Here is a 72,089-nt window from a genome sequence, read left to right as displayed (position 1 = left end):
CCCTGAGCAACCTGGTCTAAATGCAACCCTGCTTTGAGCAGGATATTGGAACAGATGATCTCCTGAGATCCCTTGCAACTTTAAACATCCCATGGAAGGCCATATTCCAAGTTCTCACATTCTCAGCATTGTGTTATGTGAACCACTAGTTTCTTAAGGACAGTCTGAGTGCAGAAAGAGCGCATGAAGCATGTTGCAAATTATAATGTGGAAAAATACAACAATTTCAATTACAAAATGCTAATGGTGAATGGGAATAATAACGGGATGTCTTGATTGATAGCAGGAATATTTACAGTTATGACTTTTTAGAAAATCTCCAGCCTTTTAGACTGTCAGATCACATTTTATTTAAGAGCCAGTGCTGATTTAATGAAAGGTCCAGATCTTAAATTTAACATGAAAGGTCCAGGTCTTAAAATTTTGGCCTTAAATTCATATAGTCCATATTTTCATTTTTAAGAGCTGTATCTGATTAGTCCATCATGCATTTTCCTGTATCCTCAAATGTTTAATAATAAATGATGGAGAAAGCTGCAGGTCAGATTAATTAGTCTTTTTGAGCATGTGTGTGTACATTAATCACAGAATCACAGAATCACAGAATCACTAGGTTGGAAAGGACCTTTAAGATCATCAAGTCCAACCATTAATCCAGCGCCACCATGTCCCCTAAACCATGTCCTGAAGCGCCACATCCACACGTTTTTTGAACACTTCCAGAGATGGCGACTCCACCACCTCCCTGGGCAGCCTGTTCCAATGCCTGACCACTCTCTCAGTGAAGAAATTTTTCCTAATATCCAATCTAAACCTCCCCTGGTGCAACTTGAGGCCATCTCCTCTTGTCCTATCACTAGTTACTTGGGAGAAGAGACCAACACCCTCGTCGCCACAACCCCCTTTCAGGTAGTTGTAGAGAGCGATGAGGTCTCCTCTCAGCCTCCTCTTCTCCAGACTAAACCACCCCAGTTCCCTCAGCCGCTCCTCATAAGACTTGTGCTCCAGAATGTTACTGAATGGTCTGTTACTGTTTACTTAGTTTACTTAAGCCCACAACATACTTCTTCACATTGATTCAGTACCATGCAGGTGCTCCAGGTTCAGCTATTCAAAGTTATGATAGACATCTAAGTCAGATGCAAATCAGAGGACCAAAGCTAAATGCCTAATTTCCTTATATAATCCATGAAGTAGATAATTCCATGAAAGGAAATCAGAACATCATTAGTTGATCTATATTAATTTGTATAGTCCATTAACTACCACCTAGCTGACATTTGTTATAACATATTTCAGAGGCTAGCTAATGTTACTGCTTTACATGGTAGAAAATGTCCCAATTAGAACAGGCAAGGAACTTTCCAATTAAATGGAATAGGTACGAGAAGCTTTGCTGGGAAAGTGCCATATACTTCATGAAAATCATCAGGCTCAATACTCTTTTTTTTTCCCCCTCAAATACACTAGGAAGCCCTTCCACATAGATGATCGGTACACTGCAAAACCTAATAAAGTTATAAAAGTTATTACTGTAGGCAACATGATTATGTGGATATTGGAGGACAGACCTCTGCTAGTAGGTTATATACCCATAGTTTCCATTTCACCCAGAAATTAATTCATGCTGGTAGAGTGTGTACATCTTCCACAAACTCTGGAGGTGGGTTTCATCTCAAGTATCTTTAGACACTTACAACACGTATGGATATATCAGAGCTGTTCTGTTACACTCCCTTTATTGTCAGCAGGGAGAAACGGGTACCAAGAAAAATGATTAATCTGACCTGTCTTAGAGGTCTGCTGAAGAACGATATGACTCATACTTCAGCAAATTGTATTTGTGTCCATTGATAAGAAAAGAAGTTTAGACAAGTAGCCCAGATACAAATAAATCCCACCCAAGAAAACAACACTGATCCATGAGTCTGGAACCAACAGAAGTCTTCTAATAAAAGGGACAAACAGCCTCATTCCTGTAGAAGAGCCAGATTTGCAATGTGCCTGCTTCAGAGGTTATTAAAACAAAACTATGAAAAGGCAGTATCACAGTACCATGATCAAAACCACAAGTCATACGTTTGAAAATCAAACCTTTCTACATGTTGAAGGTCTTCTTACGTTGGTAAAGCCATGGAAGATGGGGAAGATGATTTCTTTTTCAGAATATTTATATACCTGAACCATATTATATTAGCTTTATATCCCTGAACCTTTATTTGGCCACCAAGTGCAGCCCCTTCTGAGTAGTATCACCTTTCCATCAACATGCAAAAGTATAGCTTGCGGCAAGTATGCAAAAGGAAGGAAAATTTCTTTGGAGCTCTCTTGGTTCTCTTTGGGATGGTAAGGTTTCTTTAAATCTGAAATTTAAAGGGTACCACTCTAAGTAGCAAAGAGTTTGCAGCCAGTGTTTCCATTCCTGCTATTACATCATTATAGACAACTGTTTTTCCTAGAGCCTTTCTTGAGGAGTTGTATAATTTGGTGAAAATATGTCTGATCCTTTTCATTTTTTCTTTTTTTTTTTTTTCAAACTAAAAACTTAGTTTTGTCTCTGGTAGCTGTAGAGGAAAGTTAACAAACTTGACTGGGAGAAAGTACTCAGCCACAACTGAAAGAAATACTCTCAGAAGTCCCATAGCTGCTCTGACTGCCTGTAAGGCTGCCAGGCAGCCTCCCAGCCCCAGAGCTCAGCAGCACAGCTTGCCTAAGCCCTCTGTCCTCCTCTCACAGTGCTCAGCTCATCTGCAAGATTAATTCCAGCTGCAGAGAGTGACCCTCAGGGTCACTGCAGCCTCAGCAGCACATAATGATGAAGGAAGAGACACGAAAAGAGTAGGTGGAGGCTGCAGAGGGAATTGCACATACTCCAAAAGAAAAGGGAAGCCAAAATGGTAGGTTTGGGACAATTTGACAGAATAACAGTGTGGTCACTGAACCAAAACGTGACGCAGCATGCCCAGAAAGCTGGGGAGGAAAGGAAAAAATTGCCCTGGCTGTCTCCGCTTATAGAAAACAGTAGCAATTCAGAGCCTTGGGTGCAACAGGGGGAACGTAACAGTCATGTGGAGATATCGTCACCTTCCCCATGGCTTAGAAGAGTTACTGGAGAGCACAAACTTTCAGCAAAAGGGAGGTCAAAGCTCCTAGCAGGTTCAGCCTTTCAAAAGATGCTGACAATGATGATGAACATTCAGCAAACTGCAGACTGGTTTAGAAAAACAGCAGAAAGTTTCTCAATAATTTCTCTGGATCTTCTTAACAAAGAGAAGTTAAGCTTCTTTTCAAATACTGTAGTCACAGAAGAATGATGAAGAGTCCTCTCCTTTCTAGAGGATCAAGTAAGGGAGGAAAAATCTGCCATTCTGGTTTCTTACAGATTAGGACATGGACATCAAAATAATGATGCAAGAACCTGCAAAGGTAATTACCCTTTTTGACCTGATTGGCTAATCAACATATTGAGGCTGTGGTCACACATCCTGGTCTGGCTGCAGCAGAGCCAAGTGAAGAACTTGCCAGCCCCAGCTTGTTCCCAGCTGTCTGCTGCCACCACTTTGCTGGAGGTTACTAACTTGTGAAACCACTGGCATAACTATTCAGACAAGTACTCTGCTTCAACAAAAACAAGCCAGATGAGCTGAAATGCCACTGTCTTCTCTAGGTTGGACTGTTGCAACTCAGGTGGGTCCTGGGGTGATCACCTGAGCAGTCACACCAGCAGTGCTGGGGGTCTCTAACCTCAGCTACCTCTGGTCAAGGACCATTTCTGTATGGAGAATGGAGACCAAACCTTTCCTCCTCATGCTTTTGGATTCAGATGTCAACAAGCCTCTTCCCTGACAACGTTCTCCCTACAAACTCTGTCCCTAGGGTTTTCCTGGGTCATATTAAAAATATTTCTCTGACTTTCTGCTGCCTTGGCTGTCAGCTTCTCTGCTATTCCTGCTGTCTCCAGCCCCCCCCGCTAGCTTGTCCCACAATGCCCATCCTCCAGCAAAGCCCTCCTCCCACATAGTTCAGATCCCTGCAGCTGCTGTGCATTTTGAGTCATAGTTCCCAGCGCTTCGGTTGTCTGCTCAGTAAAGGAGCTTAACTCCTTTGTGGCAGGGTAGCAAAGTGCATGGGTTCTTCAGGGAAATAGTAAATTAGCTGGTCCTTGCTCTGCATTGAAACTAGGCATAGAGAATTACCGTAAGGTAGAAATTCAAGTAGCTTTCTGGTCCCAGAGGTTCGGTGGGCTGGCTTTTGGGAAGGGACACTCTGAGAAATGTTCATATGGGGCATTCCTGTGTCTAAGAAGATTTTCCCATCCTTCTTTGTGGTCTCATCCCTCAGCCACTGATGACTGGCCTGAAGGAAAATAGACTATTTTTGCTCTCTGGTCTGAACTGTCTTTTCCTTGTGTCTGAAGCAAAGCCTGCGGATGAAAGGCAGCCTCCACTGAGCCTGCTGGCACCCATCAGCCTGAGCCCGCCGGTGTGGGGCCAGCCTGAACAGGGCTTTCCCCAGCTCCCAGCACTACAATATGTACCTTTAACGTAAGTCTCTGGCTCATGATTTCACTTTCAAATGAGATACATAATATAATTAGAAGTGACAGCGAGAGAGATATATCCTCACAGACATGCATGCTGTTAAATACTACAGCTGATTTCTCCCCAGAATTTTCCAACACTGGTGCTGGCTGAGTTGCTTGCTATATCTTGGTTGGTATGGTTTAACTAAGAAAACCCTTATGAAATCCATAATGAACAAGCCCACTTGTAAATGAGGCAGAAATAATCAATAATGTTTTTCTTCTCATTTTCTGACATGGTTGCATCTCATGGCCTCAGTCCATGTTTTGTGTGAGAGGTGCCACAATTGTACTGGGTTTGCGTGACAAGGTTTTGGTAGCAGGGGGGCTACAGGGTTAGCTTCTGTGAGAAACTGCTAGAAGCTTCCCCTATGACCAGCTCCTGGCAGGACCTATGGCCCTGTGGAGAGAGGAGCCCAGGCTGGAGCAGGTTTGCTGGCAGGACTTGTGACCCCGTGGGGGACCCAGGCTGGAACAGCCTGTTCCTGAAGGACGGCACCTGTGGGGGGACCCAGGCTGGAGCAGGTCATGGAGAACTGCAGCCCGTGGGAAGGACTCATGTTGGAGAAGCTAGTGAAGGACTGTCTCCAGTGGGAGGGATCCCACACTGGAGCAGGGAAAGAGTGTGAGGAGTCCTCCCCAAGAGGAGGAAGGAGCGGCAAAGACAATGTGTGATGAACTGACCACAACCCCCATTCGTTGTCCCCCTGTGCTGCTTGGGGGGAGGAGGTAGAGAAAATCAGGAGCAAAGTTGAGCCCAGGAAGAAGGGAGCAGTGTGGGGAAGGTGTTTTAAGATTTGGTCTTATTTCTCATTATCCTACTCTAATTTGTTTGGTAATAAATTAAATTAATTTTCCCCAAGTTGAGTCTGTTTTGCCTGTAACAGTAATTGACAAGTGATCTCTCCCTGTTTTTATCTTGACCCATAAGCCTTTAATTATATTTTCTCTCCCCTGTCCAGCTGAGGAGGGAAGTGATAGTGTCTTGGTGGGTACTTGATATCCAGTCAGGGTCAACCCACTGCAACAATGCATCACAAGGGGCCACAAGCAGAAAGAACTGGCCCTGGCATGACTGAATCTTTTTCCATGAGGTTTCTTACCCAGTTTCTCAAGTTCATGTAGAGACTGAGCTGTTACCTGAACTTTCAGATTTTCTCAGAACTGAATGAAATTTCTCAGACTTCTGCAATGCAACCATCATTATTCTTTGCCATTGTATAATCCCTCTTTGCTGAATGCATCCCTATAAAGCTGTTCACCTCTCGTTCCCATTTGTTTTTATAAAGCTTATTTTCTTGAAAGGTTTTCTTGTATTGACAGCATATAACATTTTCTCCCTGAGATCTTTTTCATTCTGACCTGAAAACTTAATGATCATCTCGCTGTTTTTTAATCTTTCAAGTTGTATCAACAGAACATTCTCCCTTGCTTTCCTCAGGAATTTCTGTAACTATTTGGCTTTGATCTTTCTGTGATTGTTATAAGATCAGGGTCAGGAAAACTTCAAACAACGTACAATGGTTCAGTGGTTTGAAACAGAGCTAAATTAGAAATGTATTTTTAAATTCACAGATTGTGTGAGTTTCAATGAAGCTCCATTAATTTTACTTTTATATTTGTTTACTGTTGGTTTTTATTCCACTAACTAACTCATGAAAAATTTTACTGAGCACAGGTCAATAGCTAAAATTGTTATCAGTCAGGTGTAAAAATGTAAAATCAATATAACCACTTTCTTGCTATCCCTCTCTCTTAAAAGCACAGAGGGAATAAACATAGTGAAAAATATAACAAACAACATAGAATGTATGGAGAGGGAGCCCATGCGTGATTGTCTCTTTCCAAGCCCTAAAAGTTTTTCTTCTTCCAACTTCTGCTATCCCAAATCAATTACAAAAGTAACTTCTCCTTGTAGGGTTGGTCCTAAACTATTGGAAATGAGTAGCCACATGCAACTAGCAGTAAGGTTGCAAGTGTTTCTTCTAGAGAGTCTCTATTCCTGTTGGGGAGAAGAGAGTGGTCATGCTCTTCAATCAAAAAGGGAGTACTTGAGTGAAAGGACAGCTGACACTGGGCTAAACTAAGTGGTCAGTGTGAGTGAGTACTCACCTAAGTAAAATGTCTCCCATACTGCGCTCAGCTCTAGCAACTGTCTTCTGGTGGGAATCTACAAAAATATAGCCATTCCTGATGAAGTCTGGCAACAGCATGCTCAGCCCTTCAGTATGCACATTGTCCTCGGGTAGCTACCTATGGGACAAAGGGGTCTCCATAGCCCCACACCCTCAATGGTGTTGCTGGTATTAGTGTTGCTAGTGTTCCTTGGTCATAAGAAGTACCCTTGACAGGAGTCAGTGTCAGGTTTTACAGAGCCCTTGGCCACTGGTCAAGCCTACTATTTGTTTCATTCTTGTTAGGTGAAATCCTCCTCCCACCTTCTACCCACCCTCAGCTTGGAATTATATCACAATTACAAGCTTCACATAAATTAATTTGCTTTTGTAACACTCCTAGTATTTTTTCCAATACTCACTATCCTTCAGTGAAATGTTTCTGATGTGTGTCTTCTCTGGCATTAACCTGACAGCAAGAAATCCAGATAAGCATATAATAACTTGGCATGCTCTAAATCAACCAGACTTTCAACCTCTAAATTCAGATAGATATCCCCACCTACTTTGTGACTCTCTTCTGGGGACATTTATCTTTTGAACACAATCTCAGTGCATAAACGTTAAGCACATCTGCACTGACATGGTCTGGTGTTTGCCTAACTCACCCTCTAAAGTGTTCACAGTGCCTGTTCTGCAGACTATGCACGTACCAGTCTACCAAGGCAGGATGACTCCATGCTTGAAAAATCTAAGGCTGCTGTCTTGCCTGATGTATATGTACCTTTTACTAATTCTACCTGTCCACTGGGCTTGAAACTACCTTTGATAAGAGTAAGGCAGAATGAAAGCAGCATGGAGTGCAAGAGAAGTGGAGCTTCTGAGTGCTGCTAAACTTTTAGCAGCTTGAAAGCTATGTCCTCAAATCAGTACTGGATATGTGCTGAACATGGTGAATAAAAAATACCACATATTGAGCACCTTAACTACCATGCAGAATCTTCTATGTAGAGTACATATCACACATAAGAAACACATTATTTAATACAAGCTCTGTATGTGATTTATATAATCTCTGGCAGGTACCTTTCACCTAGAGGGTTTTAGGAACAGGTTAGACAAATACCTGTTAGAAACTTCCTAAGTAGAAGTGATTCAATCTCTGTTCTGCAGAGGGTTGCAGTAGAGAAGTGATTGCCACCATAGGAAAAGTTTCATCCAAGCTTTACTTCTACAACTTTCTGTATCTCCTCCTCTCTCCCACTGCATCACTGTTCCTCTCTTCTTTTTTTTGCTGCCCTGGGCTTGCTGCCACTCACTCCCTGGCCCCTACCCAGTTGCTAACACTGGTAACACCAAGTTCCTAGGCAGTGCTGGGACACCTGCGTCCTTGCCCAAAACCTAGATCCCTGCCGCTACCTCCTGGTCCTCTGTCTTGGCTCTTGCCCTCTCTTCATACTCTCTGTTCCTCATCAGCTCATTTCCACAGCAAGGGCCCAAGTTAAGAAGCCTGCATGGATCCAACTGATTGTAGCCTGAGCTGCCTGTGCTGGCACAGAGCTGAGGTCCAGCAAAGACAATTAGTCAGTGCTTCATGCTCAGTGCCTTCTCATAGGTAGGAAATGCAGGAGCTGGGAGCAGATGGATGACCATTTTGCTTTCCATGGCTACAAAGTGCTGTATGTGATAGATGAGGTAAGTGTTTATGAACTCAACAGGGCATTCCTAGTTCAGCAACATTTGATATACTTTTCTCCTATTCTGTAGAGACTGACATACCCATTCCATAGAAGGTATCTCTGGGAAAGGTACAGGACAAGGGCAGCACATAGCTTCCAAAACTTACCAGGTCTAATTATTCTTTAATTCTGGTTTTGTCATCTCGCACTTTTGTGTCACAATATTACATTTTTTCTGAGGTCCCAGTGTCATGTGATGATAAAATTTTTTTAAAAAATCAAGTCGTCCTGACTGAAATGAAAATTCACTTGAAGGGTCAAAAGCTTGAAGACGGATTATAACAGATGTTATTTTATTATTACAAAAGTTCACTATTTTTAAGGAAGCCACAGAGCTCTTGGCAGACCCAATGTAAACAATTTTGGAGGGTTTAGGTTCGGCAGAATTTATACACTGACCTGAGGGACTAGGGTATTAGTCAACCCCAGGAAAGCAAACCATCCTGTAGAAGTGACAACCATAGTAGTTAGAAGGACCATTTTTCCTGATACTTTTATCTTCCTGAAAACCTTGTCAGTCTCATTTACAGAGTAGCGCTAAAACTTCCTTCATATGCTGCCTTCATGCCTTCACCCCAGTTGGCTGGAGTTGGAATTATCTTTTGAGTATCTGCTTGCATGCAGGAGACTTCTAGCTCAAGGCCCAATCACAGTACAAATAATAGATACTAATGACAAGATAGTTCTTTATGATCAAATATGGTATTGACTTTTAAGTTTTATATGACTGGTTTGACTTAGGAAAATAAATCATACCCTGGTCTTCATATGGAAAGTGGTAAAGGACCATTAATCTATCGTAATCCCTTACGCATGATGTCATTCCATTGCATTGCTTCTCTATCACAGCAATAGACTGTGTATCTAGCATACAATATTAGATAATTTTTCACTTAGAAACTGAGTGTTTAGAAGGATACGCATGACAAAATTATACTTCTCAGCAGGCACTTTTCATATACAGAGGCTATAATCCTGATTATTTCAGTAAAACTGAGTGTATTATTTACTGACTGTTGAAAATTCTGGAGGATAAAGAGATGATATGGAAATTGCCATGGTAAATTATGACATGTCTTTAACCAAGGATTCATACCTTCTCTTCTGCTCCCAAGAGAATGTAAAAAATGCAAAATCTATCTTTCAATGTAATGCAAAGTAGCAAAATGCAGTGCTTTCTCTATTTAGGGGAGCCAGTAGCTGGAAAATCAGTGCAGAACCACCTGATTCCTCACTATAATTTAGTTGGCAGCTGTGTGCAGAGCTCCATGGGAGTAAGATTGGTTTGGGCTAGTGACATGAAAGGGATTCAGCAAGTGGCTTCATACATATCATGGCTCCATGCGCCAGAACACTCTTGGAGGGAAAAAAACAAAACAATAATCCTCACCCTCACCAGAGCAGTGTGACTAACAGCAACAGTCCTCAGGTAAACACCATTTGCAAAATGGAAAAGGAACTAGCCTAGAACAACTGCTTTTTCTATGCACAAAGTCACTGTTTAGCCTTTCTTAATCTCCCGACAGTGCTGGGACAAAGGGCTGTATATAATGAACTGGCTTAGGGTAAAAGTAGACTATGCTGAGAGATACAGGATGGTTTGGTTGTACACTGTCATGTGTTCCATTCAGTTTCAGCCATAATCCGGCTGATCTTGGGATAATTTGGTGAAGCAGAGACTTAAAGTTTTGATCATATATACCTTAACATTATGGAACAGCGGAGATTATGTCTTAAAATAATTCTGCATGACTGTGGAGGATTTGTGCCTTTATAAAAAAGTTGGGCACTCTTTCTCAAATAAAAAACAAACAAATCATGTGTAATGTAGCTGTTGAAAGAAAGGTTATTACTAATAAAAATAAAATTACTAGGGCCGAGTGAGCAAACATGGGAACAAATGCATACCCATATGGAAAGTCAACACTAGAGCTCAAAGCTTATGCAAACACCTGCATCTAAATTTTGACCTTAGACTTTTCTCCTTGTTATATTTCCCCAGGCTTAGCCAAAATCTGCAAATAAACAATCTAATCAAACTGCAGGACTTCTCCAGGAATTCACTGTGTCCATCTGTTTGTGAATCAGTCACAGGCAGAATCAAGTAAACAATAAATACATGAAGATACAAATAATAAGACTTTACAGGAGGAAAAAAGCATAGCTTCTCATGCCAGGAATGTGGTGTGTATTCTAAAACTGTCAGTGTTTTTTTACATTTATTCTGGGAGAAGGAAAAAAGGCAGCAACTCAGCAGGCTTTCTGTGATTTCTTAACAGACACTTCATCATTTATTGTTTATTCCCTTTATATTTCTTCCATAGAGCAGAATTTATGTAACTGTTCTTTATGTTATTATAATTTCCTCCTAGTTTGAATGTTCATGATGAAAGGGGTCCCATGGAGTTTAAAAGAAGATTCTTAATTCTGTCTGAAAAGTTGTTAGCTATTACTATTAATAGAAACATTTATGAGGAGATACTGAAAGATTTTGAGGGGATTTTGAGGGTGAAGAAGAAAAGACTAAAGGAAGAAAATCTACAATTATGTTAAAAAGTTGTTGTGGTGAAGATGTATTTTTATCTTGGTACTGCTGAGGATGCTACAAGAAAAAGTTTAAATTGAAGCAAAGGGGAAAAATGTGTTTCTCTATTTGTTCACATTATTAATTTAACGGCAGGCAGGGTATCATTGCTGTTTCTCTACATAGCTGTTTTTATGCTGCTGTTCAAGCCATTTGCAGGAAGGACTCTTCTTCTGCAGTTCACCTACTGCCAGGTTTCTCCTTCTTCCCCATGCACTCCCAGAGACATTCTTCATTTCCCAAGCAGTCCCAGCTACTCATGCTATTCAAAAGGCAGCTCAGAACTACAGAAGAACTGAAATGTTTTATTGTGGATCAGGGCAGAACAGCTAAAGCAGAAGGCAGTACAATTCAATATTTTGATGGTATTGAGAATGGGAACTGCTATTGGGAAGGGATGGTGAAAAGGAGTTTTGGATGGGCGAGTTTTTTGATGGGGAAGGAAGTCTGGAGACTTAAGCAATGGACAGGATTAAGGAAGACAAAGGTTATTCTCAGGCTTTCAGGGAGATTTTGTGGGAGGGGATTGGGAGTTTTTTTTCTCTGAGATGGAGTGGAGACATCTTCCTCTCCTCATCCCCTCAGTCCTTCAGTATCACCCATATAGACTTCTTTTTCCTAGCACTGCAGGGACTCCCCATCACCAGTCTAGTCTTCCCTGAGAGTCCCCCAGCCATTCTATCCTCTCAGGTGTTCTCTTTCCTCAGTCTCCTCACTTCTTCCACATCCACCACCTCTTCAGACTGGAAGGAAATGAACCATCTCCAAATGTGAGGTTGGGACACAATCTCCACCATTGCCGTTCTAGCCCCTTCTAAGTGCTGTAAAGTTTTCCCAGCAATAGCTACTGTCCTGTGCATCCTGATCCCACCCTCAGCTTTAGCAACAGTGGTCTCTGAATACACCACATGAGGACTCACTGTTCGAGTTAAGAAAATACAGTCCAGAAGAAACTAGCATAAATTATACACTCAGTTTATTCAAAATTGCATGCAAAGAGCAGTCAACAAATTTGTACCATTACCTAGCTAGAAGGGTGTATTGGACAGGTCTCTAAAGGATCTATTCTAAGAATAGCTCCATGTCACAGTCATGCCTGCCCTGGAAAAGAGAATAGCAAGTATGGTTATCACATTTACAAGCAATCTCTCAAAAGTGAGGAGTGGTTACAAGCATTCCAAATAATTAAAAAATTAGAGAAATTATCTAAAATAAATAGCAGCTCAATAGCCTTATGTAGGAATGGTTTACTGCATAAGTATACTCATATACTATATATGAATAAAGAAAAAAATAAAATGAGCAGATTAAGTGTGAAAGACTATTTAATTTTTTTTCCTTTATATCACTGTGGATAATATAAAATAAGGCCTTAAAATGAATCAAAAGAAATTTAAGAAAATATTTTCCAATGGCAACTGTAGGTAGGTGCTGGAATAGGTACTTGGGGCTACCATAAACTCTCCATCACTGGAGGTGTTTAGCCATTGTTTCTCCATGTTGGCCAGAGGAAGAACAAGATAACCTCTTAATGTCCCTTCCAGCCCTAAAGTCCATCATGATATAATCATGCCTATCAGCTTGATGTTACTTGTGAAATGCATCTCTATTTCATACGATAGTACAGCTCAGGAGTAGCAGTTTGTAATTTAAATGCTAGTGTTTCAATTTGGTATTTTTATCAGAAAGATGAAGTCAAGCCTGAGACCATGCAATCTGGAGAAAATTTATCTTCCACAATTCAGCATAATATAAATGGTTTTATTTATCTGAACAATAATATGACACCGTTAATTAAAACTACTCAAATCCTTTCAATAAATTATTTTTGGTTACCATTAACAAATTTGGCCTGTTTTAAGCTAGCAGTCTCCATGAACAAATCTCAGGCATGGTTTGCCAGTCAGTGTGGTCCAGGGACCATTCCTAATGCACAATTTGTGTGCAGCGCTCTAATTTGGAGGTTGAGATGGTTTATTAGGCATGAGCCAGTCCATGCCACTGGATCTCAGTTCCCAGCCAACAAAACTTGTCTGTTAGCATTCCTTGTATAAATGTTACCTATGTCTTGGCACAGTCATTGGCTTGGATTTCAGCTGATGTCTGTAAGTGTAAATATAAAAAATCAACATTGAACAAAACAAAATGTATATTGTAAAAGAATAATTAGGTGTTAAGTTTCACTACAACAGCAAGTACAATTATCTCCAAAGAATTTATCTCACATTTCTCCTATGGTGGTTCAAAATAAAATTGTCACAGTTTTGTTTATTTTTTAAATCCCATAAATCCCACTCTTATGAAGTGCATCCACTCTCGTGAAGAGATCATGAACAAGCAACCACAAGCAAACTTCCTAGATTTGCCTTCAGATTGGAATATTTCGGCCATCCTTACATAACAACTTTGAGGAACAGTATTCAGCATCTTACTTAACAGCTATATTTAGAAAGACAAGTCAACAAAGGCACCCACTAAAAATATAAACAATAGCTATGAGGAAATGCATTTCAATACCCAGGCTCATGCAAAAAAGTCAGCCCTCGTGAGGTGGTTAATCATACTATAGTCTTCAGGAATACTGTCCACAGCACAGTACAGAGGCTGGTGGAGCCAGGACTCACCTGAGGGTTGGCTGCAACAAGCCAGAGCAATTATCCACAACATGGGAGGGCATCCGTGAAGAGCTTTGGCTGTGAAAGGTGTGTTCCTCAGGGGAACAACCTATATATAGATTGAAAGCTGCACTCTATATAAAGTCACTGTTCTCCACTTCATAATAAAAGAAAAAAAAGGCAAAGGCAAAGGTGGCTATTTCATTACATTGAAAGGTAATGAAGGGCTATTTAATGGCACCGAAAGGTAACAAATTCAAAACTGGGGAAAGGAAATGATCTCTCACAGTTTACGATTAGGCACAGGAGGTGCCACAGCAGGTCACTTAAGCTATAAGCCTACCCAGATTTAAGAGGGAAGGTGATGTTTAAATGACCTTGGAAGTTCTTGTTATCATACTTTATTAAAAAAAAATAGTATCAAACCACCTGCCTTGAGGTTTACATATATCTCTATTTAGTCAAGCTCAGGGTAAAAATCAATGTTGCAGAGCAAATTACCCTGTGTCTAGGTACTGCTTGGTTCTTATATTTTCTACTGAAACATTCATTCCTGACCACCATCATGATGATGGATCAAAAAGATATTTCTCCAATCCAGCATGGAAAAGTTTAATTTCTTCTGTCAGAAAACATATTTATAAGTCCTGTGACAAGTAAAACAGTCAATACATACTACTAGGAACAAGGATTCTGTAACATAGAAAGAAAATCTTCTAAATATGCTTTATATCTGTACTTCAGGTATATATAATTAATTATTCTGTTAGACACAGCAGATACAGATGCTAGCTTTCACCTTGATACGTTTAATATGTTTCTGATTGAATAACCTGTCTACCTATAATTAATTTTGAAATATAAGCAAACATTCAAAGTAAATATCAGAAGCCTGCACATTTGTAGGACATCCATCATCATGATTTTTGTTGGCTGTAGACAAGATTATCAATGGAAATGCCAATATCATATTACCCTTCCATAGTCTGCTTTGATTACCATTGCCAAGCATCTTGCAAACTTTCAGTATAAAATGCCACTGTGTAGCTTCGGAGAAGGAGAAAACGTTTTTGTGACTCCTTCTCCCACAGTGTATGAAAAACTCCAAGTTTTCAACAGGAGGAAGATAAAGGATTACATGCCATCATTCCCTAGAAGTGAAATAATTATTCCAAGGATTTTGTTTTGATGAAAATTTGTGGTTGAAGTGCTTGGAAAACAAAATGTCATGACTGGCTTCCTTCTCAGTGAGCCCCAAAGGTTACATTGGACTACATGTACATGGAGTGGGAGAGACAGGAGGAAAGGCAGAAGGGATGTCTCTTAAGCTGTGGGTCAAAGTTTCATTCACCAATGTACTGGTGAGCGGAGTTTTGCAGACATTCACAGCACTCAGGGAAATGTGCTGATCCCCGTAGGCTCTCTGTGTAATCAATGGAAAGGGGTAGACAGGAGGTTACCTTGGGATGATCTGCAGTTACACCCAAACCACACCACGGGAGGGCTGGTCTTCTGATCAGGAAACAGGAAAATGCAATAAACTCTCTTCTCATCCAATGAGCACAGTCAGAACTTAACCTAAGATGCAAGGGATGAAGTCTTTCAGGTTAGGTATAAGCCTAGCAGACCTATCTCTTTTATGAGAACCTGAAATACTAAGCAGCAAGGTTAGTGGTTTAACTTCAATTTCAGCTCCTCCACCTGCACTCTGACTCCTCCCGCCTTCTCATCCATCATGCTCCCTGATAGGTATATAAGTGATTCCAGTGTACAATAAATTACCTTGTTCCCTAAAACCCAGACTCTGGGGTTACCTTTCTTGCAGAGTATCAATGTTAGCATGAAACTATTCTCTGCTCTGTTCCTAAGCTTTCTCACTAAGAGAACGAGCACTAAGAGAACTGGAGCCTACAAGCAAGTCAGCATGTATGCAGTAAAGACAATGAGTGAAATAAGACCTTAGATGAAGGCAGAAACAAAGCAACTTGACAATATAGTTGAAGACATAGATGTGGGAATTTACTTTTCCAATATGTTTTCTTTTCAAAGTCTTGGATCCAGTTTAGTCACAAGAGGTGCAGTAAGCTTGCATTTCCCGCTTCCTAAGTTTTGCGATGCCATTGCTTTTAGCCTGATTGTGCCTTAATAAAACTGAAAGATGTTGGAGAAAATTGGGTTTGATTTTCCTGTCATTCCAAAAGGGCTTTCAGTGGGACCTCAGCAAATCCCAGTACCCTGTTAAGATATGTAGTAACTTCAGATGATCTTAAAAGAGGGTGAAATGGTGAAATGAGAGAATGAAAAAGAGAACAAGCACCCAGCAGTGCCTGCCACAGCTAGTGGAAAGGCAGAGGTTTGGGGGATCCACAAACACTGTTCTGCATTGAATTTTTTCTCATATTTTTAAACTCTCTCTCCCCCCTTTTTTTCCTCACACAGAACAGGATGTAGGAAAAGACGGGTCAGGGAAGCCTGTTATCTAAGAAAATGTATCCCTTGGATAGAAAGGAAAGAATATGCAGAAAAAAAATATTTATTTATACCTTTGTAAGATCAGTTTTGAGTGTACTGCCACATTTCTCTTTTATATTTTTCTCTTTAGTCTACATTACAACACAATTCGTCTAATTGAGATACAGGTCAAAATAGTTTTATAGCAGATGGGATCCTAAACATAAATTTAATTTGTAGATTTTTTTAGATATTTAGAAACATCAGAAATCATTCATTCAAACATAATGCACAACATTTAAATAAAAACATGCTAACAACTACTTGTGCTATCATAAAATAGGTTCAGTTTACATACCTGAGAACACCAAAGGGCATAATCCATCAAAGGAGGATAATCCTCTGTTGTGCTGTAAACACAAATCAAGAGAGTATAAAACCTATGTAATGTCAGAGTTTTATATTAAAACATAAATGTTAGCACCAGGATAGATTTTGCTTTCAAGATACAGATCTGTTTTGCATTGCCCCTGGGTGAGCTCATTACATGCCGGGTCGACTCTAGTTTGGTTTGCGATGGATTTCAGCAAGCAGCTTTCCAACTGCATGAGGGTGATGATGTGTTCAGCTTTCTCTGGCATGAAATCTTTCAATAGTAGAAATTTCCCAGCTTGATAAAGACTGTAGACCTCCCCAGGAAAATTGTGTGCTTGCTCAGCCTGCATGGCTTCCACTGGTAGCAAAATTTTCACAAAGCATAGTACCCTCAACACTTCGATACAAATTACAGTTTAGAACAGGAGGAAAGTGTATTGACCCAAATTGATTGAAGCTAAAGTGCCAAACTGAATTTCCTCTTCAGAATTTGAATTTTAAAAAGTTGTATCTCTGCATCAGTTAAGTATACTGTTATACCTATAACTGTATAGCACGTAGTAATCCAGACAAATGAGGAATATTGATATCAGCTTTAATAGATTTGGGTTATGAGGTATTAAAGCAGGCTTTCACTCGCTTTTGGGGAGATGGAAAGTGCAGCAATAACACAAAATTATTAATTAACTATCCAAAGCATCTCACAACGTGCTTGTGTTACAACCTGCACATCAATTTTCTCTCTTCAGATCCTAATCCTCTACAATGTTGAAAGACCACTATGCAGTCTTTTTCTTCTAAAGAAAATGATCTAGATGGAAGATTAATGGTCTACATGAAATGTCCCTTCTGGGCTTATGTAGATATCATCTTGGCATATAGATTCCTTTCCCACAGGTTGGCAGCTGGGGAGGAGGAAGGAAAGATGGGAGATGAGAAATACTCAACTTTGCCTGATCTGAAGTCAATGGGACTTTGAAAATCCTAACCAAAAGTGATATATAATATGCTTCACAAGAAAATAAGAATTATTCTGCATGAAAAACTTGGAGTTTTCTACATTTGTTATTGTTTCACCCCATGATTCTTCAGAGTGAGGGGGAAGGGCAAGGGCAAAAGGCAGAAAAAGGATTACGGTAAGACAAGGCTGTTCTTTGATGGCCAATAGTTCTTTCAGTTGTCAAGTTTCTGATAGGGGTGTAGGGTAGGGACCTGGCAGAGTCTGTTCTGGTAAGGGACAAGGAAACCAACCCAGGGGACTGAAGAGAGGACACCTTGTTGTAAGCATATGTGGGAGTGTGCCCTGTGACTGAGGCTGTTCATCTCCACCTGGAGGGGAGGCCATTGCCCTCCCTTTATGATAGGGCTCTGCGTATGGTGGGGAGAAAGGTTCTGAGCATGGACTTAGAGCAAGAGGTCTGCATCTTCACCAAGGTCCACCTCAGCAACCTTCAACATCCCATCTAGAGCTAACCTTTCAGCAACAGCTTGGTGTTAACAGAGACTGCAACAGGGGTGGTGGTGACCATTTGCAGTGGATCTTCCCCTATAAATTTAATCGTCTGTAACTGACATTGCTGGAAAACTCTCATTTATGGCATCTCTGGCACCAGTAGCTGAAAACAGACAAGGAACAAAACCGGTGCAGCAGTTTTGAAAAAAGAGAAGGCTGGGAAAACAAATGCCCATCAGGTAGGAAAATAAATCCGTATTGATACTCAATAGTCATCCACTGAGAATGAATGCAGCATTCTAGAATTAGTAAAATAATCAAACAATGTTGAAGGGTAGCAGAGGGGCATCCAAGTGTGTGTGATTCACTTCCTACCAAATCAATCCATTTAGTTTAAATTTAAGCAATCTCCCAGTCATCACATTTCCACAGTATTTTGGGGTTGGGGTTTTTTTTGGCTCTTATGTAACCTGTACATGCAATACAGAAATGCACTGTGATATTTTGTCTTTGCTTTTATGGGAAAAATTCATAAGTTTTCATAAATTCCTATTAGAACCAAGATTTTTTTAAAGTAACACCACTGTTCTGTACACCCTTAAATGTCTTTGTGGGAGGATGATGTTGTCTGTCATTGACATGCATATATCTTGAAATCAAAAGGGAACATCAAGAGTTACTGGGAGATAAGCATACACAGTGCAGAGAAAGTCTGTTGCCACTTCTCAAAATAAACTTAATGGCAAACACATCAACAATTTTAATTGCCTTTAAACTCTGCTGTCCAGTGTTGCTTACCATGTCTACTAAGAATTTTTCATATATCTAGTCTGAAGATTTTTCCACCAATTGCCTCTCATTATGTGATTCTCTGTTAGATGAAATAAATGCCTATTATTAAAAATTCCTTCTGCAAGGTAAATACTAGAACACTAATCATGTAAGGTAAGCTTCCAATCTGGTCTTTAATAACTGATCAGTCTGAGTTACTTTATTTTTTCTAGCTAACTTGTTGTAGAATCATAGAATAGTTTGGGTTGGAAGGAACCTTTAAAGGTCATCTAGTCCAACCCCCCTGCAATGAGCAGGGACATCTTCAACTAGACCAGGTTGCTCAGAGCCCCGTCCACTTCTCAAGCTTGTCCAAGTCCCTCTGGATGGCATCCCATCCCTCAGCCGTGTCAACTACTCCCCTCATCTTGGAATCAACTGCAAACTTTTTGAGGGTGCACTTGATCCCACTGTCCGTGTCATTGATGAAGATACTAAACAGTACTGGTCCCAGTACAAACCCCTATCACCTATCTCCATCTGGACATTGAACCTTTGACCACTACCCTCTGGAAGCAACCATCCAACCAATTCCTCATCCATCCAAAAGTCCACCCATCAGATCTGTTTCTCGCCGATTTAGAGAGAAGGATGTTGTGGGGGACCATGTCTAAGGCATTACAGAAGTTCAGATAGACATTGGGAGCTCTTCCCTTGTCCACTGATGTGGTCACTCCATCATAGAAGGCCACTAGGTTGGTCAGGTAGGACTTGCCCTTGGTGAAACTGTGCTGGCTGTCTCAAACCACCTCCCTGTCCTCCATGTGCCTTAGCATAGCTTCTAGGAGGATCTGCTTCATGATCTTCCCAGGCACAGAGGTGAGGCTGATGGGTCAGTAGTTCCCAGGGTCCTCCTTTCTATCCTTTTTAAAAATGGGTGCAATGTTTCCCTTTTTCCAGTCAGGGACTCTAGGACACATCTCATCAGGTCCCATAGACTTGTGCATGTTCAGGTTTCTCAGGTGGTCTCGAACATGATCTTCTTTTACAGTGGGAAGGACTTTGCTCCTCCAGTCTCTGTCCTGTAGCCCATCTACTCGACAGGTGTGGAAAGAGACACTGCCAGTGAAGACTGGGCAAAGAAGTTGTTCAGTACCTCAGCCTTCTCCTCATCCATTGTTACCAGTCTGCCAGTCTTGCTCATCAAGGTGGGTACGCTTTCTTTGACCTTCCTTTTCTGGCTGACATACCTGTAGAAGCCCTTCTTAGTATTCTTTGCATCCCTTGCCAAGTTAAGCTCCAGCTGCACCTTGGCTTTCCTGATCCCATCCCTACACAACCAGGCAGCATCCCTGTACTCATCCCAGGATACCTGTCCCTCCTTCCACTGTGCATTTCCTTCTTGCCCTTTAGTTTGCCCAGCAGGTCTCCACTCAGCCATGCTGGTCTCTTGCCTTCCTTTCCTGATTTCTTACACCTGGGGATTAAGAGCTCTTGAGCTCTATGGAAGGCATCCTTAAAGATCTGCCAGCTCTGTTCTACTCCCTTGTCCCTGAGGGCAGTTTCCCAGGGGGTCCTATTGACTAACTCCCTGAAGAGCTGGAAGTTTGCTTTCCTAAAATTCAGGGTCCTGACTTTACTCTTTGCCTGCCCACTATCCCGCAGGACTGTGAATTCCACCAGTGCATGATTACTGCAGCCCAGGCTACCTCCAGTCTTGATGTCACCAATTAGCTCATTTGCATTGGTGACCAACACGTCCAGTACCTGATGTCTTTTCCGGACATCAAATCATTCCTGAGGTACTTTTCCAAAGCTCATCAAACTTCTGAAAAAGGTACAGGGGTTATAACCAGCCAGTACTCCAGAAGGAGCTGAGCATCTTCTATAGAGTTAAAATAATCTTTTCAATTGTAATTGACTTGTCCCTACTCTGTGTCCAGAAATTACATTCATCTTCTGGACTATCACTTTGCCCTGGCAGAACATGGTTTCTACCTAATAGACTAACTAATTTTTACAACCACTCCTTTAGCAGAGAAAGACCACAATCTCATAAAAAGAGGCATCCTTCCTTCATTCTGAAGAGTTCACATTTGTCGTCATTGAAATTAGAGATGGCAGATCCTCCGAATTTTGTTGTATTATTGCTATTATTTTGTCATGTTGTTGCATTTTATTTTTTTGTTGTTTTACATTAATTTAAATATAAAATATGGGCCGTCCATAAGAGAAATGCATAAATTGTACCAAGTCATATTACAGTGATATTCCATATACTGTAATGACATAATTATTGTAGGATACTATTTATAGACAATGTCTCAGTATATCAAATTATTTAATTACCAGAAAACAGGACACTTTTATTTTTACAAATAAATAAAAGTTTAAACCTGTCATTTTCCATGCAAATAAATGCTATTTTAACCTGTCACATGGACTGGTAAGGCTTTAACACTGGAAGCTAAATAATGGCATGAATTAACAAGAAATTTTGTGATTCTTTAAGCCTTGTTCTTGATTTTTTAAACTTCTGGTATAAGCCCTGGTACAGTAGATGGATCTCAGAATTGCTATTCCCCCGTACCATTTTAACTGAAAATTTCAAAGAATGTTGGCTACAAACACAGGCCATAATTTACCCAGCTGTTTTGCTGTCTACATTAGTGGAGCTTGAGATGTTCATAGCACAGTAGAATACGTACAGAGGCTTTAGTGAATTTATGCCAACTTCATATTGCATTCTTCACATTGGGCTTACTCATGGGCAAAGCTAGGAAATTGCCTTCACATGGAAAAGTAAAATGTTGCTTGTTCTGAAGAGCTAGAATTCTACCTGCTGGTAATTTTATTGGGATATTAGAAAACTCAAAACACACTGTTGGATAGGAGATAGAGTACAATTATGCATCTTTGCTAAGAACAGTCTGAGGGCAAGTAGGAAATATGCCAACTGAGCCAATGCACCTGTTTTCAGGTTTATTACATTTAGCACAGGGGAAAACAAGAGAAAATTCATAATAAAACAAGCATAAACTTTATATTTTAATGGGTTTTGCTGAAACTAGGGCCAGCCACAACTCCCTAGTCTTTTCTTACGGGCAGTGAAATCTCAACTCAGATGACAATGAGGAGAATAAAGGGCTATGAAAAAACTCGCATTCAGATGCCAAAGGCAAAGCCAAAGGAAAATATTTCATTAAGTAATTATGGCGTGATAAACTTGAAAAGAGCCTTACAGTGTTGCATTCTAATAAAGCTGGTGAGCATGCTATACCTACTCTGTACAACTGTAGAACAGAACAAGAACTTTCCAGTATGCTGTTAATTTTCTTTAAAAATAGTCTTTTTCTTTTCATTTGAGCTAAAGCCAAAACCTTTCTTTCTAAATGATTGTTCAGTTTTTCATTCATGACCTCAGTTCACTGTCCTGTACTTTCAAAGCTTAAACAGCTGAATCACCTAATGAATTAAGACATAAATATAATTGCATTTGTATCTTCTTATCACAAATCATGGGTTCAGAGTTGCAATTCTGATAAAGATTTCTGTAAATCAAAAATTAAAGTGTTTAAAAATATTTTTCTTTCTAAAGCAAATTCTGAACACATTTTCTGATTCTGTGATCATTTCTGATAAGAACAAAACATACTTTCCATGAGTTGTAAATCTACGCTTTTCAAGAGGACATAAGAATTCAGAGATTTCAGGGAGTGCTTTAGGTTAGAGAGAGAAAGAGGTAAGAAAAGGTATTTGAAATTTGGGTGCTTTTATCAGTTCACCAGATCAGCCCTAGAACGCAGCCAAACAACAGCAAGCAGCTTCTTTCCAAATCATAGAGTAAGTTATCCTTATTTTCAAAATAACTAAAGCTTTCAAAAGAAGGTCATCAATTTGAGATAAAATGTAAGATTTCAGGTGAGCTTGTCCATGGACCAGATAACAAAAAAGGAAGCTGAGGAAGGCTGGAGCAAAGAACCCATTATGGCACTGAGGAAGGTTGAGGAGTGGAATCAGAAGGGGCAGAGGGGCAAGCTCACACTGAGCTGTGTGGTAGAGGTGGGAGAAAACAATCTTACTCAGCAGATCCCAAATACCCCGTCCTACAGACCGCATCTAAGCTAGACACACATTTTTCCTTGGTGAGGTCAATGTTTGTATGAGGCAATACCTTTGAACTGGAATCAAGGGACTCTGGATGACAGCGAACGAGCAGGGGAGCTTTATCACACCCAGGGGAGAACGAAGCTGTTGTGCATCCATGACGTGAAAATGTGGCGCTGGACTTGGCATACGAATCCAACGCACCTCTTAACACTGGAGTCTCTTGGCACACATGCTTGCTTCTCTGTGCTTCCCCTCCCGCTCCATTTGCCTTTTAGTTTGTTTTGTTTTTAAGCACACACACACACAAAAAATTGTGCAAAATTTAGGCCACTATGAAAGAAAAGTCCTCCAGCCTATATCTGTTCTGTACAGTCCTCTGTTCTTCCAGTCTGAAACCCAGTTTCTCAGCTTTCAGTAATGCTGAATCCTCAGAGGTCTATTTATTTATGCAGGTGATGTAAGAGACAACCTTGTTTTGTTTACGTCTTTCCCACTATTTTTAGCCTAATTATAGTTGGAATTAGCTGGATTTACCGTCCTTTGAAATACTTGCATGTTCCAAAAATTCCCACAAAAAAGCACATAATATTAAAGTTTGTCAGTTCCATTGCCCTTAGCCTGTTAGTCTTTCTGTACGCCAATAATAACTTGTCTTTGTCCACCTTTCCAAAAACCAATAATGGGAAAAGAATAGTGCATTTGCATCAGCTCCTTCTTCTAAAGTTTATTCTTACTGAGAAAGTCCATATGGTGGAAAACAAAACAAGCACAATGAAAACCAGTGTTATGCAACATCTATTAAAAATCAGATGAGTCATCACACAGAAAGTTGCCAGGCCTGAAAGAAACTAAAAACCGGCTAGCCTCGCTATAGCAAACTCCTGAGATCTGAGGGAATGTTTGTTATTTTGGAAAGATGTTTGCAGAAATGGGGTTGGTGTTTGCCGAATCAGCATTATAGAGACAGAACAATTTGACTTGAATATAATTTTACGATACTTTTAAGGAGACCATTTCATATTCAGAGCTCCATTTAAATGTCAAAACAGTAAGAACATAAAGGAGAAATGTGTATTTAGATATTAAATATAGCATTCACTGGGAAAGGCAAGACAAACAGGATCACTGTCTTCAGGATCAGTCTTGTGTGGTATGTTAATTCTCATAGAGCCAGTTGCTACTGAATTAAAGGATTTTTTCTGCTGAAGATACTATAAATGAGGAGTTGCTATAACCTGAGTCTTATTATACTGAAGCTAGGCCATGTAACTAAAAATAGATTTGAAAACATTCATATCATTTTACAGAATCAATCAATCTTGTTTTACAAGAAAGGCTCATCTCTTTCTGAAATTCAGAGTGGTTCATCTCTGGTTTTACTTTAAGCAGCCCCTGAAGAGGAAACCTTAAGAACATTCCTTAGGTGGTGCAAGGGGTGGTTCACCCACTGCTTCTCCTGAGGGCCGGGGAAGGGAAAGGAGGGGGGTCAGGGAAAAGCAAGACGGCACACAAACACTCTGAGATGAGAAGCACAGGGTGAAGGAGAGGTACCATCTCCAGCCTTCCTTACGCAACCAAAGAAATTATTTCAGATACAGAATATTGAGTTTCTGAGAATTGTGCAAATACTAATATATCGCACACAGCACATAAACTTCACATAGCACTTACTTTTTCTGGGCTCCTGCTAACTTGCTTGGACTTTGTAATAGGTAGCAAAATACACATGTATTTGTCTCAGAGCTTATCTACACAGGAAAATGGACAATAATTCTGAGTGTCCACATGGAGAGTTGTTCTGGCAACGTCGTCGCGGTTCCTGTCAATTTCCCCAGGCAAATAAAATCCTTCGACTGTTAATATTGATTTTGAACAACAGCCAGTGAGAGCTGTATTGGAACAATACAGTTAAATGACAAATTAGACTTTCTTCCCTTCCCCTTTGGAAGAAAAATTAAAATGTCAAATACAAATGTGCATGTATCTGTAAAACTGCATTTTGCTACATCAGGAAGAGGAATATAGTCGTGCCAGCAACAGTCCGGATGGCTGAATCAGTTGTATTCATGATATTCAGGATCCAGCACTCTTTCTCAGATCTTGATCAATCCTGGAAGTACAGTACAAAATAAAAGGTCATCATGCCCGGTTATCCTTTCAACAAGTTGGTAAGATTGAGCCTGCTATTAAAAAGCCTGATATTATAAAATATCTCTTTGGAAACACACTTACTATTACTGATTGTCACCAAGGACTTCGACAGTCCTTAAATTGTAGGATTTTCATTTCTTCTGCCACTCATCATTACCCTTTGTCACCTTATTTGTTCTAGCCAATTTAATTCATTGATGTTGGTTGCAAAGGCTATAAAACTCTGTGTGATTCTTAGTGAGTTTGAGTCAGCCTCATACATGATAAGTAGAGAGTAGACTGTCAGATTGTCAGAGATGCAAGTTACTCTGTCCTTTTGATGTTGTTAGACATGGATTGGAGAAGAAAGCTGCCAGAGCACTTAAAAAAGAAACCCAGGTATGAACTTTTACTCCCTGATATGCAATAAAGCATGCTTATAACTTCTTTGATTTCTGTTAAAAAGGAATTAAAAGGATGTGATAAAAAAGGAAAAAAAAATAAATCAAAAGAGCATAAACTTTTCAGTTCATTGGATATTCTCTTAAGAAAAGATCAAATCAGAACTTCTGCAAATGACTTACTATTATTTTAATATCTCTGTTATAGCACTCAATAAACATCTGACAGGTATAGGAGACCCACTACAAGCCTGAAAACTGCTGAAATGACTCAGTTTTCAAAAGTTTTGTAGGTATCTGAACTTCAGCTGAGGAGCATTGTTCAGTCGAAGCTTGCCAAATTTTCAAGGAGACCAAGAACTGGTTTCAAGTGAGCCCTGAATCAAATGTCTTTGCATTTGAACCTCAAAGTCTCAAAGTAAAGTAATTAAAATACTTATAAAGCTGCACAATGTAGAACTGCAGCTCTCCACCCCTGAGACTGTCTTTGGGGCAGGAGTAGGAGAGGCCACTACTCCTCCTGTAGACATTGAACCTGTGGCTTCATTTGTGAGTGGAACCTGAGAGCTCAAAGCAAAACACCAGGAAGCAGATATCCCTCTTATATAAAGTGAAAGAAAGCATCCGTATTAACTCCTCAGTCAAATCACACAACCAAGTCTTTCAGAGTCGTATCATCAGACTCATAGAGATAATTTTGTTATAGCAAGATTGATGGATCACTTATTCCAGGAAACTTTATTATAAGCTACTGATTAATCAATCTTAAAACAGACAGTAGAAGGAGCTGCTAAGTACATGTTTTGGGATATCTCCATCTGTAATGAATAAATATTTAGACCCAGAAGTAGTCAAAGGGGAAACAAGGAAGGAATATATTAAAAAGTACCTTCTGAGAAATAGGTCAAAGGCCAAACTATTTCTTAATTAAGTCTAACTCTGCTAAGACATGAGAGAATGGTTCATTGAGCCAAAAGAAAAGCCATCTATGCTATGCCAAAGCTATCATTTTTCCCTCAGCTTTGTGGACAACATCTCCAAACTAACTTGACTAAGTGAAATGCAGTACAGAAAAAAGACAAAGCCAGAGTCACGACTGGCGTCCACCAGGTTCTGACTAGTGAGGGGGCAATTAATTTTGTGTGGTTACCTTGGTATGAAATGTACCACAAAGGTCTACAAAGACCACAGCCCTGTCTCTAACAGGGGTCAGTAGCTAAGGGGCAATGCCTAAAGAGAATCAGAAGAGGATAAGAACAGCATGATACACCCCTGAATTACTCTCCCAGCTTCATGGGATTGTAACTTCAGATGGATTGTTCTTCTATTCATTTGCCCATTTATTTAATTTCTCTTGCTCTTTAGTTTAAAACTCCATGGAGGGGGTACTGGTTTCTTTAGGCATGAAACACACTGCAAAAAGTCTGAGAAAACACAAGACTGACAACAAACATTAATTAAGGAGGCTGAAGCTGTTTACCTTGCAAGCCAACAAGAAGAGGGAAACCCGCACTCATACAAGCAAGGCTTCATTTCCTTACCTTTTAACCTCTTCTCTTCGTCTCTGGGCTTTTTCTCATCTTTCTGACACTGTGAGGGATCAGAAGCATCCCCAGCTTTGTCCAAAGTTTAAAAAAGAGCTCCATTACTTTGCATCTGCTTGGGTACCAGTCACCCACTACAATTCATCTTGATTACGGCACCTGGTTATTTCAAGACTGTGAAAAGAGATTTAAGGATGTAAGCTTGTTTAATTCTACAGAAGACTGAGGGAAGATGTGTTAACAACCACAAAACATGTAAAGAGGTGCTCCAGAGCAATAAGATAATGTATTTTTTGTCTCTGTGTTGCATAGGAATAGAAACACTGAGTTTAATTTGCAGCATTTCCCAGTGGCAGAGAAAGCTCTGGAGTACGATGTCCTGGGAAGCTGTGGTGTCTGCATCATTCAGCGTCTTTAAGAATGCATTAAATGGACATTTTTTGTAAAGAACCCAGGTCCAGCTGACCCTGAGTTAGGACGTGGTTTTGGACCGGCTGACTTCTTGCACTGTAGCGATTTCTATGATTCAGTGGTCTTCTGTCATGGTAGTTACAGCATTAAGTTTTGGTTTTGTTCAACACATTTCTGAAACACGATTTAAAAAATATCTTGCTCTTGTGTGGTGCCACAAGGAAGCTGGAATATTTCCTCTGTTTCATCCTTCTACAGCTTCAGACTCAGCTTCTTGGATATGCAAATTGCCTTTGCTCTAAATATAACTCTGAGAAGAAAAAATCAAGCTATAGTCCAAAATGAATTGCAGACTGTTTTACTGCAGGGTATTTCTTCTTCTATGTATGAGGCCTGGGGCACATGTTTCTGTCTCCTTTTCTCTTATGTTCTGAACCCTGGGTCTCCAGAACAGGGCATACATTTTCCACCACAGGTTTTCCTTCTCTCTCATCCATTTAAAATGTTTTCAGTACCATGAATTATTTATTAATTATTCACTGAAGGAAAAGCCATTTGCATTGCATTCGCAAACGTGACCAGCAAAATGTAGCAAAACCATACTGTTTAAATGGTTATTTATTCAGATAATAACTAACTTCTACTGCCTGCCTCTAGTCAGGTATTCAAATAAAAACAAGCTATAATAATCACTCTTAAGCCACTGGTGAAGGAATTCCTCTCTAATGATGCATAAGTTGAACATGCTGATGGTCTTAAAAGCCTGCAATCACTTTTGCCTCGCTCGTGTGTTCTGTTCTCCAGCTGGACAGAAGCCAGCTATAAATCTCTTGGCTCACAGATGAAAGAAACAACTTCCAGTCTCCCTTTCTGTAGGGCCATTATTTGTGATTTATGAGTATTTGGGCAATTACTAGCGTTTCATAAAATTACAAGTAAGTCTCAAAAGCTGCAAAAATCACTATAACAATGAAAGACAATCCTGAGACTGCAAAATTAATAATTTCCTGTTTCCTACTGATTAGGCTGTGGGTTGAAGACTATCAGTCTCCTGTTGAAAAATAACCAGCACTACTACATACAATTTACACACTGCAATTGTTTTTCTTAGACTACACAAATGATAAAAACCTTGCTTAACTTAATGAACAAAGTACAAATAACATCAAACGTTCCATCAAAAATCAAGATAGTTCATTAACTGCAGATGAGGAGAAGAATGGACTGAACAATCAATGGCTGTTATTCACAATGAGTTCCAATGACTATATCAAGTAAAGTGAGTTAAAGCATCAAGGTTTGTCATACCAAAAAAAAAAGAAAACAGGATATTGTGATCCTGTAACATCATTTCAGACGTTCAGCAATTTGTACATCATCTCACTATACATAATTTTCACCATACTGATTTCTCCAGGGCACACAACTTCTATCACCTGCACTCTGAATGAAGTAAATGAGCACTGTAAAAGGACTACTGAAGCACATTATTGACATCAGGAGGGTTATTAGTGGTACTCCGATGATTTCTTTAATTAGCCTATGGGAGCAGAAGAATTTTTGCGGTTCGGCAGTGCAAAGGCAGCAAATACACATTATGAGCTGGCAGGAAGGAAAGAAACAAACTGAAAATCATTATTTTTTGTGCATAGGCTCCTATGCCACAATAACTGCTTTATTCTCATTGGAGATGGAGACAGTGCAATGAGACAGCATCATATTCACTGGTATGGTGTCTCTGCAGTGCCCCTTCTTCATCCCATCTGTGAGTGGATATATGGCTATGAACCCAAATTCTGCACAGAGTCGTTCCCTAAATATCTCTTGCTGAGCATCAGAGTCAGCTTTATGAAAAATTGCTACACTGTACAATACTTTGACTGGGTCTAGGATGGGAAGCAGGTAAGTCTGGTTCCCCAGCATCACAAATTCTTTGTTCTAGGGCTTTCATCAGAGCAATCAGTTTAACATTACTTCTCCTTGAGCCACTTGAGTCAGATGTGCAGCAAGGTCAGTGGTATCTCTGTGTAAACATGTGTTTTAAGATAAGGATAGGGTGTTATTCAAATACCTGTTTTACCTGAATTTGCATAAATAAAAATACTACCAAAACACTTACATGACCAATATCTGGTCTCACAGATCACCTTAAAGACACAAACATTTTTGGATTGGGCCGGAATTTACACATATGTTGTCAAAGTATTTTTGTAATTTCCTGGGCTGCTGTGATTTAAATACAAACATACAAGTCAGAACAAAGCCAGAGGAAACTCAGTGTTCGTTTCAGTCTGTCATATGCTAGACCTACCTTTTAATAGCTGAATTCTATCCACTGCAAAACACTGTTTTATTAAACAACAAATAGCAGCATGCCACTAATGGCTACTACATAACTGATCTAGGCACATGGCCTAGAAGTTGTGTGGCCTTGACTAGAATAATACACTGGCAATCTCACCAGCTGATCATACAGGTATAATGGTATGTACAGTCAAGTAGAGAAAAAACACATGGACAAAGGAGTGCATTCCTTCTTCCAAAAGCATAGTTGAACTGCTTAAGTTTAAACTCCGTTGTGTACAAATACTGTAGCGAAAGCTAATGAACAGCCCCTTCCACCTAAAGGTTGTGCTGGTTTCAATCCATACAATACCTCAGAGAGGTATTGTAACTTCAGATTAATTTTCAGCATTGCTAAAATAAAGGTATGTGGATTACAACTGCTGTCTACAATTTAAAACCTCAATGTCCTCATTATGGGGATTTGAAATTTATTTTTTGAATGGTACTACGTTTCACTGTAAAAATAACAATTGTCAAAAATAACATATTTTAACTAACTGATATAGTGGCTTCCTATATATGAAGCTAAAGGTTAGTTTTATCCAGTATAATCATTATATTCCAGTCTTCTAGTCAGTAACTAGAGCACTATCTGTCTTATGTAATGGAATATTTCTGACAGCTCCAGGAGAGATAATGGTAGTACTAGTCAGATAACATCAGAGTCATTTATCCAACATTATTTCATTCATCTTCCTCTCCATCACTACAAATAGAGTGAGAAAATGTCTATGCTACATAAAGATTTCTAAAACAAGAAAAGTTGCTTACTGTATCTCTATTGCTTGTGCAAAAATCAATCTCCTTGATTTATTGTTCCAGCAATTTACCATGAGTGACACGTCAAACTCTTTAAGTTCCTTTTAAAATTTGGCATCTCTTCTAGGCTAGAGAGAGAAAAAATGCCTGGGGACTCTGAAAGTTCAAAGATCTTTTTATTAACTAAAGTCATGATTTAATATGTCTTGATTGAAAGGGAAGAGTCCAGCTGAAGAGATCAAAAGATCATCTTAATGGAAAAAACAAATCTATAGCATTGAATTACATTAGCAGCAAATGTGTTTCACAACTAAATTTGTGTGGGGTGTTTCTTGGTTTGTTTTGGTTTTTTTAATGAAGCACTTTGCAAATAAAATGGAGAAGATGGGACTGTGCAGTATGGGCAGCACCATCATGCTTTCTGGTGCAAAGCTGCAAGGTTAGAACTGCAGAAGTGTTCCAGTATGACTTAACAGCAATGTATTACCACTGGTATACAACCCTGTAAATCCATGACACTGAATATGTTGGCACTACATATACATTATGATTGCATTCCTTTTCCAGACAGGTTTCACCACATTTCTGTTCTTGACAGAAGAGACATGTAGGAAAATTAAACATTTATGTTCCTAAAGTTGTCTTTTCCTAGCTGGAACTACTGGAGAAATTTCACATAGTTTGGTTTCTCATTTTAAAAATGCCCCAATTACCAGCCTCCTATAGATAGTGTTCTCATGAGCATATAAAAAACATGCTGCCGAGAAGTGTAATGACAGCTCTGCAACAACAATATTTAGGGCTGAATTTGTGCCCTGAATTATGATTAGACTTGCTACTACTAGCTTCCATGACACTTAACAAGCACCTACACTCTATGAATACATATCACTGAGCCTAAGCTATGTAATGGGATACAGACAGCAAGGTAGATGGGTACTTCAGGCAAAAGCACTGAGGTTCCTGGAGACAAGAGCAGCAATACATAGCACATTGTCACAACTATTGCCTAGCGTTTGCCAACTAGAGACTTGCCTTTGTTTGGTATTTGAATGATCTCCTCAATTAAGAAGCCAAAACTTGTGTCTCTTTTTTCAACACCTGATCTTCATATTCCAAAACAGTTACAGAAAGGTAAAGTACTTGGGGATACTTCTGGCTTTCCAAAGCATCAGCTGAGCAAGAGCTCTGTAAGAGTTAAAAACAAAGAAGCTCATGGCATTTTCTCTGCTAGTTTCTTGGAGTCTCAACACCTTGGGACTCACATATAGATATGGCTGTAGCGGTTTTTTTCCATTCTCATCAAGACATTATTTGAGCAGCAGAACCCATGGGTAAGACACTGATCAGTCCCTGTTCTTTTCAGATCAAAATTGAGGATGTTCTGATCTGGACATTTGCTGGGCCAAGTTTTCACTTAGATATATGATAACAGATAGCCCATTCACTCAAGTGTTTATATTTAAATTATTTTACAAATAAAATTAATTTTCAGACTCTTAGGATCAAGGTAAGTGATTATTTTACTGGGAGGAATGATTGAAACATTAAAAATTTGAGCTGATAACTATCCGAATTCAGAAACTACAAATTTAAAACAGTTAGTGACTTGGAGCCTGTGCAATTCATCCAAAAGGTATACAGTCTTTCAGTGATGATATGTGGATGAGAGCAGAAAAACCTTTTGTCCAGATAACATTACTCATTCACCGATACTGTCATACGGTTGCCAACAAATCAATGCCATGAGTAACCACAAAAAGGAAGGCAAGCTCATATATTGACTACATCCTAACAAGAAAAGATGCATCAGCTTGACTTAACATACTAAAATTCCGATACAGGAAAAAGGTTCATTTTTAATGTTATCATGAAAAGGAGTGATAGGACAAAAAAAGTTTTTAAACTTACTAGTAAAATAAACATACATCCAGAAAGATTCAGGATAAGAAAACTGAAGGTTTCTGTGGTATAGAATATGTTCTGGTATGTTACTGGAAGAGGTAATGTTCACAATGCAACTATCGCAGTGGCAGTGATAACTTTAATTAAATAAAGGGTGCTTAAAACTAATTAATTGTCAAACCCAGAGAAACTTGAAAGTATGTGCTGAGGGCTGCCAAACTCTGAATACAGGGATGCAGACTACATAAAACATGAGCAAATTAGGGTTTCCCAACGCAAGACCTACTGAAATTTGGGATTATGAAATACAATTGCTCCCAGGAGTCAGGATGTATGCAAGCCCTGAGGATATAAAGTTCATCACTACTGCTGATATAACATTTTTTAAAACTTAATTGCAATTAATAATTGTTGCCAGAGCAGTAAACATAAACTATTTAATTAGCTCATCTCTTTCCAATTACAGTCTACTTACATAAATGCATTGTGGTTTACTCTGTGATTAAAAAGACACTAGCAAGTATTCAACAAAAATAAACCATTATAATCCAATTTGCAATGAGGATTACTTTTTTTCAGTGTAAGGTTTAGAACCTGCATCACATCATCAACTTTTTTCTACATTTTACCAATGAATAGAAGTTTACTTCCATTTCTCCACATGAGCTGGCTGGTACGTCTCCTTCACTAGGCAGATGGAACACGGTACCTGTACTTTATTGTATTCCTGAGTCCTCCAAGTCTATTCCCTACAGTGCTGGACTTGATGTCTGTATCTACCTCATTACTCCCCGCAACCTGCTGAGAGCGCTCAATGCAATGCTCTTTCCCTGAAACGTTTTTACCTACAGATCCAGCTTGGTGAGTCACTACTGGTCTTTTCTCCAGAAGTCTGTGTGCCTTTTTATGCAATGATAAAGGCTTCTTAAGAAACAACATACTCTTTTTTGGGGGGTATGTGGTTTTGTTTTTTTCTTTTTTAAGAACTAAGTATTAGAGGAAAAAGAGGTAAAGTCTATGCACATATTGCCATTTTTTATGGTGACCTGAGCAGACCTACTTCTTCTGATACTTTAGGCTGTCTCTGTGTACCTGTTTGATATACCACAAGTAACTTAACTCTCTGTTGAAAAAGACTTTTTATGTCTTACCAGAGATTTTTTTGTTGTTTTGCTCTGGTTTTGTCTTCATTATTCCCTGTGTCTTGGCTTTGATTCTTTTGATCAAAAAACGTTCCTGCAGGCTGAAAAAATTATCACAGCTCAAAAGCTCTGTCATTACTCTAAAATAGCTCTTACCTGTTTGATGGTTCATTTTAAAAACGTATTTGTCTTTGTTGTCAATTTTGCTAGACAGCCATTTCCTGATCTCAGTCACTGTGTTCACATATGAACTTCCTGATGATCAGGCTAGTTTCCACTACTCAGAATTGCTCTGCCATGCTTCCAGATCTACCACAGGTATTTTAGTCAGTACGGGTTTTCTGTATATGATTAGAAATATGTCACTGATGTATTCATCCCAGAGGTCCAAACTTTTACATCAAAGCAGAGAAAGCCATTTACAAAACCCCTTCAAAAACTCTAGAAGGGCCAGATATTGTTCAGACAGCTCCCAAAAGGCTGATAGATCATTTTCCAAGACTCTACAGTAACCTTGCTTGTCGCAATAAGCCCATAATAGGTGCTATACCTGCAATTGAAAGTAAAATGTCACTTAATACTTAAAAAAATTGTACTAGCAAAAGTAAGGTCACCAGTCCATTCCAGATTAATGAGTCTTCCTGTTTCAGCAGCCAAAGCCCCTAACAATTCCATTTTTGCCACATGCTCTGGCTCATTAACACATAAATGCGATAGATATCTCTTGCTTCTTTTATGCTCCTGAATAATAAGATTTGACAATGTGTTAATAAAATTTTCTACTCAGCATAAATACTGAAAGAAGAAATTAAGGAAACCTCATCTGGGCCATTTCGGAAGGAGTAACAGAAAAGGTAGAGAAGCTTGATCTTTTTGTAAAATCCCTGCAGGACTCATCTTGTGGGATTTTGAGCACACTTAAACTATGGAAAACTAGGAAACACTGACAACGTTAAAACATCTACATCAACTTCTGCTGTTTCCCAGGTTTCTGCAGCCACTGGGACATAAGCTACTCTGGGGCACCCTCACTCTCTAGACACTCAGCTTTGTGACCATGCAGGCAAGAGATTGGCTGGACAGAACGACAGCAGGAGCGACCACGACTCTGGAGTTTGATTAGAGCACTAAAGTGTGGGGAAGGAGCAGTTATGGATCTCAAAGAAATACTTATGTCTGTTAGCCAAGAGCTATCCCACATAAATGAAATAAGAGGGCTCTAAAGTAGGGAACAGACCTTATCCTACCCACAAAGTTATACTGTTACACTTCCTTTTCTTCCTTTCCAATGTCTGCTTAACAAGTCTTGAAATCTTTTATGTACCTTGAGCATGCTCAAGAACCCAGGAAAAGAATGCTCTGTGCAACCCAGACTTGGGGAGCTAAGCTGTAGCATTTTAGAGAAATGATATGATGTGGGATCACATTTTGTCTGCAGTTCATCTTCTTCTTAAATATTGGGGTTGTGAATGGGGCACCTGTCTTCATTAAAATTCATTCTGATTCTCTCAATAAATAAAATTAAATTGTAATTTGTTTAGTTTATTTAAAAACTGTTCCCTGCTATAACTCTAATAACTTAATTTGTAACTGGGGCATGAATTTGACAGCTACCAAAGAAATAAATTATTGGAACTCCAGCAAGCCACTACACTTTCTTTCACTTTTCTGCTGCTTAAAGACTCAAGAAGAGGGTTAGAATTACTAGTTAATGAGAGATGCATGTAGTCTCATTGGCATTTCTCTCTTATTAGTACCTAATGAGATTAGATGAGAAATAATTAGACAAAATAGCAGTGCAAAACCCAAGGGGAATAATAAAACTGCAGGCATTTCACTAGGAATCTTAGAAATCCTCTATCAATTCTGGTTTAAGCTACCAAAACCAACATGCCTTATCAGAAAGTTAAGTTCAAATCCTTTTCTGATTTCTGTCTTTTCCTATTATGTCCTTGTAAAAAATCAAAACCAATAGTGCTTGTCATGTTGCAAAACCAACAATTAATATAAAATTATTAGGGGTTAACATTTGAGAAATTAATCTTACAAGCTAGGTATTTCTTTCACTTCAAGCTCATGAGCACTACTGTAGATGCCTCTAAGTCTGTTCGTGCACAGAGTCTTCTTAGGAAATTGCAACAGGAATTACACCTAACAAATGGAAAAACAGAGGCAATGTCATGTGATCTAAGCAAAATAGTTTACTTATGCTTTTCAAGTAACCAGGCAAGGTCTGCCTGCATTTTTCGCCAGTTTCCTAAAGCCTTTGTTCGGAAAACAATTTTACATAATTAATAAAACTAACTGGATTTGCAGGCTGTTCATAGATGAACACAACACACAGCAAAATAAATTTGATGTATCTCCTCTTATGAGTTATTCATTCTGACTTAGTAAAATCTTTCTTGAATTAAGAAAAAACAACAGCCTTTCAGTGTCTTAATTCAGATATGTATTATTGTATCAACGAAACTTTGCCCTCAGGACATAGTCTAAACCAGGCAAGTGTTAAAAAATTAAACTAAAACTAGTATTAAACTGGCATTCTTGCTGTCATATGTGTGTATTTGAACATACATGAATTCTAATGACATCTTATATGCAGTATTTCTAAAAAGCATCAGTTAGTATTCATCAAAAAAAGGTTAATTTACACAATCAGATTGCAGTAGAAAAAAGGCAATGCCAGAGCATTTATCTATCTGAAACAGATAGATAAAAATATTATGAATAGCATATTCACGTGGCTGCTAATAGAAACTCTGTCTGGAAATATACCACTATATGGTATATATACTCAAGGCTTGAACTGTGTCAGACTTTGATTTGAACTATCTATTTCCAGCTGAATAAACATATTATTGTAAGCGCAGCCCAGTTTCCAAGTTACACTGCCTCTCAGCCTTAAAGGCAACTTGGAAGAAATGGATTGCAACACAGAATTTAAATGCAGAACATGACCCAGCTCCAAGCCTGAAATGAACACAGGAAGATGGTCCCGCTCTGTGTATTATCGTTATGCAACTAAGGGCAGTGGAAAGCAAGCTTTGGAGGGGCTTGCAATGAGTATTATAGGACTCAGTAGGAAAAAAAAAAAATTGATCCAGGACTTGATGTCTCCCTGTCACAATAGGTTTTATGTGGAGGACCAGAGATGCTGGGAAACAAGAGGACATCGCCTTTTTCCAGAATAACTCAAAGTATTAGTTACAACCAGTGGGAAACATATGAGAAACTTTCATTCACAGCTTCACATTAACTTTACATGAAACATAAAGTAAGAAGAAATGGCTAGGGAAATGGCAAAATGTTTAGAGGATCTTAATAGGTTACTATTACTGAGAATTACTGTCACGAAGAGTAGATGAGATGTAAATGTTACGGGTTACAGTAGCTCAGCAGCAGCCATGAAGCTCCAAGCCCAGCTCTTGTAAAAGAGACCATTAATCTAAAATTGGATATCTTATTTAGCAGTCAGACAAGCACTGTGAGCATTGAGTGAGTGGCTAAGATAAGGCAGGCTTAAGACATTTAGATCAAGATTCTCCACTGGTTTAACTCAATTGGAAGAGTTGATGGAACTACAGAGATCCACATGAGCCGAAGAGCTGCCATCAGAGGCCACAGCTTGTCACGTCCTTCTCCTGATTTGCATGTAACTGTGGAGAAGGCCCTACAATTCACAAATGTAAACCTCTGAAGTTACGAGGACTGGATAGGTGTTCTTAAAAATTTTGACCTGCTTCTGATTTGTAAAACACAATTATTCATCTAAATTCCTATGCTTCGGTTACTTCTGAAGATATTTCAGAAATTTTCAGCTCTGGTCCAACACAATTTTTTTAAGCACTGAGCAGTGATTTTTTTCCTTTACTGGTTTTAGGTTTTAGAAAGTCTTAGTGATGTAAGGTCTGCTATTCAGAGAGAGAGAGAGTGTTCTGTTTCTGGGATGTACATTGTACGTGACAGACCTATAATATAATCCTCACTGGACACACTTTGCTTAGCACTGTCAGGTAATTTTTCTTCACAAATTTTTTAACTGTGTGAACAAACCAAGTAGCAAAATTGAATCAAGGGGTCAGTGGAGAAATAGCTTAGGACATCTTTATTTCCTGAATTTGAAAATTGCCTTCTTTCTCCCATACCTTTTATCCAGTGACAACTCTTAAAATGAGTTGGATTTGTTTCCACAGAAGCAATCATAACCCTGGTATATTGAAGTGTGAGGAGGTTCTGTATACCAGTACTAATCCTGTCATAGAATTCTGCAAAATGAATTATTGCCAATGAAGCTGGGATGATAAACTTCAGTTTATTCAGGTTCAAATGAAAGGTTCAAATTAAACGTTGAACCCATAGGATAAGTAGGTCTGTGGCCACCTTCAACGGAGAAAGAGAGGCTGTCCTGACCATATGGAAGGCAGAAGTCTCTACTGGGTTACAGCTTTTCATCCCCAGTCGCTGGGTGGTTATTTTCACCACAAGAGACTGCTCATGAGAAATACCTGGCTGAAGTCTAGCCAAACTACAAAGAGCTCTTTGATCTGTGAAAAGTGAAAGAATGTGTAAATAAAAAAATATGGTGTCATTGTTTTCATAAAAGAGTGAATAAGGATGATGTCATTGACACAATACATGCACAGAGCAGTCAGTTTTTCAGTAATACAAAGCAACAGTCAAGATAGTTCACAAGTATTTTATGCATTTATTTTTGGAATAGTATATAATAATGCTTTGCTAGTATTCTGTCTAGTAAAGCAAAGTTATTCATTAAATATATACGTTCTGTAAACAAAATAAAATTAGCAGTGATATTTTAGCTAGTTGAAGAAACACAAAAATGTTAGTTACAACTCCCTCTTTTTAGTCAGAGCTTGTTTTTCTGTTTTCATAATAATACTTAACATTCACAAATGAACTGTACCTATGTCACATTTAACAATTACATGCCTATAGTTGTTTTTAGGACATATCCACTGTTTGATATATCTTTGAGGTATGAGATAATCTCACAGTTGAAGACACTCAATGGCTTAGAAATCATAACTGAAGTGAACAAGGCAGAACCTGTTTGAGGCTTTATTCACACTGTGCCTTCCAAGGACTTTGGCCTGATAAGCCTGGACTTCCCTGCCCAGGTCAGACAACTGATCTCCATTCCCTCTTCCTGGGAGGCAGACTGAGCTCAACACAATGTTTGTATTGAACAGCTAATGGTGGCAGCCCAGCAGCTGAGCACCTCTAATAGAGAGAGGCACAACAGCAGATCCCAGAGCTCCTCTTCCAGTCTTCAGGTAATTTCTGGGGTACCCTAGTTGGAGGCAGCTGCCAACTGAGTTAGTTTCCTAGGGGTGACCCTCAGCTATGGCCTGTCTCCCTTACAGTCCTACAGCACTCCTCCAGGCAGGCTAACCTGCCTCTCCCCGCTATCCAAGGCTGCAAAATCCTCCAACTGCACCTACCCAACAATTAGGGTTTTACGATTGAAATTGGGAAGTAATCCCACGTACAACTTGCCATGTAAACTTGCCCAGCAACCCTGTTTTAATGAACAGGGGCTGAAGCACAATCTCCAGTCTTGGTCTCAGATAACCATGTACCCATAGACCTGGTGAGCATCCAGGCTTTTAATGTAAGTGAATCCATGGATGCAGGATTTTATTGGGGCAGCTATCTTACTTTCTCCTTGTAGATCCTTAAAAATATCAACTGAATTTAATTGTGAGTAAATACAACCAGCTACAAAACTCAGCTACTTCTTCCCTCAGGCCTTCCCTGAACTTACTATTCCCCATAATGCCTCCTCTTGTGTCTAAAAAAACAGAATGGAAAGAGGGAGGGTTAATCATTGCCTAAATCCATAGTAGCAAACAGTCAGAGTAAGGACTGTTTGGCCCAATGAACTTGCCTTTCATTCCCTCTAAAATGTCACTAAACTTGGGCTGAGAATCCTGTTTCTATTTTTAAGAAATGCAGCTTGTGAGTGGGAGGCAGAAGAACCAGATACAAATAAGAAAAAGAACATATGGGGCAGCATGTTACGCTGGTAACAGAAGAACAAAAACAGTTGGATTGAGAGGTTGTCTTGGCTTAACTCCTGACTCTCAAAACACACCATTTCCATAGTCTGTCCACCCTGCTGTGGGCAGTCTTTACCCTCCCACCTACACCAGTTCTAGGTGTTATTTTTTCTCTTAAATTTGAAACTTAAGCTCTTTTGATCAGAAATGGACAAGACACTATTTATAACCTATGAACTCTCTCAGACGGTAGCACATAGATCTAAATGTTGCAGCTGGGTCCTTCACTACAATCACACTGAATCCCAGATCTAAACTTGCTGGACCCAGCTCAGCTTCAGATACACATGGTTTCCACACAGTTTTCACTAGTAATAATTCACTCAGCATGGGTAAGGCAAGGCACAGATAATACAGTGGGTGCAATTTCACCCCCCAGTTCGCTCTGGCTGGCACCAGTCACATCACTGAATCTGCAGCCATGTCTGTCCAACACATTCCAGGGCACTGGTGAGATTCCATAGCTACCAAGCCAGCTCCAGCATTGGAAGCAGTACAGCATCATTAACATGCCATTATAACCAGATTAATAAGCAGAGACCTAGAGCACAGACCCATAATACAGCTTTCTTGCTGCCAGCACCCAAAACATGCTGGCAGCACTGCACTGTGCAGCATTAGGCCTTGTGACAGATATACTAAGTCCCTGGAGCAAGCTTAGAGCTGTTAAAGCGATGCTATGTTGCTTTGCATCACTGATAAGTTCCACATCTGGATAACCAAAACAGTGAAACAAAATGGATCTTTTAAGATTATTGCTGGTTTTGCTGCATATTTTCTTTCATTTCATTACTACAATTAAATTAAAACCAGAACAGCTGCATACTTGTTTCAGTCGTATAAGCAAATATACTGACACTGGTGAAATAAAAGTAGGTGCCTACCAATGCATGAACACACAAGGACACATACACACAACATTGGTAGAGCGCCAAAGTACTTGACTGTGACTAACAGTAACAGATCAGTCACATAAAGTTGTAGCTAAAGCTACAACTCTGTCAGCTACCGGGAGACATGGTTCCTGTCCCTTTGATTGGTTATGTCAGAGGCTAGGCTAGGCTAGGCTAGGCTAGGCTAGGCTAGGCTAGGCTAGGCTAGGCGAAGAGAAGAGAAGAGAAGAGAAGAGAAGAGAAGAGAAAAGAGACTATTTCAGTTGGAAGGGACCTACAATGATCATCTAGTCCAACTGCCTGACCAGTTCATAGCTGACCAAAAGTTAAAGCATGTTCTTAAGGGCATTGTCCAAATGCCCCTTAAACACTGACAGGCTTGGGGCATTGACCACCTCTCTAGGAAGTCTGTTCCACTCATAATAATACGACAACCCTCTTGGTAAAGAAATGTTTCCTAATGTCCAGTCCAAACCTCCCCTGGAGCAGGTTTGAACCATTCCCACGTGTCCAGTTACTGGATCCCAGGGAGAAGAGATCAGCACCTCCCTCGCCACATCCCCTCCTCAGGAAGCTGTAGAGAGCAATGACATTGCCCCTCGGTCTCCTTTTCTCCAAACCAGACACGCTCAAAGTCCTTAGCCGCTCCTCATAGCAGATGCCTTCTAGCTTTGTCACCAGCTTTGTTGCCCTCTGGACGCATTTGTGGAGTAATCGCTGAGGGGTACTTTGGAAATTTACCCTCTAAGAACAGCCTTGAAACCAGGTGGAACATAGCACTCATGTACAATGGGTCTGTGCCATGGAGATTCCCTGGACGGCCCTGGATGTTGGCAACATCAGGGGAACTTGGTGTGCTGACTCTGGGAGAGATTGCATGGAGGGTGGAGCGGAGTGGAGACGTCGCGGCCACGCTCTGTGAACAGGGGAGTTTAGGGATGCACAGTATGTACATTGACAAGCTGTGCTTGCGATGTCCTGGGTCAAGGACCTGTCAACTTTGATGAAATGCTGTACTTGGAGTGAACTTTGCTAATTATAATATCATTATAATACTAAAACGCACACCCCTCTCAAAAGTTACCACCCTCCCAAGGTGCGATCCCTCCTCAATGAGCGTGCACACTGAATTTTTCCTCGTCTGTACCTTTAAACGCGAAGTGAGAGAATTCTGCACCAATCCTGATAAAGGTATGTATGACTGGAGTCACTCAAGCTCCACCTGCAAAGTAAAACACTATGAAATAATGTTTTAAGAGCTGGATGTTAGGGAAGACACCATCGTCATGTACTATTCTAACTTCTGGGATCAGTTGACGGGCTGAGCCTCTCTTCCCCCCCATCGGGACGCCGTTGGGTAAGATTCGAACACTTGGTCATACCAAGTGCCTCCCCGGGAAACGTAGAAATCTCTATAGAGTCACTTTACATCTTTTAACGCGTTTATAGCCAAGTAGTGTCACTCATATTTTTGGCATTTGCACATGCTTTGTAGGCAGTGAATTTATCGCCAGCAATCCAAAGAACCTGTGTGTCTGTTGCTTCAATAAATCGCACTATGGATTGACTCAGTGTGTGTGTGTTGTCCCTGAACGCGACCATACCTCTGAGTGCGGCCGTGTGAGTTCAGGAGGTGTCCGGCTGAGCAGGTCATGCGATGTCAGTAGTGCATCCGGACCCGTGGTAGTCCAACGAAGGCGTTGGGCGCGACCGGACTACTAACGCTGACTTTGGGCATCACTCAGAACCTAAGCTCAGCCGCCCCCAGTCCCTCTGATATCTGAGGACCGACTGGAAAGCAAGGGGGTTTAGTTTCTGCCAAATTGCTCTGCCTCTTAACGCAACAGCATTCAAGGACCTTCACATCCTTCTTAAGTTGCTGGGCCCAGCACTGCATTCAGAACTCGAGGTGATGCCGCACCGATGCTGCATACGGCCCCTCTTGACCGGCTGGTTACGCTGTGTTTGATGCACCCCAGGATGGGGTTTGCCCTCTTGGCTGCCGGGGCACACTGCCGGCTCTGACTGAGCCTGCTGCCGCCCAGCACCCCCAGATCCCTTTCTGCAGGCTGCTCTCCCACCGCTCCTCTCCCAATTTGTACTTGTGCCTGGCGTTACTTCATCCTAGGTGCAGAACCCAGCATTTGGACTTGTTAAATTTCATCCCAGGACTAGAAGACCCCAGACCTACACCATGAACTCCTAGCTTCTTCCACATATTTCCTAGAAACTCACATGCATATGGCTTCTTTACACAGTAACCATTGGTCTGGGGTCAAGGACACCTCACGTGCAATTGGCAAGCTGGAAGAGATGGGGACATGCCTGGGCTCTTCAAGGTGCAGTACTGGAGACAGCTCAATCCAGCTTTGCAGAGTTGGTTGTTAAATCTTCCTCCAGCATGTTCTGCTCCTTGACACCCCCCACCCCGCCGACATTCTGACAAAGCTCAGTCAGCCAGGCAGCCCTCCTCCTCCTCACACCTGCCCACTCAGGCATGGTCCCAAGAACCGCTCTTGGTGGTGGGGGTGGTGGGAATTGTCAGTTTGTCAACACGACCTTAAGTATTTCTGCCCTTACTCCTTCTTTTCCTTCCTCCCTCTCTGTCGTTGCTTTCCTGATGAAAGGCAGCTGATATTACAGAATTCAGCACGGATGGTTTTACTTGCTGTCCAAAAGAGCTTAATTAACAAGGGACAGATGATTTCTGTATTGTCCAGAGGCCAAAACTTCTGATTTGGAATCCAGGAAATCTGAGGCCTCCAGGGTTTGCCAGAAATGCTGAATGGCAAAATTAGCCTTCCCCCAAAACTCCTTTGCAGGCAGTAGTTCTGTAGATAAATGAGCCAGGGCACATAATTGTTTTCCAGGTTTAGATTTGGTTTTCTTTTTTCCTGCAGCAGAGAGGCAGACCTCTGCAAAAGACTCAGAACTGAACAACTTCAGTGGCCCTGGAAACATTTCCCTATGATTTTACCTGTCAAAAGCTATCCTATATGGTGCAGTTATAGCTAAATTAGAGGAAGAAGGGATCCTTCCCGTGATAGATCTAAAGGGCAAAACTGCATCTTGCAGTCTCCTAATGAGACACAGAGAAAATGTTCAGCTGGACAGGGAAGTACATTTTTAAATAGATCGCATGCTTGCTACACGTTGCACACTGCACTTAACTGAAAAAAGCAGATTTCCCCTTTCTTCTGATGAGTAAAATGCTAGAATATCATGGGACTTAACTTGCTATGATTAGGGCTTAAAAACCACACAGGCCATAATCAAAGGTGAAATTTAATAGCAATGATATCATCCAGATCAGAAATTATTCACCACTAGTGCCAACTCAAGTGTAATGAAGAGATGGCATCAAGCATTCGTGGCATGTCTAAGCACCGTCCCACTCATTCATGAAGCCTGACATGAATCTACTATTTGCCTTTAAATAGAACTTTTAATTATTTTTACCAGGTAAAGAAATGCCATCCTGAAACTGTGGTATCTAATCAAGACAACGGTCATTACAAAAGCTGCAAACATACACACTAGATATGTTTCCGTGCATAACACATGAGGATCTTAGGCTAGAGATCCATGGGTTCTGGCACTGCACTGAGAAGTAACGAGTTCCTTCCAAATCAAGCAGTGTATTTTTTCTTTGTTTATTTCTGTATTCATTACAGCATTTGCCTTAGGCTTATATAATAAGATTATAACTAGAAATGTATTGCAGCAAAGACCTCAAAAATCTCTCTCTCGGCCCACCCTGAAACTGAGACAGCTTCATCAAGCGTCAGAACTCTCAGTGCACAGAACACCAGGAGCAGTGAGCAATCAATCAAACATGCAGGAGCATAAGAAGTACGGTGATTACCATAACTTAATCTAAGAAGACAAATGAAAACCATCTTTCTGTACTAGTCGTGCAACAATTTGTGTTTGATTATAAGAATTGATGCAACTAAAGAGGAAAACACATTTTTATGTCCTGGCACCTCCACCCTCTGGAAGACCTTAACCTCTCCCGGGCCTGCTGAATACTTAAAGCCAACTATTTGTTGTGTTTTCTTTAGTCTTGTGATTTCTCATCTTTTAAGGAGATGGGAAGCCTTGAGCTGTTTGATTTGAATAAATTTGCTAGTATAAACCATTACCAAAAAATAGATACTGCTACTTTACTGCAACACCTGTTTGCATCCAGCATTTATTCTTATATATATGGACATTTCTTAAGGCAGAAAGAATAACTGGCCAAGAAATCAGGTCTCTTTCTTTATTAAACTGTATTGAGATGACCTCTTTCTCACAGTAGCATAAACTCACTCCAAAGGAAGAAGTTGCACCTCACTAGTAATACCTACCTAGTATCGCTGATGAATACTGAAGAAAATAACGCACAAAGAAAAATTAAAAAATCGTGATTCCTACTGTCATTTCTAAATTTTAATTTTTTAATTTCTAAACTTTTTCACAAGTCTTTCTTGAAGACCAGAGTGGCAAAGCAGCTGTGTTTAAAATGCTCCCACTTTACTAACTCAGGGCAACATGACTTTGATTAACTCTTAATATGTGACTAAATTCAGTCTGCAATAGACAAGAAGTTTAAATACAGTAAGAACTTGGGAAAAATATTCAGAAATAACAAATTTAGTCAAAAATTATTTTTCTAATTTGCTGTATTTTCCTTTTCATATCAACCACAAAGTTGATTTTGGGGGGTTACAGACACAGATAAATCAATTTCTATGGAATCAAGTTCTATTGAGATGTTGGCAAATGCTCCACTTCTCTAGATCACTCTGTCTCTATGACTTTAATAAAATCAATAAAGAATTCTGCAAGGGATGGTGAAGATGTGCGTAGACCCCCATGAGATTTTAGCTAGATTTTGCCACAAAAACCATGAGCATTACTCTTCCACCTCTGCTTCATCCAGAGCTATTCTTCAGATACAGTAAATGTGTCCACACAGAAAGTTAATGAGGTCTAGGAAATATAATGTAAATTCAAGCTCGTTCTTTCTTGATAGAGAATTTACAGTGTAGACAAACCCCAGAATTAATTTACATGGTTTTGGTAATTTTAACAAGCTTAACTTGAGGATCCTGGCTTCTCAATCTAGAGAGAAGCTTTTACTGCTATGCATAATGGTCTCTCAAAGGACTCAAAAATCAAAAGGAAGAAAACCTACACCCACTTTTTGAAGACGGAGCACTCTTTAAACTGTTGAACACTACTGGTCCTATTCTAAAGGCTTTTTGTTGTGTGATCACAGGAAACACTGAATAAACAGCATGGTTTCACAGAAGCAAATGTGCATATAGAAACTTCAAATTCTAGTAAAAAACACTATTATTCTTACTGGGAAAAAAATGATTGATTGTTTAAAAATAAATTTAAAAATTCTTTTCATTCCTCTATGAAAAATTACTCTCCTGTGCAGGGAAGCAAGTTCATAATTAAATAGTATGAACGATCACAAGCAAGTGTTCAGCGTTCACCCTGTCTTATTTATTAGCACAGGCGAAACCTACATATCTACAGGATACCACTGAGTAACAAGGCTGTTCAAAGAAAAGGAAACTTTTTTTAAATTAAAATAAATATATTATAAAATTTAATTCTTCTGATGCCTTAAAGTGTGTGCCTATATGCTTAGTCTTTGCATAGATTACACTAAGCTCTGAACAAAGGGAAGACATAAAAAAATCAGCTACACGGACAAAAACATAGAAAAATAGAAGCAACTGAAAGACGTCTTATTCAAAAGCAATAGTTAAATAGCCTTCATTTTTATTTTTGCAGTATTTATCAGCTCCAAGAAAACACTGTCATCACATTAAATTTAATCAGCTTTCCTAAATTCTAGCTGGTTTTGAGTAGAGCAGAGTTAAGAGCTTCTGCAGAGCTGAGCAGGGAGATGTCCAGGGCAGCCGATGCCATATATTTTGCACAAAAACTGGGGTGGACCCCCGCATCCCTCAGCCTTTCAATCACACAGGCAGAGTCTGCTCAGTCCTGTAGGTATGTTCCTACAGAAGATGCATTTGGGTAGTAGGCTGTGTTTGTGGCATTGCAAAGCTAGTATCGCAGGCAGTAACCCCGAATGTGGAAAGTGAAGGTGAAAATTTGTAGGTATCAAGCGATACGGGAAGGAAACATGGAGAAAAATATCTACACAGTGAAAAAAAAGTTACATGATGATACAGGGGAAAAACATAACAAACAGTGACTTATTAACATATTTATTAAAATCATAAAGATTCTGGTCGTTACTCCTATTTTCACTGGAACAGGGGAAAAAAAAAGTTTACAATTAAAAAAAACACACTAATATGCTAGACTACACGCAGAACAGAAGCAATTCACCCATTAGGGAAAACTTTAGTTTGGAAGGACAGAAAGGGGTAAAAGTTATATACAGTAATAATGTCTACGCATATGCATACACACACAGACATTCATATACACACACACTCAGCAGCTATGAACACACTGACTAGAACCTGCAGATTACATGAAACATATTTGTATGCCAAATTGTTCTACTCACATGCAAAATTAATACAAACACTCTGTATGTATTTCCTCTATACATATGTGTTCTTTTGTTGCAAGTATCAAGTTTATTTATGCATTTGCTGCAAAAAAAAAGTACTTCAGTTTTGCAAGAACAGCTTCAATAGTGCCAACAATAATCCTTAGTTGAGCCAGGCAGGTGGTAGTCTGTTCTCCAGTTTCAGCTGTGTGAAATCTCCCTACTGTTTATTTTTATTTTAAATTTCTGCTAATCATGTTATTAAATATGTTAAAAACAAAATCCAAGAGTTTTATCCAACCCTTTCCTTAATTGTGGTGGAAGTCATTTTCCAGAGAGCATTATTAATGCATATTCTATGACAGCCCAATCCCGTAGTTGCTAGTAATGTTTTCCATGTGAGTAATCCCAATGAAATGATTGCAATGACATACCTAAGTACTTTCAGGTCTGAGCCCCAACTTCATTCTTCCCCAGTTCAGATAGTCCCAACTGAACAGATACTTTATATTTTCAGGTCACATTAATGTTGAGACCTGAATGCTCAAAAACTAGTCTTTTTTTCTTTTTTTTTCCCCTGACTGTAGTCTCACCGCTCTCAGGAGCAGAAGTATCAGGTGTTCAAACCACAGATACCAGCACTGAGCAATGAGATCTCTTTCATTTCACATTCCTGAATTAATTCCAATCCAGAAACAAAATTAATAGCATCATCTAGTACATTAATTTTGAGTTTTGCCTTGCTGCAACAGGACACAGAAGACCCCAGTACCCACATCAAAGCTTCAGTGAAAAAAGATTTACCCTAATTCTGATTTGGGATGAACATTAGGTCGAGTTCCTTTCACTCTATGCTCATTCATACTACCATCTTTAATTAATTATTACCCACAGGATCAATTATCTGGATTGATATTACAAGGAATTTCAAACACAGTTCCTGAGGCAAGTAGTATAAGGCACAGGCAGGAGCAAAGGCCAATGTGATATTAAAGGATACTGAATGGGCAGGCATAGGTCATGAAATTGAGTTCATATACTTTATGAGGGATACAGTTCAGCCTGAAGCCTGCTTTTCATTTAATCTCAGAATTTCAGACCTTTTGGTACAGCTATAGCATTTATTTGTTTTCCTTGTTTCTGGCAAGAGGGAGGATCACTAACTAAGATTAAAGAAGATGAACAAAATATGAAAGAACGAACTGCCGAAGGGTGCAACACGGAGCACTTATTGTCTAAAGAAAGAAGCCAAGGTTTGAGTTTATCAAGCCAATACCACAGACACTTTGCACAGACACAGATTTCCGAGGGAGGTCAAGGGGCTACAACTCTCATGCTGGTGCGGGAGCGTGTTTCATGTCTCATGATGGGCTGCAGAAGGGAAGGAAAAGGGCAGACACAGACCCTGAACTGCTCCTGATTCCCCCATCCATCACAGCAGGAGTTATTTTCTGCTACTACACAAGGACCTTATTTTCTTACACATCCCTATGCTTTCTGTTGAATAAGCAGCTCGCTGCTACCACCACACATGTATTTAGAGAGACTGGGAAATGGCTGGCTTCAGTTTTTAATACTGTTCAGTTTCCTAACGCTTTTTTAATTTTTTTTTTCCTTAAAACTACGCAGGCAGCATTATTAGATTTGGGCGTCAAAGCATTTTTCATAAGGACACCAAACACTGCGTAAGATTTATGTGGACTTTTAGTAACCGTAGCAGAAAGAAATTAGGGAGCCAGCCTTTGGCCAGACCAGCGAGCAGCCTCTGCCCTCGCAGCCCGCAGGGACCGAGCGCGGCTTCTCTCCGGCATTCGCCGGGGGACTCCAGACGACGCGGCGGGCTCCTGCCGCCTGCCGCGGTCCCCGGGGACCGCCGCCGCGGCCGAGGGCGGCTGATGCATTCGCCTGCGCAGGCTGAGGCCCCACAGACTCCCGTTACGAAGCGGCGAGCGGGCAGACGGGCATGCCCTGCGGCAGGGAAGCCCGAGCCGCTCCCCGCGCAGCCTGCAGTCGCAGTAGCTTTGCTCCGCTGCTGCTGCACAGCTCCCATTTTCATCGGGAATGCAAGTGAAAACTTTCTATAGCGTGTCCTGGAGTTCAGGTTTTTCCCCCCATTTCCAGCATGTCCAGAAATAGCAAAGCCCTGCAAGGTTGCCACTCAAATGAGTTTAGAATACATATCTATAAGAGATGCGCTCTGAAAAAACGCCTAATAACAGGTTTCCACAAAACACAACTCATTTCCAACCATATGCTGATATTGGGCGCTGGGGGCAACACTACAGAAGTGCTCTGTTGGCACGCTTAGCCTGGGCGCAGGAGCCAGCACAGGGACCCCATCTCAAGCGAGGATCAATTCAAAAACCAACAGCAGCTTTGCAATTACCACAAATTGTCATCAGTGAAGCCAAAGAGCTCAGTCACCAGGCTGTGTAGCCCTCGATAAGCTTCTCCAGCTCCCAAGGAAGCCTGAGGGTCCGGCACAATGCCCCACTCTGAGATACAGAGGAAAGTCTGCCAAGCCCCGTGAGATCCCAAGTGTCTGCATCACTTTTGAACACTCAGATTTTGACTCCCCAGTCATTTAGATGCCTTGAAAACAGTCACTCTAATTTCATATAAATGATTAATTATCCACAGTTGCATATTAACACCTGTATTAAAAAAAGACTTTTAAAGTGTCACTAGATATTTTTAATATGTCCTCGACACTTAAGGAAAAAACTGTACTGAGTAGACTTTGATTTTGATATTTTCTGCTATGGTTAACATCAGAAGGATGGCATGGTTTTGATGAATTTTCTCCAAAGGATTACATCCCAGTAAGAGTCCTTCTGTGAAAGAGTTCAAATTGTGGGTGTGAATGAAAATGAAGGCTAGAAGCTACCACTCATACTCTGTTATACAACATTTTCTTGACTCTAATTTACCCTATTTGTGAAGTCACTATGTTTGGTGTCTTATACAGCCTACACTCAGTTCCTCAGGCTCAATTGAGAACATCCACTACACATAGCAATTAGTGTCATTTTATTAGTAGTATTATGAATGGCATGGAATCTAGTTTGCAGCAGGAAGCAAAGTAATTTCAGGGAGAAAGAACAGGGATGGGAGACAGGAAGCGTCATCTTACTAGTATTTTTAAAGCCAGCTGGAGTTGTTTTCTGCAGTACCAGCATACACAAACACTCTAGTGCCTGTTCTTTTTGATATAACACAACTTTTGAAGATGTTAGAGATAACATTAAAACTAAAGCATTAGAAGACAGCATTGAAAGGCTCCAAAGTAAACCCCATCACCTTACTATAGACAAAGCCAAATATTTTTGCATATGCCAACTTCAAGGGCACTTTTTAGCTGTTATGTACTTGTACAACTACCATCGAATCACCAGGACTCCAAGTGTCCCTAGGCAGAATCTGTCCATAAGGTTTCCCTCTGTATTTTCCCTCACAGATGATGCTGAGCAGCAGAGTGGGGTGTTAATTACTGCAATCTGTTGACAGTTTATTTTAAGAAACGGTTACGTCACAATTCAAGATCTTTACTTATCTTATAACTGCGATTACATCAGTTGCAATTTGCTACTTTTGTAAAAAACACTTCATTGCCTTAGTTTATATGATTTTATTTGTGGTTTTAAACAAAACCAACAAAAAAAGAAATAGCTTTCCCCTCAGCTTTCTCTCATAGCAGGACTAACTAGGGACAATTCAAATTAAAAAATCAAAGTATCTAACTGTTTAAATGTCTGTAACATATTTATTCCTGAAACATTTTTATAGGAAAGATCTCTAAACTCCTTTATTAGAGAAGTAAAATTTCTGCACGTGGCAACAACAGGCACTCCTAGCTCATGTTGTGGACTAGGTTGTAGACAACTCTGAGTCACAGCATCAAGTACTTATTTTGGAAATGGAAAGAGGCTGTTGATAACTAAAGGATATCTCTCTCTATTGCTCTTTCTGGCTGCTCAGTATGTTACTCAGCAGCACCAGATCTTTGATACCATGTTCTCTTGGCTGATTCGGACTGAGTAGGATTTAGGTGCCATCTCTTTAGCTCCTACTTTCTTTGTATGTGTTTTTGACACAAGAAATATAATTATGACCTGCTTGATTGTGAGTACATTGCCATTTACATTCCTAAATCCCAAAACTGGGAGAGTAGAGAGGCATGACAGCCAAGTGCCATGGGAGTTGTGAAGGCAAGGTGGCCATGAAAGGTTACAGAACTTCAGCTCCACAGAAGTTCTGAGCCTGGACAGCCACACCTGAGCAAAACACCATATGCACAGATATATATCACAGGAACACAATGCCTGCCTCATCTCCTTTTCTTGGGATTTGATTTGTTCTTCCTCATTGCCTCTCCCATTTCTCTTCACTCTTCAATCTTATCTGCTTCTACTTTCTTTACCATGTGCAATTTCAATGCCAAATTTGTTCCCTAGCTTAAAGAGTTTGTCTCTCTTCTGCCTGTGTTCTTTGCATTTCCGTCTCTGTTCTCCTTTTCCTCCTGAGGATTTTCACTTCTTCAATACCATCTTTTTTACACAAGAAACAATTTCTCTGAGCCTAGCCAACCTCCAGCAAAATCAGGCCAAGTTGTTCTATGCAAATGACCTCCAGCAGAGGAATATTTGCTGTACAAGCACATATAAGCATGACCTGGTGATGCAAAAACTGGCCTCAAAAAAGCTTGCGAGATCCTTGAGCAGTCTTTGCTACCTGACACTGTGTGTCAAGGCAACACCCATGGCCCACAAGAGTTGATCAGAAATCACACACCTTTACATAGATAGGACTCCTGGACTGTCAGCTTTCTTCTCAGCCATCTGTTCAATGTTGCTTCTGTTTCTGCAACTCTCCCAAGCCAACACAAGCATGGGGTGAGGAACAGTGCCTGTCCTTTCCAAAGTCATATTAACGAAAATGATGCCTGTCATTTGCTTTAGAAGTTATGAAGTTATGCTTTAGAGCACAATACATATAATTAACAGTGCTGTCAAGCACAACAAGCTTGTGCCGAAGCTTGATCTTTTTTCCCTCTGACTCACAAAATAAAATCATCCTTGTAAACATAAACTGTAATCTTATAAAACAATCCTTTCAACAGAGCCCTGAGACAGAGCAACCCTCTTGTCGAGCTAAACCTACCAAAGAAGGGATGGCTCCCAGTGCCTCTCAGAAGCTAAAAGCTCTATTCCTCTATTCAGCATTTTCCCTCTTCTGTTTGCTAAGCCCAGCTCTGCAATAACAGATTCTGCCAAGACAGGAACAGCATGCCAAGGTGCAAGCCCTTTCGTTAACATTACCTTTCCACACCTGTAAAAACACTGGTATGGAAAAAGTTACCTTGAGAAAAGAAAATCCACCTCAGCTATACTGACAGAATAGTATTCGCAGACATTCTCCCTACACAAAGGCGTGCTGCTGACACAGGTCTGATCACACTGATAAAGCAGAGACAGGTTTGTAGCATAAGCAATGGCTTTATATTGGCAGAGTGACACTCAGAAAACAATAATCCTACTTGGGTCATATGGACCAGTCTATATAACACACAGGAAAAATACCTCTTTACTGCAAAAGTACTATCTAAGGCCTCAGTCCTACAGTCTAATTTATTCACACACACTAAAAATTCCCTTTAGTGAAGATCATGGGAGTTTTCCTTGCTAACAGTGTGAACCAGTCCCAGATAATGCAGCAAAAGCACATACTATTAATGGTAGCAGATTTTTGTGCTTGCATCTGGGACTTCATTTTTTAAGGAGCTTGCCTTGCATGAAAATAGAGCTTTCAGACATAGCCACCATTTGTTCAGCAACAGACTGTTTATGGTACTTGAGAGTATCACGTCATTGCTGTAGAAAACTGTAAGGTGTTCTCTCCAAGGAGTTAAAAGTGCTTTTGTGAAAATTCTGGAGGCAACGTAGCATCTCACTCCATCACACCAGAGTTTTAGCAATCATAGGAGTAGCAAGATCAAACAGAACAGCCGATTTAATTCTCCCATCCTTTTTCCCTGTATCCCAGGTATACTGCAGCTCCTAAGACATCTGGGAGGTTGTGAATCAAGGCAGATAATCTTGTCCTTCACATGTGTAGACACGTTCTCAGTAGCAGAGTGGGGAATCTGTGCAAATGAATCTATTGATCCCTTTCACAATTCAGCCACAAACTAATTTAGTGTAAGATTTATGTGATGTTGAAAGCAGCAGTTGTAGCTTGAGCAGTGATATAATTAGGGATGCTTTAAGTGTTCGGGGGAAAATGAAAGAGTAGTGTTCTGTTAACAATCAGTAAAAAGTCACCGATGGAGCAATAATGCTTTTATTGTCCACACAGTTCCAGTCACCTAACAGTTTTAGCCATAAATGGTCTTTAAGCTCTAGTAGTTTGCAATAAAAACAATCATGACTGCAATGGGCCATGTCATCACGAGAAACAGAGTTCTTTTTCTCATTAAAACTAGCCTCAGACAAACATCTCACACACATGCTGCAGTATGGAATCTGTAACATTAAAGAGGCCAAAAAGTAAAGCAAAGTCAATCTAATCACATTGTAAGAAGACATGATACGTGCAAAAGGAACCTCTCTCAAAGCAACCCAGCACACACTGCCATCAGCAGGAGGTGACACTCTGGCAAAAAAGTTATGAGGTAAAAGGAAACTAATTGCTAATACATGTGTAGCAATCTATCCATGCAGGTACACTTTCACTTCTCCTTTCACTTAACTCCGTAGAAATAAAGATAACTTCAGAGATATCCTGCACTCTTGGAAATTATTATATGAAAATACTTCCATTGTGGTACACTGGCATATGGTTCCTGCTTCTGTCTTTTCACCTGCTTAGTAGTCCAAATCCCACATTTCCTCTCAACAGATCAGACTTTTTCAGAGCTCCATAAATTGGGGGACACAGATGCACATTGACCCTTACTCTGGTTACACCACAAGGAATCCTTCAGTCACTTGTCCAAAGCCAGGGTGAAATGAGTGGGATTCACCTTCCACACCGTGCTCTTCCCCACCTTGCAGACGGATCCTTCTCACTTACTGGATTTGCAATCCATTAATTGTCTTTATGAAGCATTAGAAAACAGATCCAGATGTCACGTTAACCTGATAAAAAATTACCTAGTGAAAGAATGTGCTTCTACTCAGTTGATTCTGCACAGCCCTTTCAAAAGGCTTTGCACAAATGGGAAGGGTCTAGGTAGCCCAGTGGTAACAAACATTTCATTCAGCACCTCAGGTATTTTACCATCAACTTTATGCTCCTCTCTGCTACACAACTCTCTTTGAAGTTTAAAGATCTCTTGGTCGTAGCTGGTAAGAAATGGATTTTATTAACATTGTTTAAACCTGTTTTTTGATGCGCAAGACAAGCTTTAATTTTTTTTAACTAATAGGTAAAGCTTTACATTTCTAGATAGCTTAGCAGCTCACAGATAGCTAAATACTGTATTTTGGCTTGCCAGAAACGTGATAAAAAGGAGGGTTTTACCTCTTTTTAAATTATGTTGTTCTTACACCCAAACTTCATAGAGCACAAAAATATTTGTAAACTATATTAATCAGCAGTTTTATATGATACTTAATATACTTTGAATGGTTAACATCACCATAGCAATGTAACATTATCTGTTATCAGTGATATTAAACATGAACTCTGCAAACATTCTGGAAGTCTTGCCGTACAAGAATACCTGATGCAAAGACAGGCCCATTCCCTTGCTTACAACCACATGGCAAACCATTTAACACGAAGACAAAGCTTCTTTAAGTGAATCCTGCTTACAATGAAGTAAACTTCTAAGTATTTAATTCTGTTTTATGTTACAAAAACTTTTAGTTATGTCTCCCCAAAAGCGTTAAGTAGTTTGTTTTTATATAGTCTTACTTAAAAAAAAATCTTTGGCATTAACAGCAAATAGCAAAACAGTTTACATCTATGAAATTCCAGAAAATTGAAAGACAGTCTGTATGTCACAACAACCAGCATTTCTTTTCTTTTACTCTTCTGAAGTACCTAAATTTTCCCTGTTTATACTCAAAAATGATACTTCCAGCAAAATATATCAAGGGAAACACATGAGACTCTTTGACCTTGCTTTTGTACACATATTTTCTCTTTGCTTTTCTGACCAACATTATCATCTTGTTGTGAAGATAATCTAAAAAACAAAAGAAATTATTTGAAAAATAGCATTCTCCTATCAACACTTTGAAAGCTCAATTCTTTTGTAGGAAGAACAAAAAAATAAGCGTAGGAGCTAAGTTTGAATAGCTTTTAGCAAGTCGTGTGCCAGATTTAGAGCCAGCGAAACTGAGCTGCTTTTATAGACTCATCCTCACTTAAAGTGTTCAAAGTCCATAAAAATAGAAAAATTACATCATATTCTGGTGCATCATTCCCTTGCTGTTATCTGCACTTTCATATTCACATGTCTATGAAAAATGGCATATGGGATATGAAAACATATTCGTCTATTCACCACGAATCTTGTCAGGTTAAATGCACACCTCTTTCTGCCAGCATTAGTGAACTGAGTCTTACAATTAGTGATAGCAAGTAAAAAGAAATCTGACAGAACTGATTTTTGTCTTGATAACAACCTTCCAGTATGTATCTGTAATACAATAGTCCTTGTGCTTATGCCAGGGAGAGTTTCATATTACCCTTGCCCATTTTCCAGTGTCCTTTGGTTAGCATTTGAAACGCTGCAACTTCCTCATCAGTCTCCACACAAGCCAAGGAGTTCCCACAAGAAACATATGATTTAGGGAGAGCTTTTAAAACTCCCATCCAGAATAGCAACATCTGTGCTTATTTGCCAAACAAGCGTGCTGCGCCCAGGTTGGCAAATTCCAGTCTCGCTTGACGACAAGTTAAGATTTAACGCCCAAAGTGTCCAGCACCATGAATTATCACTCAGCATAGCAGGGAATCCTGTCCAGAGCCATCACCGCTTCCTCACCACTAATTTTCTCTTGCAGCCCCCCATTCCCCAGGGCAACCCAAATACTCTGGTGGGGTGCCGGTGCCGGTGCCCCCCGGGCTGCACGCCAGCCAGCCCCGATCCTGTCCTGTCCCAGTCCAGGCTGGGTGAGGGGTTGAGCGGCGAAGGAGAAGGAGCTGCCCACAGTAGCGGTGCAGCAGCCAGGCACTCCTCACGGAAGCTTTTCCTCTAGGGAGGATCTCAGCCGGCTGCTTTATTTCTCCTCCAGCCCCTGGCAGCAGTAAAAGAGGCTGGAGGCAATCAAGCAACTTCTCACGAGGTGCATTGGCCTTAGCAGTAACACCACTGCATTAAAAATGCTACCGGACTTTTCCATGCACTCTTTTAATTTCCAGAATGCTTTAACAACTGGAAGCCTGAAGTTAATATATTGAAAGAAGCTACATGTATATAACTTGTGCAAGTGTTTAAAAACTTTCTTATACTGCCAGCCTTGCTTATGTCTTCTAGGGTTTTTTAATAAAACACATAGCTTAGTGGTGTTTGTTTGACTGACATGCATTATATTCATTTTTCAAAAGGTAATATTTCATCTGTATTGTCTCATAAAAACTATTCTGCAAAAATTAAGCAAAGTGTTTTTAAATAGTATTATCCTGCTCACAATTTTATTGAGATGATCACAAATTCATATATTGTACCTGAATCTCTGGTGAAAGATGACAAAAAAGAAAGTCTCATCTAGCAAACTATCACTTACTAGGTGAATATTTCAAATGACTCAAACATAAGAATACCTGCATAGTTACTCACATTGGATGAGTTTTATTCCTAGAGATTTACATTTTAGGAAGAAGAAACTAGAACAGAGAACAGAGTTTACCCTCCCACTAAAACCAGTATTAACTGTAACATTGCTAGCAGATTGAAATCTGAACAGCATATCAAACCTGCCTTTTTTTTATTCCTTTCCTGAAGCATTAGACAGTAGAATAAGCTCTACCAGAACTGGCAAAATGAAGTACAGGAGGATAAGGAAAACTATATGAAAAAAAAGGCTAGGCTAGGACACTCTCAGCTACATCATTTTAGTGTTTCAAATAAACCATTATTCATGCCTTCATTCAGTATGTCATATTTAATTCAACTTTCCTCCTGATGCTCTTCCTGCCACGTTCTTTCCCAGGACTCTGAATGACTCAGCTAAATGTTCCAAAAACACTGGTTTTGCAGATAAAGTCTCTGCTCTTCTCTCCTCTGTCTACATGTGTGACACAAGTTTTCAGTGACTAGCATTATCTGAACTGTACAACAAACACATACTATGTTTTTTACCCTCTTTGTAATCAGGGTCCAGAGTCTCAAACCCAACTCCCATTGAAGGGAGAGAATGGAGCACTGCCTGGGCGCTCAGCACCATGACCCAGAATTTGTTACCTTCTCATCTTTCACATCAAGAATCTTTCCACAGTGAAATATAATTCATCATATCTTTTGTCTACTAAATCAGCAACTGTGACTTTTGATACTTGCCCCAACAATTTTGCCAAAGGCTCTAAGGCAGTTGCCCTGTAAGGCCAGACTTTTTTCTTCACAACTGAATGATGCTTTTAGATACATATTAACCTTAATTAAGAGTTGCCTAAACTTGTTCTCATTTCCAACTGTGTAACTAGTGTTTTAACACATGGGTTGAAAATTTTCTTTTAAATCTGCATCGGAGGAGAACTGCATCAATTATACCTTTTTGACAGAAATGTGTTAAAGCCGTATGAGGTATGTTGTAATTTCATAAAGCTTGAAGCATTTATTAATGCCTTATTTTATTCTATGCTAATAAACATGTTTTTTTGTTGATTTACTTTTAAATTCAGTGTATAGTTATCATTACATCGTCTTTTACGTTTCAAATATAGAAGCTTTTTAGCCAAAGATGTGCTGTCATTAGCTTTAATGCAATGGTATGTCTTACATGATATGAGTGCTCTGCTAACATTGCTCTCAGGACTGCTACTTTTTCAATGCTCTTGGTTCATACCAGACATCTGGATATATTTCTTCATTTTTTCATAGCTCACGGCCCAGAAATGTTTCTCACCATCACATAAAAACAGGATAAATAGCTGAGTTAGTGCAACAGTAGTAGGAAGCAGTCCAAAGAGTAGAAAAAACCCATGTGTTACTTTAGCCATGCCTTTGCAGTTACTAGCAAAACCCTGAAAGATGCAGCAAAGAGTAGAGTTTTGCACAAAAGTTCCACAAAACTGTCAATGAGAAACAAAACAGAGCTATTCCAGTGACCTAAGTGCATCCAAAATATCAGTAAATTCAAAGCATCTTCAAGAGCCCTCATTCTGCACTTGCTCTCTTGCTTCGATGAAGAAATTACCTGAATTTAGCATCTGGTTGAGCTGATCCCCATGTAAATGTCCACAACACACATGGCACTTGAGTCCTACTGGCATCTCATTGCCACAGCAACACAACACTGACGGCACATGATGTTCCCGTTTCTGAGGGTATATACCAGGATCCTGAGTGAGCCACACAGGAATTGTTTTTGTATTGAATCATGAGACTGCTTCTCCACCTTCTTGTGGCCCTGTGTGGGTGTGTTTTTAGCCTGCCAACACAACAAATTAAAACATTTCTGGTTGCACATGCTTTTCTGCTTTCTGTTCTGGCCACTGCTATGTATAACCTGCTAACTTCTAGTAATACAAGAGAGCTCAAATGGAAATACAAAACAAAACTTGTTGGAGCGAAGCTTGTTGTTCCCATAGCTCAGTGGTAACAGGGCTGATCAAGAGCATCAAGGCAGGGTGGATGAAAAGGTGAAGCAGAAAATACAGAGTGCAATCGCTTCAGTTTCTTTGAGGCAGCCTGGTAATTCACTGTTGCTTCTCAGGCAAGAACTAGGAAGCTTCAGATGAAGTTAGGAGGGTGAAAGACCAGAAGGAGAGAGAGGTGGTTCTTCATAAACCAGGTCTAATCAAACTCAGGAACTCCTTGTCACTGGTTGTTGTAGATGTTAAGAATTTCCCTAGTTCAGGAGGAGAACCCTGGCCAGGATCATGGAGAAGGAAACCTACTGAAGGTTACTGACTGCATAAGGACTACCTTAAGTTTCCTGTATGCGTGCTGCTGAGACAATGTATTTATGCCAATGGGCAGTGTTCTGACCCACTGCAACCATCCTTACATGCTTTTATATTATTATCTTTTTAGAAGAGATGCAGCTTATAAGTAAATTATTTCTTACTCTGCTTACTAAAATGTAGGTTGTATGACATTGTAATAGTAATCGTAACAGGCATTTTTCACTGATTGAGCTCATGAGTCTTGGTGGTTCCTGGATAGCGCATGGAGAATTAGGATACCATTTTCTGGTAAGCAACAGGAATTGCATGCCTAATTTTCATGTACACTGAAATGAAAATGTACTTGTTAGTGTTTGCACATACAGACATGCTGCCAAGTGCATCAGCAGTTACTTGAATCATAGCATCTGTTGAGTTTCTGAATCATGCTCCTAACCTTGAATGTAGTAAGATGTTGGAAACAGCTTCTGATCTGTGCTTTGACTGTTACGTATTTACAGACCATAGGGAGTGTGAGATATGCCACAGTCACAAGTATCTCATTAAAAGAATTATCCTCCTCTTCCCATCCAAGATACCTGGACAGGGACTGGAAAGAAGCTTCATTTGTGCAGCAGGGTATGCTGGCATATTCACTGCCCCCAGTGCGAAGGCACTGTTAAAGAAAAGAAAAATTGCATATTCCCTCTCCCCCCTGCAACATACCAGCGTACCTTTTTGGCTTATTCATGAAAAGACTTCAAGCATTTAACCAATCTATTTTCTTTATCTGATCCTTTTTGTATATTGCAGAATTAGCTGTGATAAGCAGAGCTGTTATTCAGAGGGACTTTGATGGGCTGAAGAGGTGGGCTGACAGCAACCTCGGGAAGTTCAGCAAAGGCAAAGGCAGATGCAATGTCCTGTCCTAGGGGAGCGATAAGTCCATGCAATGGTATGGACTGGGGATCAACTGGCCAAAGAGCAATTTCACAGAAAAGGACCTGCAGGCCTCATGGCCATGTTGAACATGGGTCAGCAGTGTGCTCCTATCCAATTAGATATCAAGACATTTTTACATCATAATGTTGGCCAAGTGCTGGTCCTTGTTGCCCAGAAAAGCTGCAGAATGTCTGTCCTTTGTTATTCAAAACACAGAACAACCTACTCTAAGCTGGCCATGTTTTGAGCAGGACAAGTTGATGTCCACACAGCTGATACCCAGATGTGCCTTCCAACCTGAATGAAACTGTGATTCTGGTATTTCTCCCCAATGACAATACGGTTTGATACCTTATAAATAATTTCCCATTTAGGACAAGACAGCTGCACTCGCCCCTCCCCCCATAAGCCCACTAAATCCTACTGGCAGTAAAGAAAAAGTCTTTTTAAAACAAAACTGGCTACAATTACAAACCAGTTGTATGTATTCAGACCTCAGTGGTGTTAGTCAAGGTCTGGAACAAACAGAACAGGTTTACACTGCAGGTCCATTTTGCCAAATATCCTACCTCCAGCAGCAGCCAGTAGCAGATGCTCAGGGCAATAGCAAGGAATCTGACTTGCTTTTAACATTAGATCAAATGGGTGGCTGGAACTTGCCCCCAGCCATCACTGGACCTCTACACAGGAATGACTCGAAGCTTAAGAAGCAACTCCAATTCTCAGGCCAGAACATAAAAGTGACCTTAAATCTTTAGTAGTAGCTAGTGCATTAAAATCAACTAAGACACTGGAGGGAGTCATTTTTAGTAGAAGGACCAGGTAATCATCTCTGAATTTCATCCTCCAGTGGGTATATCTCAGAGATTTTTTAAAAAATACGTAAAGCAGAATGATCATTGCACTGAACCCCTTCACTGCATCTGGCCAGCAGTTCCAGGGACTTCCTGAACCAGATGTCACGTCTGTATCACTGTGTACAAAAAAAAACCCCAACCAACACTGACATACAACATTTCCTTTATCCTTTTTATTTACATTTTTTAATGTGCTTACACTTACAGCTCCAAAAAAGGGCTGTGACAAAGAGTTCCACAATTTACTTGCCCACCAGGCAAGAAAATACCTTCTTTTTGCTCCAGTGTAAGATCTCCTGGATGATGATTTTGTCAGGCGCTTTGCAGGATTTGTACTCTCACGGCACAATACATGCAAAGGGGCTATGTGACAACTCTCACCTCTGCATGTCTCTCAGTCTGCAGAACAGTATGTCTGAGTGTCACACACACTCTCCCACACACAACGTCTTTCTGAAGACAAGTCTGAGTTCCTGGGTTGGATCAGTATTTTACTCTGCATCTGACCCGGTCTAAATGAATATGAAAGCCATGGGGAGAATGGAAAGAGTGACTGTGAATGTTGCTAACCGGTATCGTTGGGAGAGAGCGTGCCATTAAAGCCTGGTGTTATGTGCAACAACAGGTGTAAGGGGAAGCCACAGGATACTCACTTTACACTCCAGCTGGCTGCCTAAGGCATACCGAAATTGAACATGTGAATTCCCTATGAATAAAATATATTCATAAGCGGTATTTTTGTTCTGAGAGTCGTCACCTGCTATCTGATGCAGAGAAAGCAAACAGTACAGTTGTGGACAACAGCATAACCTGGAGCAAGTCAATAACTGTTTTAACATGGATTAACATGGCAATAACAAACATAGAAAGCATCTTCCTTTTTAAATATTTGTCTCCTGTACTTGGAGAATTATATTCTTTAGCTCCACGTAATCTTTTAAAGTATAAGTAGCACTGGGCACATGGAAAAACCTGACTGCACAAAACCAAAGCAAGAGCATTAGCTTTAGATATAGTCTTCTCAGGATTATAGTACACCCTCTGGCTTAATCCCTGTGCCAAAAAGGATGATCTCTGAATTAGCGTGTCATTAAGATATGTAAGTAAGTCTGCAGCCCTAAGCAAAAGAACAGACAGAGTTGAACCATCCATGTGCTTTCATACCTTTCCACACATCGAGGACTTTAGCCACACATACTGTTATTGTAATAATACTGCATGCTTAATCAGCCACTCTCCAGTATTCCTATTTTTACATCGTCAGAGAGAAAGCAAACAGATAAATTTTGCACACAGATCTCTGTGCTTAACATGTTTTGCCACATTATGCTCTCTTGTTTAAATGCAAAAAGCACTATGAAATAATTCCATTTACCCATGTTCCCATTTTACAGACTCCTTCAGGAGTTAGTTCATTCAAATAAAAAATTCAAGTCTGATCCTCCCATAACTGTGTTATGTTTGAACTATTTTCAAGAGGTTTTCTTCCTTTATGTTCTATGAATAATTCTGGTGTTCAGAGACTTTGCAGCTGTTCAAGTTGCAGCTCATCTCTGAGTAGCTTTGCCAAGATTTAGAGGCACACTTATGCATGTGTGTACACACATATACAAACTCTTGACAAGCAGAGTGGTAAAATATAGAAAAACTAATCAGTTTAACAATTTATTCCCAGGAAAAAATGCTTTGTCATGTCTAGCATGCCAAGTTAACAAAATTTGTCATTTTAAACAAATAATGAATCCAGAAGAAAACAAACAAACAAACAAACAAAAATCTGAGCACTTAGATTGTTAGTTCTGCTGGACTTATTTCTGCAAGACTTGCTGCCTGTCATCATCCTGTCCTACCGCTCCAAATCTAACTTGAACCAACTCTTCCCCCACTAGTAACAGAGGCCATGGAGAAATCCCATTTATATGGGCAAAGCAGCAGAATAGGAAAGGCAGGAGTAGGGATGTTTTCTAAAGAAGACTTCAGCAGTTCAGAGGCAACAAATGGAGAGATGGCCCAGTCCCCTAAGTCAAGCACTTCTGACTGGATTTTGCTTCTTCTCTGACAGTTTACTGCAGCTCATGCTTACATTTCTCCTCTTCAATCCTCTTCATGACCCTATTTTTATCTTTTCCATTCTGTCCCTTATTATTCTCACATGGAAATGGCTTTTAATTCCTGCCACCATCCCAACTACCTTCCTGTCATCTGAACTTAAATAATACAACTTAAAAAAAGTGTAAAGTCTGACTAAATTAAATTTAAAATAACAAAGACGACAAACTCAGAAAACTGAAATCAGAAAACCTATCCAAAACCAAAGTTCAGCAATAGAATTCCAATTTAACTTTTATTGTCCCTTATATTTGTCAGGAACTAAACCTGGGTACAGAGTGATGTCTCACGAACATCTGACTGCAGGATAAGTTCTCCTAAGCTCACAGCAGCTTGATGGCTCATATGGGCAAAAAATTTGCAATTGTGTAATAAAAATATTAATCCACTGATGTTAATTACAATGTGCTATCATTGTAAAATGACCAGTTTGGGAGAAGCTGAAGTCTTTCACCAACTAATATTGGAAGCCTCAGCAAAGAACAATTTTTTTTGGTAAGCTACAAGCTGAATCTACAATCTTGGTTTCTCTGTAATTAATGAAGAAGCTAATAACTTGTAACTGATTGCTTGCTACCATGGATTCATTTGGACACCTGTTAATACTTATTATTCAGAAACAGATTCTGCTATTTGCATTTTTTACTGAATTTTATATTGATGGGGAATGTTGACCAATCACTTTTTTGCCATATGCAAGGGATGTTTTCTAAAAAGCATGATAAAGAATAAATCAAACAAAAATATCACAACCCTTTTATTTCATTGTTCCTCTTATTGAGTGACCTCCTTGTCTTGTTCCAGACAAGAAACTTATTAAAATAAAGGCTGTATAGTGTCCAGCACAAAATATTTCAAAATCTGGTTGGAGCCTTTGGGTACTCTAGCAGTGTCAACAGCAAACCACAATAAGTGCCAGTAAAATGAGAAAATTTTGTTCTGTGTGATTCACTCTTTAAAAGGAAATGCGTACCTTGAACTTTCATAAAGCAGAAGTATTCAGTGTACGAATCAATCTCTAGCCAGAAGGGAAAGAAAAGAGTAACTCATCAGAGAATCCTCACGTTTGGACTAAATCTCAGGAGTTTCTGAAATGGAGATCCCCAAACACAGGTTGCTTTGCCTGCACAGGGCATGCAAGTCATTTAAATGCCACATTCTCATACCACCATCTGTCACTAGGTCAGTCAAGACGTGCCCAACAAAATTGCATTAACAATTTCTGAATGATCCTTAGCAGATGCATCTTTTAATTTGTGGAGGTGCTGAGGAAATTTTTTTTTGTCCACAAATTTGTCCACAAATTATGGACAAAATCCTGCTTCTCTTACTTTCATAAAAAGCTCTATTGTGAGACAAAGGAGTTATTTGCTTTCTATTACTGCTTTGGACTATGCAAATTGATTCTGTTCTGTGATTTTTCTTCTCCTACTACTTTATATGAGCTTACACATATTTACATTCTGTAAAAATTTTTAAAACACGTAAAGCATGGTTCTCTGTAGATAATACACAAGATGGAAGGTTTGGTTTTGTTTTTATCTCTTAGCAGGCTACCGCTAGCTTGTTTTCATAGGTCACCGCCTTTGAATTCTGTGAGTGTTCTGCACAGTGACTGCCTTGCATCAGCTATTACAATAATACCTAGCAAAGAAACTAAGATCTGAGCTGTTAAAAGAAGCAGTAAAATACAAAGTGCCTTGAAAACTAAGCATATTAAATATGCAGACCATAGAGGCCACTCATTTGAAAAGTACGACAACAGGGACTAGGACTATTACAGCATCATTCTGGTACGCAGTGTTATCTTCAGTTGCAATTTTCTGACCCAGATATTTTCGGTGTGGTTGTTAATGGAGAAAGCTCATGGAAACAGCCAGAAGAGGTCCTCATTCATACAGTGATGTCGCGTTAATTTTTGCACCTTTCCAAATTCAGATGCAGTCGTTCTGGCAGACAGCTTCACAGGAGCTCGGGAAAGGAAGGTGGAGCGAAACAGCATGACAGCACATTGCTGTATCAGGGGATATGTAGGAACTTTGAAAACTTTACTGACGAGTTGTGCTTGATAGGAAAAGACTGCAGGGAAGGATGAATAAAATTGGCCTGCTTACAGGGAACTAGCTTAACAACTCCTTGTTCTTGAGCACTGAAGACTGCAGAGCCCTGAGGACCTTTTGTCAAGAGAGGTTCCCTCTCATCTCCTTGCCACATTCACATGACGGTGTTAGCGAGAGGGACAGCACAAAAAGAGAAAGCAAGAGATCCCGCTCAGGAGCAGCAAACACAAAGAAATGCATCTACAGAAAAGCGTCCATAACTCCCTGTGCAGCAATGGGCTCTAAAGTTGTTATTACTGCATGTGAGAGAGCATCAAGTCACTGTATATCGTTTTAGCGGGGGAGAGGGAAATAAAAATCAAACTTGGTATTCAATCACACAAACAACATAAGGAAAGGAATTATTGGAAATAAAAGATATTACTATGTAACACAAATCTAGATGGCACACATTTTGCATACTGAGTGCAATTCCAGTCATCCCATCTTGAAAAGGGTATAGTAGGTTTCCACAACAGTGACAAAAGGGTAAGAAAAATTATCAGATCCATGGAGAAAACAGTTTGTGTGAAGAAAGAGCAAAATAATATTCTCCAATTTAAAAAGGTTACTGAGATTGACAAAATTCAAATATGAAGAACGGTGAGAAATGGTTCCTTACTTGTATCTCCTATATCTAGGGGACTATTTTCATGCAACAGCTGTAAAATAATAAAAAAAAAAAAAAAGAAAAGAAAAAGATAGGAAAAATTACTTATTCTTAATTATTCTTTTACGTAATTTACAGTGTATTTAAATCTGTTTTGGAACATAATAGTGCCACAAGATACCATTGAGGCCAAATTTATAAGAACGCCAAAAGACTCATGGAAAAATAAGTCCTTCAAGGCTGTTCGATAACAGTAATGTGAAACCAGTTCAAACAGTCCCTGACAACTGTTTGCTGGAACCTGAAAGGAACACAGTATTCAGTCCTAATCTTCAACCCCTTCCCAAGAACCTTCACCAAAGCATCAGGACACTCGGCTAGAAAGGCCTTTGGTCTGATCCAGTACAACCGTTTCTTGCCTACATAGAGCAACCCGCTCCGTATCTGTTGAGAGAATAGCTGCACAGCTGTAAATTCGGTAGGACCCGTCTGAATGGAGCACCTCTGTCAGGTCTCGTTACCTACAAAATAGGAAGTAAAAAGACAAAAAACAAATAGAATTTGAAGTGCCAGGGAGGGATAAGGGACACGTAACAATGAAACCCTAACTTTTTTGGCAGGTACTGATTTTGTTCAGCAAGTTTGGAGCCTTGCAATCTTTGCCAAATAAAATCAGACAGTGAGAGGAACAAAACCATGACATTCTTCAGCGTTTTCCATGGATTTTTTAGCATCCAAACTTATTTCCACTAATGAGTAGTTGATTATTCATACTTCTTCACAACACAGTGAGAGGAGTTCCTTCTATTCTTATTTGAAAGGAAGAGTACTTATCCATTCACACTGCATCAGGAGGGGGGAGGTCTGATTTCAAGCTTATTTCACAACATTCCTGGTGTTAATTAATAACATCTGAGCCCCCAAATAATGATCCATCCTGCCAGACACTTGCATCTGTTTATAAAACATAACTGATAGAATATATTCATGTACTGCACAAGCGTATACTGTCAGAATACATTGTATGGTTCAATAAGAGATTAAAAAAACAATAAAAAGGCTGGAAAGGAAGAAGAAGCTGAAAAACTCCTCACTGTTAGGTGCATAAATCCAACAGACCATCAGCTGGGAAAGACAAACGCTGCTAAGGGTAATCTGAGATTTGTAACGGCCCACCGTGGGGGGGTGAGCAAGCGGCTGCGTGGTGCTTAGTCGCTGGCTGGGGTTAAACCACAACAATTTCTCAATGTCTAACTACATAAAAGAATAATATTTTTATGGTGATTATTTTCTCAGATCCATTTAAAAAATCTACTCTGTTTTTCTGCCTGTGCAGAAAATATATAAGTCCCAAACTTACTTATTTCAGTAAGTCGGCTATCTACTTTTTTCAATTGCTTACCCAGTTTTTGCTTTAGTATATTTAGATAACATCATTGAAATCAGGACTTTTAGTTGTTCTTTGGCTCATGTTGAGCACCTTTTTGAATTGTTCCAAGGAATTTTTCTCATTATTGAAAAGAAATTCAAGTTTCTCATGTTCCACTTCTAATTCTCTGCATAATTCTTCACAAGGCTCTGCTTATTTCTTACCCCTGACATCAAACAAGATAGCAGACTCAGAAAAGACTTTTCTCATGGGTCACCTGCTACTCTCTTGCCAAAGTCCTATATGAAAATTGAGGGCAATTTCCTGCAGAGCTCCCCTGACAGGTGGGCTCATTTGAAACTTGAACTGTAATGATTTTTTTCTATCAGACACTCAACTGCTTATTCATTTCTTTAAGTTGCTGCAAATCCTTACATCTGTTCAAGCTGGAACTTAAAGGGATTTTGTTCCGTATAAGGACACTAATGAGAACTACAAACATCTCCCCTCACATTGGTAGGAAGACTTGGGTATAACTGAGACCTACAGTTACTTTTCTAGAATTCCCTAAAGCCATTTTGCAGAAAAAAACCAGATTCAGTACCAAGGAGAAAACAACAAAACAGCAAACCAAACCAACCAACCAAACAAACAAAAATTAAATTGCTGTCTAATAATCTTCTGCAAAAATGTTAATAAAATTTATGAAACAAGTTTAAAGTCCAAAAGATCTAGGAAAAAAGAATCTAATGGATGAAACCACTATCAGTTTCTTTACAATGCATTCCTTTACAGTTAAGAAAACTTTAAAGCTTAAGAATATCTGAATATTAAGAATTAATTCCTCAAGGCATTTGAGGAACAGAATGATAGCATGAAGACGAGAACAAGAAACTTGTGGAGATTTCATTCAAGTTGGCAAACTCAAGGTGCACATTACTTAAATGTTACAATTTGTGTTGTGCATTAGGTAAAGGACAAACAAGCAATGATCATGCTCTACCTGGATCCCTACTGGCAGCTTGCTCTTGTGGTATTTTTGCTCTACAGCAGATTAGTATAGCTCGCTGTTCACTCTGTAAGATTTCGTAAAGATAAAGATACACTGCATAGACACATTAGCCCATAATTCTTATATTTTTGTGACAGAGTATCTAAAACCAAGATTGTAGTTTAGTAAAAGCAAGAGGCAAGGCTCAGTTTTTGGTCACGCAGACAAGTTTACCTGTGCAACACAAATAAGGTATCAGTGAGGCAAGGAAGATTTGCATTCTGAAAGAACAAGAAAATTGCTTACATACAAGAAAGAATTGTAATGCATAAGCACTTGTATAAATCACTTTCCCAGCTTTATAGTTCAATTTACAGTTAGGAAAATAGTGGGGAAAAGTATCTGAAAATCACTTTCAGAGTCTGATGTCTCCCAAAAATCCACTGGAATCGTACTTTTAAAGGACAAAGATCAATTTAAATCTTGCTGTGTTGTATTCTTTGTGTATTTGTTCAAGTAAAACAAAAAAGGATGGAAAATTCAACTAACTGCTGTAGAAGAGGTTTGCTCATCATCTGTAAGAGTTTTGATACCTCATTTTGACAAGACAGTTACTCTGTGCAAACAAACAGCATGTTATGAAAAGAAGGAAAGCAAGGAAATGCAAAAGCTGTGTAATATCATTTCCCTGTGGTACAGGATGTTTTTGCCGTCAACTTAGACTTCATCACATTTTTCTAAATCAACTGTTTACAATGAGGAACTATGCTGGTCATATTAAGACAAGAGTGCTGTGCACATTGATGTGTTCTCAGTTACTACAAGGATGTTTCACCCCTTGGAATGGGGACAAATATGTCTCTTACTTGCATTCAGGAAGAGCAGCTGTTTCTCATGCAAATTGAGACTTACTTTTAACTCTGATAATAATACATTACAACTCTCCAAATGTTTGTTTTATTCTTAATGCAAAAATAGCTACAAAAAATATTTTAATTATGAGACACTACTTATACTATAGAAACTATGCTCAAAGAGCCTGTGTATGGGTGGGTGTGTTATTTGAGCTAATGTGCTTTTAGCTGGTGTCAGTATTAAAGTACTCATTACCATTCATTTTAAGACATTCATTGATAAAAAAGTGGGTCCTACTAACTACCATGACGGCTTTGGTAGAACAGGTATGGTATAAAAGACACAGTAAGTGATCCACAGTATTTTTGAAGGCCACGCTTATTCTTCCAAAACAAAGAAGAGAGTTGCAGTTTTCATGTTCAATTGAGAGAGGATCTCTGACCAGCTTAGGTTGCACTGGGGGACGGAAGCTGCACTGGTGTGTAGAATCACGCCATTCACTTTCCATACCATCACACAAAAGATTTTTAAACAATGATATTTTGTGGCATATTGATTTCTTTAACATGGAGGTAGCATAGATTTAAGTCTTGACTAGATCTGGGTGCTTTTTTCCAAGGGTTGCTAAAATGAATTGGGGTCAAAAATGGAAAGACATACAGTAGGGAAAAAAATTCTTAAATGCTTAGACATTTTGCTAAAATTTTTATTTTGAGCTCTCAGGATCGCAGATTATATTCATCCCTGAGAAAGAATCCGCTTTAAACTGTACCTCAGCAGCTATTAGTCCAACTGTTCTTAAATGCCAGGTTAACAGAGATTCCACAGCCTCCCTCAGCAAATCTATGCCTGTGCTTGGCTCTACTTTCTAACACAAAGTATTTCCCAATGTCTAAGCTCAGTCGTTCTCATGACACTTAGAGGCCATTACTTCTCGCTTATTCTCAGCAGAGCAAGAAAGCAACCTATTACTTTGCTGTTTGCACAGCCTTCTACATGCTTGAGGATGCTTTCCACTAAGTCTGCTCCTCTCCCTCTTTCACAACTGCAGTTCCTTTAACCATCCCAAACAAGAAAAATTTTCTAGGCCTCCGACTTCTCTCGTTACTCCTGGCTGGACTCTCTGCCACTTGACCAGGCCTTGCCTGAAGTGCATCACCCCAGCTTAGGTGACATGAAGTCTGAGTTAAAGCATCGCTAGATGTTAAAACATTTGAGCTACATCTGACTCATTTTTATAACTGCAAGTCTAACATCTATTATATTGTTATCAAAGTTTTTGCAATGCTGTCTGACATTGGGAGAGGACTGGAATACAATGTCAGAAAACTAAAAAAAATGAAAGCTAAAATAATTGAAATTGGTATTGACAATCTGGAGACATGAGCTGTAAAAAAAACCCAGGATGACATTTGATGGGAGGAAGTAAAACATAGTGCACTTAAACAAGAATAAACAGCTATATAAAATACAAAATAAACCCTGGCTCAGCAGTAGCTCTGCACCATCTTCTAACACATGAAAGATTGTTGCATGGACAGAAAATGGCCTATTGCTATCATTTGGACAAATCAAGAAGCAAAAATCTTCAACTGCAGCAACGTCTTAGGTGAGACGTGTGGGAAAAGATTTTAACAGCAAGTGTAATGAAACACTGAACCTGGTTATTTGGGGAGATTATGGAGTGTCCCTCACCAGAGACTTTCTGGAGCAGATTAGACAAACTTCTGTAAAAAAAAGCAAGGTAGCAGACCCTACACCAGTTTGGGGAAAGGGAGTGGATTAAATCCAGATCCTTCCAGCCCCTTTTTTCCTAACCACATTCCAGATCTTGATGATCTGCTGTTAATTACACCCCTGCCATTTAAAGTCTTTGTATCCTCCCCTCATTACCTGCATAGTTGATATGAGTATTTCCTATTCCACTGCTCAGACCACAGATGAAGATATTGCATATGTCCAGGCGCCGGACCAGCACCTGAAGAACCCCATGAGATCAATTCTTTCAGTTTGGTCATACATGGCTGGTAACTACTGTGACTGTGTTTTTCCCAACCAGCTACACATCTGCTTTCTAGTAGATACATCTAGGCTGTGTTTCCTGGCGGTTTTGGAGACTGCCATCTGAGGCAATATTAAAAGCTTTATTAAAGACACGTTATTTATAACTGCCTCTCTCTTCTCTATTCCGTTATGTCATGGGAGATAATTAGGCTGGTTTGGTATGATTTATTCTTTTCAAGAGGTGCTTCCTGTTCCTGATAAATGGGTCACTTATTTGTATGTCTCTGGATTCAGAAGTTAAGTTGATCGCTCAGCAATTCTTTGTGTCCTCCTTCTCCCCTCTTGCTTTTCGGCTTCTCTCCTCTTTTCTTTTTAAAAGCCATGATTATAATTACCCCTTCCCATCTTCTGGAACCTCATCCACCCTCTGTGCCATCTTTAAGCAGCAGGGACAGCCTTAGCTACCTCGTTAAGTATTCCAGGGTGAGTTTCATCAGGCCCTGCCAATTCATAAGCATCTCTAACCTGTTTTTTCTGACGCTAGTTAGAGCACTTACCCATCTGTCACCGATGTTCATTGTGTTAGCCATCTGGCCACATTTATCCTGGTTAGAGGAATTGAAGCAAAAAAGGCACTTAAACACTCCATTTTTCCCAATATCCAATCATAGTTTTGTCTTCCCACTGGGATTTGTTCAGTACTTCCTTTTCCTAGCAATGTAATTTTAGAATATTTTTGTTATCTTTCTTTCTCATGTTTGTGTTGACTCCAGCAAGCCCTGACATTTCCTTTTTTGTTCCTACGCCATTACAGTATTCTTCCTTGGGGTGTTTGGGGTTTTTTTTGGGGGGGTGAGTAAAATAACCCAACCCTTCGATGTTAAATAGCAACCCAAATCACATGAAGGAAAAAAAAGGAATTTTGGAAAGCTAAATGACCCCAACACAATGTTTTTTAAAACAAGTTAAATAAAAGAGCCCAGGTTAACATAAAAATATTTTTCATGTTTATTTGTTTGCTTTGCCAAAAAATAAACAAGCAAACAACAATCAAACAGAGAACTATCAGGCTTTCCCAATGGAGATTTTTCAAAAAGAACAACAATTTTTTTTGGACTGTGAAACTGAGCTGCAAGTTATTCATCTAGCTCCAGGTAAACCTCAGTCCCAAAGATCAGAGGTTACTAGTACAGAAATCAGTTTCTTTTTTACATGTACAGTCATTCAGGCAAATAAAATTTGTATGTCAGTCCATAAAA

Source organism: Phaethon aethereus (assembly GCF_964289735.1).
Source record: "Phaethon aethereus genome assembly, chromosome: 2".
NCBI classification, from domain to species: Eukaryota; Metazoa; Chordata; class Aves; order Phaethontiformes; family Phaethontidae; genus Phaethon; species Phaethon aethereus.
This window is presented reverse-complemented; position numbering follows the sequence as displayed.